Source organism: Arvicola amphibius, chromosome 12 (assembly GCF_903992535.2).
Source record: "Arvicola amphibius chromosome 12, mArvAmp1.2, whole genome shotgun sequence".
Lineage (NCBI taxonomy): Eukaryota > Metazoa > Chordata > Mammalia > Rodentia > Cricetidae > Arvicola > Arvicola amphibius.
Window position 1 is genome coordinate 32,151,560 of NC_052058.2, and position 70,839 is coordinate 32,222,398.

Sequence of the window (70,839 nt, forward strand, 5' to 3'; positions counted from 1 at the left end):
AAGGAGTTGGTCTCACATAACAGCAGGTGTGAATTATCTCTAGCATGCCCCCTCCCCAAAATGGTTGCTTCTGCTGTTCCCTGACAGACCACAGAGCTAGGTATGAACAGGTGGCCTGCCGCCAGGAACAATTCATGATTTATGCTTGAGCTCAGTGTCCTAGGTAGATATTCTGTTTTCAACTAACTCTTGAAGTTGCAAAGTTTCAAAATTGTTTATGTCCTTACAATGTCAATGCAAGCTCTAGTCATCTGAGAGGAGGGAACCGCAACTGAGAAAATGCCTAGCGAAGACCAGGTTGTCAGCAGGTAGGCCTGTGGGGCATTTTAATGAGTGATGGAGGCGGGGAGGGCCCAGTCCACTGTGGGTGGAGGCATCCCTGGGCTGGTGGTCCTGGTTCTAAAAGAAAGTTTGAGAAAGCCAAGAGGAGCAAGCCAGTAAGCAGCGCCCTCTATGGCCTCTGCATCAGAGGAACCTGTCTCGAGGTACCTGTCCTGGCTTCCTTCAATGATGAACAGCAGTGTGGAAGTGTGAGCCAAATAAACTGTTTCCTCCCCGAGTTGTTTTTGGTCGTCATGTTTCAACACAGCAATAGTAACCCTAAGACACTAACGATTGGTTTTCCCTAAACTTTGTGTACTTTTAGAAGACAAAAATCTACTCTTCACTGGAGTACTACTGATTGGATTACTAACTTTGTTAAAGCCTTTAGAAGGACTTTCTTCTTGATTTCACTGCTAATCTGTTTTCATATTTCATCTCCTCCTTGTCTGTGTGTGTGCCTAATTATATGTGTGTGGTGTGCACGCTGTGGCGTGTGTGTGGAGGTCAGAGGGCAATGTGTGGGGCTTGTCTGTCTCTATGTGGGTTCCAGGGTTATCAGCCTTGGTGCCCAGAGCCTGGATTCACCAAGTCCTCTTTTCAGCCTGTTACCAGGGGTTTCCTGTTGGTTTTGGCCTTTTGAGACAACGTCTCTCTACATAACCCTTTATGTAAAGCTGTCCTTTAGCTTGCTATGTAGATTAGGCTGGCCTCGAACTCACTGCTACCTTCTGAGGGCTGGCCTGAGAAGTGTGTGCCACCATGCCTGGCACTGCCTTGGTTCTAGATACCATCTCTCTCACTGAACCCAGAGTCAGTGATTTGACTAGATTGGTGTCTTAGTGTTTCTATTGCTGTGAAGACACCATGCCCACAGTAGGTCTTATAAAGGAAACCATTCAATTGGGGCTGGCTTACAGTTCAGAGGTTTAGTCCATTATCATGATGGCAGCAAGCATGGCGGAGTGCAGCCAGACTTGATGCTAGAGGAGGAGGTGAGAGTTAGACATCTGGATCTTTAGTCATCAGGAAGAGAGAATGTCACTGGGCCTGGCTTGAGCATTTGAAACCCTAAAGATCTTATGCAGGTAGCCACTGCTGCTAGGAGTTCATGGGCACAATAGCTGGAAGTGTCTTCCCTGGCTAGCTTTCATAGTGCCATGTTTAGAAAATAGCATTTCATAGCACCCCTTTCTCTCCTCTCCCTCTTAGACTCTTTCCACATCCTCTTCCACAGTATTCCATGGAGGAAGTGATATAGGCACTCAGCGTCTTCCTGTCTGAATCAACTACAAATAGAAGCTCCTCTGAACATTTCAGAGAGTGGCGCTAGTCTATGCGTATAAACACCGGAAGGCAGTTTGGCATGATATCCATTCAGCAAAACAATAGTAGTAGGGTTCCCATCTTCAGGTCTAGAACCTCCTTAGCCACCGTTTTTGACCAGGTTTGTATGTAGTATCGGACATGAATTCCTCTTGTGGAGAGAGCCTCAAATCCAGCACTAGAGTGATTGAACACTCCCATGTCAGACACCAATGAGCACACTTGCCTGGCAAATTGGTACTGTATACTGCGCAGGGTTCATAGCTAGATCAGAATGTTACCGCCTTTTCTCCAGCAGCAGACTAGATAGCATATTCCAGCAGTATGAAAGCTAGCCCACTTCCAGCTCATGCTTAGCTTGATTTATTGCTATCCTGAGACCAAATCAAGTAGTAGGGTCTTATCATCTGGTCGGTAACTGAGAACAATGGCAATGGCCTGTATCGTTTTGGGGGGCAGTTCATCATAAGGTATCCTATGACTTAATGACCCTGGGACATTCTGGGAGCAGCATTGTTATGTGATGTCTTTAACATTCTCTAAGTATTTTAAAGTTTATGCTATCTTCTTTTCTTTGACCCATGATTTTTAGAATCGTTTTCTAAATTGTGGAATATTCTCAGTCATTTTCTCATTGACGAGTGCTTTCCCACTTTCTGTCTAATATACCCCTGTGCTAGTTTTTGTTTTGTTGTTTTGTTTAGTCTGCCCCACAGAAGCAGAGTCATTGGGAAGAGGGAGCCTCAGTTGAAGAGTTGCCTCCATCAGATTGGCCTGAGGTCCAGTTCAGGGGGACATTTTTCTGATTAACAATTCGTGTGGGAGGGTCTAGTCACTGTGAGTGGTATGACCCCTTGACAGGTAGTCCGGGACTGCATCAAAATGCAAACTGAGTAAGCCATGAGAGCAAGCCAGTAAGCAGCACCTCTCCACGGCCTGTGCTTCAGTTCCCGCCTCCAGGTTCCTTCCTTGAGTTCCTGCTCTCCCTTCTTTCAGTGATGGAGTGTTCGAGATGTGTAAGCCAAAGGAATCCTTTTCTCCTTAAGTTGCCTTTGGCCACGGTATTTGTCACAGCAGCAGAAAGCAAACTAGGATGCCTCCCCAACAGCTCCCACATGTCCTCTGAGTTCCTTGTGTCCCTCAACAAAGTCTTTAGCAATATTCGATATTCGACACATCTGTTTATCCCTTTCCCTGAAGTGCCTGTTATCTGAAGCTGCCGCGGTCCTGACTCCTATTTGCTTTCTCCGCTGCGCTCCTGTTGTGCACATTATTTCCTCACTTTGTATTTCTGACTGTGAGCTCATCTGCAATAGACTGTGTCCCACTGTGGGTGTTTGATGTGTGCAAGGTGGGAAGTGGTTTTCTGTGTGCCTCTCTGAGTCCTATTGTAGCAGGCCAATTTGACCTTTTAAAATGATTGTGTTAAATTCAGATTTTTCATCTTCACATGGCAATGTTTGTGATTTTAATTTCTCATGCCTTTCTTCCCCCCACATCGACCACCTTGAGTGGATGGCAGGCTTTCTTGCCTTGCCTGGGGCGGGGAGGGGCCTGATGGGAAGAGTTTTTCTAGTCCCTTTTTGGAGGATGAAGATGCCTCTGGGAATTGTGCTGGACATTAAGTAGTTCTTCCACCCTCCATGGGCTTGCACATCCTGTCAGCCCCAAGGGGTGGTGTGCGGATGGGCTGGAGGGGTCTTGGGCTGGCTAGTTTTAAATGTCAACTTATCACCACCTAGGCTCACCTAGGAAGGAGTCTCAGCTGAGGAATTATGTAGATCAGGTCAGCCTGTCGGCACGTCCTTGAACTGTCTTGACGGTTGATAGGAAGACTGACCCTGAACATGAGTGGCACCCTTTCATGGGCTGCGCCCTGAACTGTGTCAGAGTGAAGGAAGCCCTGAGCATTGCTAGTGCACAGCAGGGGTCCGTGTGTGTCTTCTCTCTCTGATCCTGACTGCAGATATGGTGCTTGAGGTTCCCACCTCCTGACTTTTCAGCCTGGAACTGGAAGCCAAATAAACCCTTCCCCACCCCTGCATGTTGCTCTTGGGCAGGGTCTTTCACACAGCGACAGAAATGAAGCTAGGACAGACAGACATGTCATGTGTAAACCTGTAGCTCCTGCTAACTATGGCACCCTTCTTTCTGGAAGGCGAGCACTTCTTTCTTTCTTTCTTTCTTTCTTTCTTTCTTTCTTTCTTTCTTTCTTTTTTCCTTCCTTCCTTTCTTCTTTTCCTTCCTTCCTTCCTTCCTTCCTTCCTTCCTTCCTCTCTTCCTTCCTTCCTTCCTTTTTCTTTTGGAGACAGGTTTTCTTTACATAGTCCTGACTGTTCTGGAACTTGCTTTGTAGACCAGAGTGGCCTCGAACTCACAGAAATCTCACTGCCTCTACTTTCTAAGTGATGGAATATTTTTTTTATCTTCTGAATGCCAGTATATAGTGTAAATATTTTCCCTTTAAATATATGTTTTCATAGTTGGAGGAGCTCTTCTGCATCAACTCAGCCTGCCATATCACTACTTCTCAGTTAGAAATAGAGAGCATAGGGGCTAGAGAGATGGCTCAGAGGTTGAGAGCACTGGCTGCTCTTCCAGAGGTCCCGAGTTCAATTCCCAGCAACCATATGGTGGCTCACAACCATCTGTACTGAGATCTGGCATCCTCCTCTGGCGTGCAGGCATACATCAAGGCAGAATGTTGTATACATAATAAATAAATCTTTAAAAAAAAGAAAAAAAAGAAATGACATAAGGGACAGGGGTAGGAACAGAAATCCCTTCAAGAGAGAAGGAACACATGATAGGAGTGGAACCAAAGAGAGTTGGTTTAGAAAGGTCTTTACACCTGATGTGAGGCCAGCTCTTCCCAGGAGAGCGTTGTGCTTACCCTTCATATGTAAAGGGATTTTTGAAAGGAAAGCTCAGAAAAACACACACACACATATACATACACACATACACATATATATCCACATACATACACACACATGTTGAAGTACACACACACACACACACACATATTTAAATAGGATGAACTGACCAACAGAACAGCTACTGGTGTTTTCCTCTAAGGAGACTACTGTTCTAGAATAATTTGGAAACATCCGTTTGCTCTTGTGCTATTCAGAGGGATTCTATCTGCCTTCTTCTCCGGATATCAGCATCCACCCAATGGGAAGGAGGCATAATTTCATATTGTCTCTACTTCTTCTTCTCTGTGTTGTCTGCATTTTCATGTCTGACTATTTGGAGGCCATCTGCCATATGTGTGACAGGTAAGAACAGCTCACATTGCTTTCATCCTCTCCTCCATCCTGGAGTATTCTAAGCCATTTTCCCTTTACCTGTGCACTTCAGTGTTCTGCTGGGAGAGCCCTAGGGTCCCCATCTGGAAGACTCTCCATTCTGGCACTATGGATTGCTCACCTGTGGAGAGGGTCTTACAGCCAGAACCAGGATGAGCATGCATTTGTGATCCTATAACAAGAATGCTAGATCTTTACGATAATTAGTGTTGGCCTCAACATTCCCACATTACAGGTAGGGGTTCTATGGTCTCGAAGGCTGATAGCACTCCCCAGGATCTTTAAGAAGTGTGGCGTGCCCCTGGGCTTGTTAGCCATGCATCTGGCCTCTGAGACTGGAGGTTTTATCTCTTCTTTATGCTGCGTATACACATGTTCGGACATGCTTACAGGGAACACCCATCTCTATACTGAGTTCCTGTCAATCAATCAGAATGACATATGAAACCTGTGTCTCCCTCAATCACAATATGACCTGCCATTTACATTAGCAAAGACTTAGTTTCCTTCATCCTTTTTCTTTCATGGCCCAGTATCTTTTATTTTTAGATGGAGAATCTTTTTAGGCTACCCAGGTTGGCTTCAAACTCCTGACTTCATGTGATGTTCCAAGCCTCATTCTCTGACCTTGGTGCTGGCAGAGTCTAGATACAGGCCACTGAGCTGTGAATTTGTACCATCTGTTGGTAGGAACAATAACATCGTCACCTTTCTTGGCATTACATTTTATTGAATACAGACTTATAGTCCTTATAAATATCTTGAATAGAATACTTTCAATATACTGTTCTTTATTCATACACGTATTTCTTTGAAGCACAGAACTATAAATTAAAATGTACATATTACCATAAATCTAGAACTATATTATAAAAATAGAACCCACACATCAACTTCATATATAATTTGGCAATGTAGCAGTATGATAAGGTGGCCATACTTTCAGTGCATCACCGCTTCGAACAACTGTCTCATTTTCCATCTCTTTAGGGACTCATGGAACAGTCTCCTTTCCCAGGGTCCCCACAGTGCAGCCTGTGGCCATGGCTCAGTGTTGCCTTTGCATAAAAATGAGGGCGCGCCTTTGTTCTTGGAGGGGGAAGGCCAGCTTCCAGTCTCTTCCTAAGGGAGGAGGTGTTCCCTCCAGCCAAGGGTCTGCCACTCATGAGTCTTGACACCCTCACAGTGCATGGTTTGATATATCCAATAAATACAGTGAATTCATTTCCCGATAGAGAACTGCAAGTATAGGGCTTGGTTCGTTCAGATCAGTGTAAATAGTTCAAAGAAGATCACACAGACAATGCCTGCTGGACAGTGTCATCCCAAAGGGCTCTGCGACCATGCAGCCCTTACTCACAACCCAACCTTTAATCTTCACAGCCTTGCCCAAAGACTTAGTTCACTCTGTTATCAAATGAAGAAAATTGGTTCATTCTGGTTTTTCTTTCTGAATATCTACATGAGATTATCTGAACTCAAGGAAGACTGCTGTGGACCATGGAAGGAAGGTCTTTGGGGGTGTGGGCCTCGGGCTGTATGTGCATATCTGAGTGTGTGGAGGGATGGTGGCAGGTGACAATCCAAGGCTAACCTCTACCTTCATGTCTTATTTGGGTCCATACCATGTGACGAGATGACGCATCCTGTCGTTAGGCAGAACTACCATGCGCACCATTGGGTGCTGCTGGGAACGAAGTACAAATGTTAAGTTTTTGCAGATCCTAGAGGAGGCTCCCAGCCCACCCAGGCTGCTTCCAAGCTGATCTAGTCTTGTTTCCACTGGTAAAGGCCAGAGACCACCTTGATAAATAATGAGGGACTCTTTCTCCTAACATGCCAGGTTTGTGTGATGCCTCCCCACACAGCCTGATGGGTTGGGCCCGTGAGGACAGGGGAGCAACAAAAAGCTGGGCTGAGGGATGGGAGCAGGGCTTGGTAGGGTCTGGCTCCTGTAGGAGGTCAGGCTAGCGGCTGGCGGCGTCAAGATTGTTTGCCCTGGTTGGGTCTCTAGTGTGTTCCTTTGTTGCTGCTGGCTTGCCTTCAGCAGGCTGCCGTGCACTGCAGAGATCTCTCATGTCAGCAAGGCTTGCTCCCACAGCTTCTGCAAACTCCACGGAAGAGGTCTCTCTGCAGCTGTGGAAGCTGGAGATGCAGAAGAGGATGGCCTCCGGCTGGGGGTTGTAGCAGGCTCCATAGCCATTGGGGACCACGGGGCCATAACAGCAGAACATCTCCATGGTTGTGGGCACCTGGAGAAGGGCACAGGTCAGAAGCAGCTTACTGGGGCATTCAGCCTGGAACCTGATAGAATGTGGTGGGTGAGTCCTTAGTTCCTAAGACCTCAGAGCTATTTGTTTCCCTGTCTGTCTCCTTGTCCTGGATTTGACCAGATTGGATGTGGCGGCATGAATGAATGAACATAGGTACGGTAATAAAGAGGAGCCATCAAGTGCTTGGTGTCGAGGGAGAGAGACCCCAACCCACTCCCCGGTGCTCAATTGGCTCTGCTTGTGGAACTGGAAGCTCCCAGGGCGACCTGCTGCTCCGGCTTGAGCCAAGACTTTCCTTCATCTAGGGGCCATTTGAGGCGCTGTGGCAATCAGGATAATTTACTAAACAGCACCCTGGTGGCACCCAACCATTAGATGGCTTCCCACAGGGAGTAATTTATGAACTGGAGGAAATCTGGCCCATCTTCTCTGTTGATTTCCCCCAGATCCGTAATTACTGTCAGTACCGCCTGGCTGGCCTGATTTCCTCCCCAAGGCCCTCCCGTGCACAATTACTCGGCACTGGGCACCTCCAAACCTGCTGTCACCTGGAATTTTAGTTAATTGTCTAAGATGTTTTGAATTCAGAGGGCTGAGGCTTTGCAACACGATCCCCCACCAAGAAAGTGTGTCTCTGAAAGCCTAGGCTGTCAGTGCCGCTTTCGGGCAGGAAAGAACGGCTCACACCCCACCCTCATTTTATCAGTTGGTTTTAGGGAAAAGGAGCAGGGATTGTTGGGCTCCTGTAATGTGGGACAGAGTCTGTGTTTAATCCACAGGTTTCTGGTGCTCTGTTCTTGGGCCTTCTCAAACGACTCTGGCCATTTTAATGGGGCAGAACAAGCTATCAGTCTTGCTAATAGAGTCACTGCATTGTCAGATAAATTTGCCGTGCAATGCCTGGAGGCCATGAAGCCATTCCAGAGTGCTCTCTGCCCATGGATGGTTTCCTGAAGAATTTATGTTGTAGTGTTCTGCTCTCATTTATTCATGTCTGCAAGCTCACGGCTCTAATGACAAGATTAAATTACTGAGTGGGCTTTTATCCTCAACATTGCTTTGCCGGCCCCCTTTGCCGCCCACGTCCAGCGGTTTGCAGAGAAGGTGACTTCAGGAGGCTGGCGTGTTTAGGTGTGTCCTCCCCTCCCCTGCAGCTCCCCATTAAAGAGTGTCATTTTGTCCCTGTGGTTGTGGTCCTTTAACACCATCGGCATGTGTACAGCACCAGGCCGGTGGCCTGGCCATTCATTATCATAATCCCTGTGACCTAATTGGGGACCCTCCAAGCAGGCCTGTTAGGCTTTGGATCCTAGGGTCCTCTACAGTGGAATAAAGTCACATGACAGACAGCAAAACAGTACTTCATGACCCCTAGAGCCCCCAGATGGGTGTGTTCTCAGGCTGCCTACCTTGGCTAAGGAAGCCTGTGGCCATTTCTGCTTAGAAGGTAGGAGAATATCAATTCCCTGAACATTTAGATCATTCTATGGAAGGGGACAGAACACTTAAGAAGTAGAGCCTCGGGCTGGAGAGATGGCTCAGTGGTTAAAAAGAGCTTGTAGCGCTTCCAGAAGACCCAAGTTAAATTCCCAGCACTCATATCAGGCAGGTAGCTCACAATTGCTTGTAACTCTAGCTCCAGGGGCTCCAACACCCTGTTGTGACCTCCGAGGGCATCAGCAGACACAGAGCATACACTCACATACATGTACACATACCTAGAAACACACACAAGTAAAGATAAAACTTGTTAAAAAATAAAAAGAAGAGTCAGGTAATGGGGTTGAGAGTGAAGAGGATATTTGTTGACTTCAGTGTTTGATGGCACAGTAGAAAGGATATGGTTGACAACAATAACTCAAATATTTCAAAGTAGCTAGTAAAAGGACTTTGAATGTTCTCTAAATGACTAAGTTGATAGATGTACCAATTAGGCTGATCTGACTGCTACCCATTATATGCAGATAATTCAGCATACACTGTACCCTGTAAGTATGTATAATTACTTTTGCATAATTGACATATATTAAATATGCAAATATACTCATGAGTGAGAGAGAGAATGTGTATGTTGTATGTATGTTGTATATATGTTAAATATAACAGAGACAAAGACAGATTCCCAGTCATTAATGCCTTCAGAAACTCCCTGGTTCTACTACGAGGCCCTGGTCACACATACAGAAACTGTACCTGGCTGGTGGAGAGGACAAACCGGTTGCTCATCAGGTATGTTTCATCCATGAACATCTCAGGCGGTTCCTTGCACAGGTCCCGTGCCAGCTCCCTCAGTGCCAGCAGGTGGTTGTCAATGGCCATGCCGGTTATGGCCTAGAAGTCAGGAACACAGAAGACAATGAGACCTGCACTTCTCTCTACCTTCTCTCCCCTTCTTGTCTCCTCAAAACTAGGGATGACTCCAGTAGTCATAGCCCTTACTTAAACTGTTCTGGGTAGATAGCCGTTATGACTGTATGATCTTCTACTCAGGTTGACTGCTTTATATGCATCCTCTGTTACTGGACTCGACTCCTTTCCTTCTTTCCTTCTTTCCTTTCTTTTTCTTTTTCTTTTTTTTTTTTTTTGTTTTTCAAGACAGGGTTTCTCTGTGTAAGAGCCCTGAGTGCCCTGGAACTAGCTCTTGGCTGGCCTCGAACTCACAGAGATTTGCTTGCCTCTGCCTCCCAAGTGCTGGGATTAAAGGCGTGTGCCACCGCTGCCCAGCCCTTCTCCTGGACTCTTGCATACTGCCGCACACAGAGGCTGTGTCCTGAGAGGGCTGGGATCTACCTTACAAATATCTGGATGGAAGGTAGGTGAGCCCATTGCCTGCTACACAGCCGTGCTAGCATGCTACTATAACACAAGAATGGGTGAGCCTGCTCCCTGCACCAGCCTGCTCTGGCCAGGTAAAGAGTATGTGGGAGAAAGGCTGGCTCATGTGTTGGATCCAGAAATAGGGGAGGGGTGTCAAAACTGTCAGGGTTAGAATTGCACCATAACTAATTCTTCACCCTCCGACACAAAGTTGGGACAGGGTTCATCACCCAGTTGGGACAATGTGTAGACTCACTTAAATTTGATTCATAATCTCAGGAATTAAGTCAGGAGCAAAAGCTCTGCTGAGCAAAAGTTCTGCTGATGCTAAAGGCAAAAGTGTTAGCTGAATGATGTGGGTGCTCTCTCTCTCTCTGATTTTTTGAGACAGGGTTTCTCTGTGTAGCCCTGGCTGTCCTGGAACTCACTCTGAAGACCAGGCTCAGACTGACCTTGAACTCAGAGATATGCCTGCCTCTGCCTCCTGCCTGTTGGGATTAAAGGTGTATGGCACCACCACCTCCTCTCTCTCTCTCTCTCTCTCTCTCTCTCTCTCTCTCTCTCTCTCTCTCTCTCTCTCTCACACACACACACACACACACACACACACACTCACACACATGCACAGATATGGTTAAACTCTTCAGTAGGTGGAGTGGAAAAGAGAGACCTCCAGGATGGCCTGAGGAGAGGATGCAGGGACTGGAACTAGGGCCAGAGCCTTCTTCTAGGTCTCTCTACCTTGAGTCAGGATGATGGCATCTACACTCTTTTATTTGCTTTTTGTTTGTGATTATGTGTTTATTTGGGGCAATCGCAGAAGTGGGGAGACTCAGGAGACTGCTCCTAGACAGTAGTCATAACCTGGTTACCACCAGACTAATCAAACTTTTGGGGTTTTGGTTATGTATGGTGGCCTTTTAGCTGTTTCCGTCCCTCTCGGGTTGAAACAGTCCTTTCTCAGTGACCTTTGCTTAGGTTTACAAGGCACGTATTCATATCTGACAACAGCTCTCCTTCCGTTAGGAACAAATGCATAAAGATGACACAGAGGCTCCGGTCTCTCTGAAGTTATCTAATTATAGTCTGAAAAGACAAGTTATAAAACGTCAGTTAACTTTATTCCTAATTGATTTATTTATGTAAGGTGTTGCTGGAGATGGACTTGGGCACCTCATACATGCTAAGCAAGTGTTCTACCAGGGAGCTACAGCCAGGTCCCATGGTTTGGTTTTTATAATCCCCGTTGGTACAGAGAGGAAGGATTCTAAGCCCTCCCGGTGACCTCTCTCTATCCTTTCACTGGGAAGGTCCACCCAGGCAGTTGTTATGTAAAGCAGCCTGCTTGTGCTGCTCCTGTCAATCAACAGTCCTTTAGAGGGGTGGTAGCCATGGGTACAAGGACTCCGGATTTTGTTCCCCATCTTGGACCTCCAGGAGCTACTGTATCCCTGACGCTGCTACCGTGGACAGCAGAGGGGCAGAGGTCTGTGTCGGTAGTCACCATTGTGTGAACTGCATGTAACTCTAAACCAAAACAGAGGCTGGGAAAGAGGAGTGTTGAGAGATAGGAGAGTAGAGAGGGGGCCTGAGCCACCATGCGGTCCCATGGGGGTGGGGTGGGGCTTTCCTTTCTTTCTCTATCAAATACACTCAAGCTGTCTTGTTCCTGTGTCTTTCCCCTGTTGTCATGGCTGACTGGTACTCGTGCCATCTACCAGCTGCCTTCCTAGCTCTCCTCTCTCTACTGCCCACTCCTGGATCAATTGCTTTTGTCTGATCCCACCCCATGGGGCCAAGGCCTTTTTAGCTACTCCTTCTGATATTATTTATGTTCATTGTTCTGAATGCTGGCTTAAGAGTGTGACAACTGCATTTTCAGACTTACTTATACACTTCATGTTAGAAGAAATAAAACAGTAAGTGGTGGTGGCGCAGGCCTATAATCCCAGAGGCCGAGGCAGGCGGATCTCTGTGAGTTCAAGGCCAGCCTGGTCTACAGAGTGAGTTCCAGGACAGTCAGGGGTACAAAGAGAAATCTTGTCTCAAAACAAACAAACAAAGTAAAAAGAAATAAAACATTAACTTCTGATTCCTCTACCTACTCATACTTCTCAGTCTTTCCAATAGATCATATTTCAGCTGTTTGAGCAACAGCTAATGCTTAGATGCTGTTATTATGTAAACATTTGCAGCTGGGTCTCATAGCATTACAGTTAGATTAGAACCCAGGACCTATCACATGGTAAGCAAATGCTCTACCAGTTTAGCTATAGAATTCCTTTCTTATTAAACTTTTTGTTCTTCTACTTCTAACTAGTTCTCGAATGCGGCCATCACATCATTTGTCCTCTCTCTCATCCACCTCTATGTACTAATTGCTCTCTCATCCACCTCTATGTACTAATTGCTCTCTAGATCTGCTGAGTAGCTGTTGACTTCCTGTCTCCTTTTGGCATCATCCTGGGGAGTCCTTCTACTTCCTTTTAGTTTGTGTGTGTTGAACCTTCTGGTTTTTGTTAGCTTTTATGTCTGATTTTTCACTTTGGAGACATGCAGCCTTTAGTAGTTCTATAAGAAAAAATATTTAGTAAGTAAAAAAACATAAATTCCTTCTGTCTAAAATGTCTTTTTTTCTCTCTTCAAGTCTCATGACAGTTTAGCTAGGTATGGAAAGCCCCTGGAGGCCTGGCTACACCAGCATCGGTGGCATGCTCTCTGCCACTGAGCTCTCCTTTGCTGTGTCCCTGAATTGCTGTGTTGATGATCCCTCCACTCTTCAGTTTCTCTTTCTGAACAACTTTTATTTGGGATACTGTTCACCCAAACAACCCACCCTATCTTTCTTATATCTCGCCCATTTTTCGTTTGTGTTTAAGGCAGTTTGCCTCACATTGTCTCCCAGTATTTCTACTGAAGTTTCACTATTTCCCCCCTAGAACTTTATTTCTCGATAATAGTTTTTAGAGTTTCCCATTCTTATTTATAGAAAAAGAAATCTTGAAAATTCATATTCTGAAAGTTACTAGTCAATGAAATACATTAAGAGGCCATGCTTTGGGGCTGGAGAGACGGCTCAGAAGTTAAGAGCACTGACTGCTCTTCCAGAGGTCCTGAGTTCAGTTCCCAGCAACCACCTTGTGTCTCATATATTGTATATAATGAGATCTGGTGCCCTCTTCTGGTGTGCAGGCAGAACACTGTATACATAATAAATAAATCAGAGAGAGAGAGAGAGAGAGAGAGAGAGAGAGAGAGAGAGAGAGAGAGAGATTAGGACATGAGTGTTCTGTCCTTGTCAAGGCTTCTGTAAGAGAACCTTCACACAGCTCAACCTTCTTGCCTTCTACCACATGGGCATAGCGCATCCTTCCAGTCTGGAGGATGCAGCAGCAGGAGCCATCTTGGAAGCAGGGGCCAACAACCTCACCTGCTGACCCTTTGATCTTAGACTCCCAGATTCCAGAAATGTGGAAAATCTTTGCTCTTGATAAATTATTCATTCAAGGGATTCTGTTAGAGTAGGCCAAAGAGAAAAACCCATCAAGCAACCTTCTTCTTTTCACACACCCCTACTTTGGGTGCATCCAGGGTACCTGAGCTACCCTGGGGTGCTGCAATGCCGGTCGCTGGGATTCCAGCGTCTTTAGCTGGTGCCCTAAGCCACTGTCATCTGCTCTACTTCCCACTTTCCAGCTCTATCGCTTTGCTGTCGCCTTTTCTCCAGTTCCCTTTCTCTCTGAGTGTTCTGGAAAATTTCAGAGCGGGGAACTTTCAGCTCTTGTTTGACATGCTATGTTGAATCAGAAGCCCTTTGACCCAGGCCAGCCACAGTTTATAGACCAGTTTTCTCCAGCATCACACAGCTTCTGTTTGCCAAGCCACTCCCACAATGCAGTTATTTTTCTTTTGCCCTACGCTGGTGTAACGGACAACCCAGCTCTTCTGCTCCTTTGCAAGCTGCACGCACTGAGCTGCTCTTCTTGTCGCGTGTATTCATAAGATGCCTGCCCCTCTCATCACATGCATTCACAAGACGCTTGCCCCTCTCATCGCGTGTATTCACAAGATGCTTGCCTCTCTCATTGCGTGCATTCACAAGAAACTTGCCTCTACAACATGCTGCTTTCTCTCCAGGGCTGGCTTGCTTGCTTGCTTCCTTCCTTCCTTCCTTCCTTCCTTCCTTCCTTCCTTCCTTCCTTCCTCCCTCCCTCCCTCCCTCCCTCCCTTCCTTCCTTCCTTCTTCTTCTTCTTTTTTTTTGTTTTTTTTTTTGTTGTTGTTGTTTTAGACAGGGTTTCTCTGTGTAGTCCTAGTCCTGGCTGTCCTGGAACTCACTATGTAGAACCAGGCTGGCCTCGAACTCACAGAGATCCCTGCTTCCCGAGTGCTGGGATTAAAGGCCTGCACCACCAACTCAGGCTTCCTTCTCTTTCTTAATCCTTCCTGCCTCACATTATGGACTGCTTCCCCTGGGAATGCATCTCAACTTTTCAGAAGAGGGGAGAGAGCTTGCTCCTCCATGTTCCCTGTCACTCCTCACGATTCTCTGAGGTTGAACATAACTTTGCAGCTCCTCTAGCTCAACTCCGTGTTAAACTCCATACTGACAGCACACAAGGATTTGTTTCCGAATGTAGCACACTGCCTAGCATGAAACAGGACAAAGAATAACTCATGGAATACAGAGAGGGCTCTTGCTGGCGTTTGGTTCTCACATGTTTCCAAAGGTGTCTCACAGACTTTAGGAGGTGGGGTTCAGTGGAAGGACTTCCTATGATTGTGGGCGTGTCCTTGAGGGGATGGGGGCACCCCCAGCTCCTCCCTTTCTTCTTTCCCTTTTACTTTAACACAGAAGGGAACAGTTGTTTCATCGTGGCCGACCTGCCATGATATACTGCCGTTCCACAGACCTTAAAGTCCCGGAAGCCACCAGCCATGGGCTGACACCTCTGAAGCTGTGAGCCAAGGCAGCCTTTCCCTTTTCTGTGCTGACGGGCTGGCGGCCTCAGCTATGTTGCTAGAGTAATGGAAAGCGAGAGTTTTGAGACTAGAATCTCACTCATATACCAGGCTCGCCTAGAACTTGTGATCCTCCTGCTCTGGGCTCCTGAGTACTTGGAGCACAGGCTAATACAGTGCTTAAACAGATCAAACATAGCTATTCAGATGATTAGGGATGGAGTTGGAGGAAATTCTACACTGATGAGTTCTAAAACTCAAACATATTTTGTGTTTGCTTTCAAGTATATGGAGAAAAATTTCATCAATTCTTCTCATAGATTTTTGCCACCCTTTTGGTTGTTTTTGAGTAATCTGTAATTAGCATATTGATCACTAGCTTGAACCCCATTGTTTATATGCAAATAATGGCTTTGAGATATTAAAAAATAAATTATTCCCTCAAACTAGAGAAATAGTCCCCACACAATTTTGATTTCACTATTAATTTTCAGCAAAGCCCTTCAGTTCACAGGCAACATAAATGAACATATAGCAATCAAGAGGGAAAAGTAGCCCTGGGTGATAATAAATTCTGACTCCTTCCCAGTGTTCCAGAGACCAGGCTACAAGTATTCATCAGGCTGCCCTGCTCCACCCCAATCTGATGGTTCTTGTAAACTGTAAAGTACCGCACATATTGTGAACTGCTGTTATGGTTATATCAACAGATTTCAAATACTACTCACTGTTCTCTGGTGGGACCTGGGGAGGGCAGGAAGGCTGTGCTGCCCATGTTGTAGAAACAAGACCTGTCCAATGGTAGAAGTCTGTAACCAATCCCAGCCACTGGACAGACTGAAGTAAGAGGATCCTACATTAAAGGCCAACCTGGGCTAATAGTGAATTCAGGGCCAGTCTGGGCAACATAATTAGACTTTTGTCTCAAAATGAAAAGTTTAAAAAGAAAAAAAGAGGACGTAACCTATAGCTTAGTGCCGGAGCACTTGCCTAGCCTGTGTAAGACCACAGCGTCAATCCCCAATGCCACAAAATAAGTTAAAAATGAATAAAAATCAGGGTGGGTAGCCTTGCTGAGTCACCAAGCAGTTGGTGTTGGGGAGGCACCACCACTCACCATGACTGTGTACTCAGTCTGGGCCTGGATGGCTGACTTTAGCAGCTGAAGTTTCTCAAAAGCCTGTGGAAGGAAGGAGAGGGCGTAAGGGCAGCCGGAGCCAGAGAATCGCGTCATGGAACAGAGTGCACGGGCAGCCACGGCAGCCTCACGGGCCTCCTTGTGGCTCCTTAAGGCAGAGAGGGGTTTACCAGCGTGGCAGCCTTGTGGTCGGTCATGGCTTGCACAAAAGCTAGAGCCTCTGGTGTGGCCGATCGGATGTTGTCCACCCGGCCTTCCTGGAACCGGCGAATGGATGCACTCTCGTAGGTGGGCACCAGTTGCCGATACAGCCTGAACAAGATAAAAGATGGATGGCAAACAGTAATTTGTTCTCAGGGAGTTATAAATACTGAAAGAGAAATAGCCCCGGCAGGCTTTATTTTCATAGCTCTGACATGACGTGGCATAGTATTTCATTTTAATGTTAATAGAATTCTAGAGGAGAACTCCAAAGATGAATGCCGGCAAGTCTTTGATGTGAAGAACCGTGTGCACTTTTATACACTGGGGACACCATGTTGATATAAATGAAGAGGTGATGGTTGCTTTTGAAAAACAAACACCACCAATCTGTAGGAAACCTGGAATTTTCTGTGAGGCCCAATGAGTGTTGATTAATGCCACAGCACAGATGAAAGGGCAATCCATCACACCTCTTAGGGAAGCCTGCTTTATTTTACATGGATCAGCCATGGCCTCTAGCCAAAGCAGATGAGTAAGGGGAGTGTGGACGGATCCCAGGCCCACAAGCATGTCAAGGTGCGTCTCATGGGAAGGATTGTGCCTGACAGCCCCACACATTGTTTTCGTGTCCTGGCCAGTCTAGCAGAGCTCATGCTGATGGCGACAAAGCCCTTTTCCCTGAGCATGGAAACCAGGTGAACACAGCCAGGCTTGCATCCCTGACCAGCAGAATCCCCACTCACCATCAACCAGTAACGTCCATGGCGTTATGGGAAAGGAGTGAGACAACAGAGCTCAGACCAATGAAAGCCTAGTGTCACACAATGAGTTGTGACTCTATGTCTTACTACCTTTATAGGGCGTCAGCTCCTGGACGGACATTTTGATATGATAGAAAACTGGGTGACAGCAGAGCTCAAGATGCTTGCTTCTACTAAGAGAGTATCTCCAGACAGTCCTCTGAAAGGTGACATTTCCATTGGCAGTGACAGGTGAGAGAGCAGATTCACAGCCAAGGCAAAGGTCTGGAGGCCAAACACTTTACAGGAGGGCCACAAAGCACAGGAGTACCAGACAGCAAGCGTTAGTCTTAGTTGCGTATGTCCAAGCCCTCTCTTGGTGAATACAGGACTATAGGGAGCGTAGATAGGAGCAGTGCTCCGTGGAGCCTATGGGGCAGCTGGTCAAGCAAAGGTTGTTGATCGTTTTGGAGAGACAGATGGTGGTGGTAGGGAGGACAGACAGCAGACTTGAGAGACATCTGGAGAACTGATATGAGGGTATGTGGGTGCAATAAAGGGAAAAACTAAGGAGGCTCGAGTCTTTGATTAGACTAACTCGGGGTGGGGTGGGGTGGGTGCCATTGCTTCCATGCCTTGAACAAGGCTTGGAAGACCAGGGAGATAGGGGTCACACCACAGGGGCTCAGATGGGTGGAGGGAATCAGGTGGAGGAGAGTCTCTGCAGCTTCTTGGTCTTCTAACCCACCTGATTCTCCCTGTTCTGCATGGCAAGCTCTTGGGTCCCAGCTCAAGCAGTTCCCTTAGTTAGGACACTGTCTTCCTTCTGGAGTTTGATTCTGACCTGAAACTTACTTCAGATGGTAACACCTCCGTGCAGCTGGCTTTGGCTATCCTTCAGCATCTGCCCAACCCTGAAAGTCACACCTCCCTTCGGGATGCTTCAAGACTCTAAGGCACCCGATTTGACAGTTGACTTGGGTGCAGGCTCATCTTGCCTTCACCCACCTGTAGAAGGCCAGCTGGAGGGCCACCTGGATGAAGGCATCAGGGCTGTATTTCTGCTTCTTAATAAATGTTTTCCCATAGTTGTCAAACTTATAAACAATGAAATCCAGATTCTTTACTATTCTGTGGAAGAGAAAGAAGATATTCTGCGTGTGAAATGGGCCACCTCTACCCACAGAGCCCACTCAAGCTTTCTGAACCTGGTCCATGCCTCGTGGTCCAGAGGTGAGTGCACAGCCCTTATCCTCCAGAAATGCCCTAGGGTATCAGAGACCTACCTTCACCTATCATGCCTTTCCGGAAAGCTCAGCCTAAAGGGGCCTTCTAGGGAGAGCTGCCTGGCTGCACCGCTGAGGTGGGAGGAGCATGCAAATGAGACATTTGCATGGGCAGGGTGAGCCTCACCCACACACTCCCACCTGCTGGCTGCCTACAAAACAAGCCTGAAAGAGATGTCAGCATCATTCCACGGACGCCTGGAAACCCCTTCCACACTCACTAAAGCTAGGCGGCCTCGACAGCGGCTCCACATGAGGAATACTCCCGTTCTAGGTTTCCCACCGTGGCCATGCTGTCCTGCTCACCCGTGCTATCCCCATAGACTCCTCATTGGCTCCCCCACAATTGCTGCTGAGGAGGGAGGGGCTCCTCAGCCTAAGCAAGGTAGGCTCTTCACAGCCTGGCCCAGATTCTCTTTTATGTCCCGATTCCAGCCAGCTTCTCATTTGCTGTCTCTATAGCATCCTGGATCTTTATGAACCTTCAGAGGTTTAAACAAGCCACAGTCTGCCTCCTCCCTGCCTGCTAGCCCCTCAAACTGCTTTCATCCTTCGGAGGCCTCCCTTGCTATCCAGGCAGAGATCAAGCCCTTGTCCACCGTCAGCTTAGGGTCTGCACGTCCGTCTGTTTCGGGCACTTCATGCCTCCTACCTCGTTTGTTCTGGGGTCTGCTTCTCCCGCTAAAGTCTGGAGGATAAGCCCAGGGCATGTTCCTATCTGAGTTCCCAGTGCTTTGCCACAGACCTGACACACTAGAGCTCTACAAGTTTGAGGAGTGAGTAGATGAGTGTTCTCACACTCATCTCCTGCAGGGACTGACACCCACAGTCCTTCTGCCTATGTCCCTTAAGGCCCGAACCAGCCCCTCTCCTGGGAAAAAGGCTCCCTTGTCAAGTTGCCGTGTAAAGCCAAGCAAATTGAAATAGCTTGGATTCAAATGACCTATTCAAAGTGGTTGTTTATTGCATCAACTCCCGGCCTTGACTCTGCCTACTCAGGTGAAACCTACAGGAAAAAAATAGCTTCACGTTTGCATTTTATGAAAATGGATATTTGAGCAAGGTTATTTCCTGAGAGCCTTGACTCCTCTTTAGCTTGACTGCTTTTCCGTGAGGGGTGAGAGTGGGTGGAGCCTGAAGGGGAACAGAGTCCCAAGGGCCTTTGGAATCATCCTGGTGCTTCAGCAGCTGTTGAGGGGGCAGAGTGGACCCCAAAAGGAAACTTAGGGTTCCCCTCACCTTTGAAGTTTCTCTGCCGAGGAGGCGAGGTGACCTTGAGTTTCTGGGGAACATTTCCACCTCAGTCTCCTGGGGGCAGGGAGCTCACTCACTGAGTCAGCTCGGACTAGCTTCTTGTTGCTCTTCATCCTGCAGACACAAAGGGACAACAACCTCCTGAGACCCTGCAGCCGGGGACTGTGGGCTGCATTGCTTTCCCGTGCAGCCATCTCGGCTGCTTCTGTGCATGGCTCCCAGAGTTTAGGGGGTCTGAGCTGCCCACAGAAGCACCGAGCAGATAACAAACTCAGCAAATGACAGCCAGGAGCCCATCAGCTTCCGCCTGACTCCCAAGTGCGCTGTTTGCTTCTATATGCACTAGTGTTAAACCATGTTCAGGCTTGTGGAAGACTTGGGAATGACCTAACGAGCTGCGTTGTTCCGTCTCCAAAGGTTGGTTTGTGTCTCAATCACTCCAAAGACTCTTTCTTTGGAAGAGCCTGAGAACCTACACGCGTGAAGGAGATGCTCAAAGAGAATGAGCAAAACCTTGAAAGCTAGAAGGGATGCAGCGTGGTTAAGGCACAGAAAAGCAAGGCTTCACCCCAGCCAGCCTGAAGGCTGGGGACCTAGCTGGTGATGGAGGGGGACCTCCCTCTGTGCTGGGCCACCAAGTACCTGTTGCTGGTCTCAGGACCAACAACAAAGATGAATCTGAGCCTCCCTGGATCAAAGCCTGGATCCCCTGTGTCTTCCTGTCTGCCCTGAGTTTCCTGCCCGACCTGGACCTCCCGTCTGTCTGTGGTGCACAGAGCTCATTTCACAGTTCTCAGGCTGCTTTCCAAATCCATCTTTGGCTCAGCTGTTTTCTGGACGGACACCCCAGTTTCTCCTGGCTGTTCACGGCAGCACTCTGAGGCCGTCCCCCGCTCTTCCCCAGACTCACATATGTTTCAGCAGGTGCTCCGTGCATTGTACCAGGACGATGCCATCAAATGGGGAGTGCTCACACACCACACCGCAAGTGCCATCTTGGCCCACCACAAACTGCAACAGGAAAGAGGCGGGTGAGCTGACCCTGCAGTGGGCATTTCCAGCTAGGCTCTGGGCCTGGGTTAGGACCGCCTGACCACTGGGGCGTTTCTCCTTCAAGGATACCAAGGATTCCCCGCCTTCTGAAAAGGATGTGCTGCGGGCGCCTGAGAATGCAGGAGTCTCAAGGAAGCGCCCATAGGACTTCAGGCAGTGAAGGGGCAGCCCCAGTTCCCCACTGCAGTGGTCCCTGGGACTTAGCAAGCTCACACCGTCTGGTGCATGGTCTAGAGGATTGAGTGGTGCTCAGTCCTGTTTATCCTTAATGGCATGCACACAGCAGACACCATTCTCTGCCGCTTTTTGTAACCATTTGCCTAATGGACTGCCTCTGCTTCTCTGAGCCACTGTTGATTTTATTCCAGGGAGCTAGACCAGTGTCCATCCCCAGAGCAGCTGCCGGGTAATTGAGTTGCATGAATGAATAAAAAATAACAATGTGATTTGGTGGTGAGAGGATTTGTAGGGAGAAATAACAGGTTCCTTGGCAGGAGAGGTGTGGGGAGAATGTCCTGTTAAACAGACACCAGCTCCCAGTCTGCTGTTGTCTGGTTGGGGAGGAGACATCCTCGGGACTCTTTGAACCCCTGGGCTTGACTCATTTAATCCTGCCCAGTAGAGCATTTTACAGGATTGAGATGCAAATTGTAGAGAAAGGCTCTGGGGGACCCATAGACACCATGAAGATTCCTTGGGCCTTTTAAAACCTGGTTTCCCAAAGACTGCACTGAGCTGACTTGGGAAATGAATGCTCTCGGGGCTCAAAAGTGTTATGAGAAGGACAAGCCTTGACTCTTGGGGTGTACCCCAAGTGAAGTGGGGTTCTCTGTTGTTCCTCACACTCAGACTGCCCTGGGTAATGGACAAACAAATAAGCAAAGGACAAGGTCTTAGGGTGTTTCCTGAAAGCATGGCCAGGAACCACAGCACACACACTTGGAGCTGCCTCTTCCCATACCATCCCCCAGTCTTGGTTATCTGTGCCAGACCGTGGAATCTCAATGTCTTCCAATAATCTAGCCAACAACAAATAGTCACACACCCACGGAGTCCCTTTAGACTCCTAGTATGCTTCTTTCTCTCTCTCCCTTGACCAGCAACCTTTCTTTCCCTGTGAAGACTCGCTCTCCATCCCCTCAAGTACAGGTTTATGACACCTCCGTAGCACCCCGCTCACCTATTTTCCATCCTGTCTACAAAACGGTGAATCTGTGCCCATGCCCTATGTCACTTAAAAGAAGGGAGGAAAATAGATCTTTGAAAAACTGCACCCAGCCGGGCGGTGGTGGCGCACGCCTTTAATCCCAGCACTCGGGAGGCAGAGGCAGGCGGATCTCTGTGAGTTCGAGACCAGCCTGGTCTACAAGAGCTAGTTCCAGGACAGGCTCCAAAGCCACAGAGAAACCCTGTCTCGAAAAAAAAAAAAGAAAAACAAAAAAAAAAAGAAAAACTGCACCCAGTGCTTACTCTGCTCTGTGCCCTGTACATCCATTCTATCAATTTCATTCCCCCACAGCTCTGTGAGTGATCCTAAGCCATTAGCACCAGTGTGGAAGCTGAACAGCCAGCACTCATCAGAAATAACAGAATCACCATGCAAACCAATAAAGAAAATAACCCACCAAATGCAGGGATGGGGAGAGGAGAAAATGCGCTTCTTATGGGAAATGCTTATGGGGGTGGGCTGTCCCAACCCAGAGAGATGGTTAACTTGCTTTTATGTGGTCACTGTGAGGGTGTGGTGGTATTAAATAAACAAGAATGTATTAGATGTTGGCAAATTGGGATAGGCAGGGTGTGTGGGGGTTGGGTAGAGGTCTGAACCAAATAGCCAACCTAGAGTACAGCCCATTTGCATGAGCGTTTTCCTCTCAGTCAGCATAAGATGTTGTCCTGACGCACGTGAGTGAGAAGCCGTGGATTATGTGATTGTAACTTAGGGTGTATTTAGGAAGTGCTGGGTTGCCCTGCTTCTTGGTGTGTGTTGAAATAGTCAAACCAGGTGGTGGACATTCAGAAAAGCTGGCATCCCTGGTCAGATCCGAATCATCCCGTTTAACTAACTGTTGAGGACTTACTGGGTGAACATGTGGTGCTCTTCCACCCTAGGGTGCCATGGAGGTGGGGAATGAGCCCAGGTGTAACCAAGCGCTGCCAACACAGTGGCAGGGCAGTCTCAGTTGGGTTCTATCACACAACTCCTGAAAAGAGTCTAGTCTTTTTATAGGCTAGTCTGAGTGGCAGAAGCCAGTGAGAGCGTGTGCTGGCAGCCAGCTCCAGAAGAGGCTCTGCAGTTGCAGGACCACCAATGAGGCACTTACCTGCAGGGACTTGTCGTACCAGCGATTCGCTCCATTCAGGCTGCAGCCTCCGCCATGAAGGAGCTGGAGCGCCCTGTGAGTGTCACTGAGCTCCCCAGTCCCAGGAACATCCAGGCACACCAGGCAAATGCAGCGCTCAATCATGTCCAGGGAGTCCCGGTTGGTGGAGTCTGCAAGACAGGCGAGAGTGTGGCCTCAGGTCTGAGGCACCCAGAGTCCCACAGCCGCAGGCAAACTGTCTGTCTTGGCAGGACCCTGCAGTCAGATGTCCTGTCCTGAGCCTCTGCTCTATCCCACTGGTCTCGGGAAGGCTGTTGAAATCTAGCAGTACCCAGTGTGAGGCCACTGGTTCTGCCTGCCTGGCCACTGCTTCAGTCCTGTCCAGGATCCCACTCCCTTGTCCGACAACACCCTCACCCTGACATGGATATTACCGTATCTGTGCACATTGATCATCCACTCTTTTTCCCAAGTACTCAACTTTGTTCCTGAAAATTTTAAATTAGACAGTTTCACATGAAGATCTGAGAGAAAGGTGTTGCTTGCCCTCCATTTCTCGCAAGGGTGTGGGTTCAAAGTCTGAGCTGCAGGGGGATGGGCACACCTTAATGAGCTGTCTGGGGCTGGTTTAGTCACATAGAACTCACTTATCAGGGCAAATGGGCTAGAAGCCACTAGATGTGCTGGACACATGTCATCTGGGAGCCCAGCTGACCTACAGCTTATTCTTACACACAGCCTCTAACACTTCCTAAGAGACTGTCAAGTCCACTCGGCAGGTGGTGCTGACCGTGGGCACCTGTCGCTGCCACCTTTCCTTTTTCCAAACACGTGACTTTCTTGAGGCAATTCCATTCTCCACCATCTCATGCTGGTTATGGATGTAATAACACATCTTTTGCCTTAAAGTTTGTCAAAATTTTAAGCCCACCATAAGCCAAAACTTCATAACTTTGATCTAAAATTCCAAGGAGCTACTTCAAGACCCAGAGGAGAGGGCTGAGCTTAGCCTGGGGACTCTGAACTTGGGGCAGGATGCAATGACAGGATGGAGACAGGTACCCTCAGCCTCCGGGCAGGGTGAGAGTGCTCTATGCACAGAAGCTTTGGGATGTGGTATTAGGCACCATCATGCACTATGCGGCAGGAGATGCTGTCTGTATCCTACAGCTTCCCTTTCCCCTTTACTAGAGGACCCTGCATTTAGCTTGGCACATGGACTACTGGCTAATGCTGCAACTTCCAACCTCCTCTCAGCTAGAAGCAAGCAAAGGTCTAAATTCTTCCAACAAAATCTAGAGGTAAAAGAGTGAAACACCTATTCTCCTCACTGTGCCCTCCTCCCCACAGTGTCTCTCTGGCTGGGAGAAGATTATGGTGCTTAGCCTTGCACTGTGTGCTCTATGGCATCCAAGGTGGCTTTTGGGCTCCCAGACTAAGACTAGCCAGTGCCTTCAGAGCACAGGGAGGGTGTGCTTCATATTCTTCCCCTTACTCCCAGGGAGCTACCTTATAGAGAAGCAGCAAGTCCTCTTTGCCACTCTTCCCACCTTCCTTCACAGTGTGTAACTCCTGAGCACGGGGCTATACAACCCCTCCCTGTCTGCCGTCCTAGGTCCTCAAGGTTCTGGCTGTCATGCAACCTTCTGGGGGCTCTGGTCTGGTTAGTTTTCCATGTCTGTGGACTCAGTGAAGGTGAGACCTCCATTTAATGTGGGCAAAGAAGGATCCATAGTTAGTAACAGATATCAGGGCACTTTCCTGAGCTTAGGCTCAGATAGGAGTGAGAGCTATGGCCAGGTAAGAGATACATGCATAAATACTATAATATGTGCATACATATGCATACTATAATGCATGCATACAATGCATACTATAATACATGCATACATATGCATACTATAATACATGCATGCAATGTATACTATAATACATGCATACATATGCATACTGTAATAGGAGAGTGGCAACATTATCATGTCCCATTTGCAGGAGGGGAAAAGAAAATAAATAACCTGACTGTAGGGTCATTTCCAAGATCTTACTTAAGCATGAGGTCTGATAATAATTGCCCAGTAACTGAACAAGGCTGGGTTTGTTCAAATCATGTAAGCCCCAGGCCCAGGTCAGGAGCAGAGCACCAAGAAGGTCAGACTTGGGAATGAGAAGTCCTCACAAGAGTCACTGAAGGATCCTGGACGGAGGCTATGTGGTTGTAGTAGAGTCAAGGATGCCTGGAGACATGGGAAGACTAAGACCTTGCTGACTAGTGCGGGGGCAATGGGCAGCGCAAATGCTATACATCATTTCCCTGTTGTCCATTTCTTGGCTTTGTATCTTCCTTAACCAGGAATTCTTAGAAACCAGCCCAAACCAGTGTGTGACAGACAGGAATTCCAGAAGTCCATTACAAGCTTGTCCAGCCAGGAAGCTGCAGCAGGCCTGATCCTACCTCTGCAGGGAAGAGTGAAAGCTTGCCATGCTTCTCCCAGCTGTGCAACACAGCTTGCCATGTCCCTCCCAGCTGTGCAGCACAGGCTTGCAGCAAAACGGCTGTTCCTCTGCATGCTAGTAGCTCAACCTCCTTCAGACAGACAGCAAGGATCCCTGAGGAGCGGCTGAGGCCTCGCTAGCAAATGCTGGCCATGTCTGGCCCAGCAGCTCAGCACCACGCACTAGGAACCAGGCCCTGGCTCATTAGGCAGGATGAAATGGGAGCAGGACAGCGGCTCTGGGAAGCCAGGTGGCCTTGCAAATGAACTCCCTGAATGCAAGCACGGATCGGTCCAATACTGACAAGTTTATTGTGTGAGGCAGGAAATGAAGTACACCCACACTCATCTACCATGCCTGTGGCCCAAGTGTAATAGGAATGCTGGGTGGTGGGCTGGAAGCTCGTGGCAGGGGCTGTTTGTCTTGTGACCTCCTCTCGGGGCACGTTGGGGCTCGACTAATGTAGTACATCAATCTTCCTCAAGAAGCCCCTACATCCTAGTAGGAGGTGAGAGCTGAGCAATAGGGAGTTTCTCCTGACCCTCACAGCGTCAGCCGTGTGGAAATTCCAGAGGCCTGGAGGTTAGAAACTTCTAGACTCACTCAGGTGTTCAAAGATACAACACATACCTCATGCCTCTGCCTCGGAAGGGCAAGACTCTCAGACCCCATTCTCTGACATGTGTGCACACGTGTGCACACACGCATACACATACCCAGCCCTCTCCAGGGCTTCCATCTTCTTAGTCTGTACCAGGAAAGGTACAAGTCACGTTTCCTTCCAGGAGCTGAGGACTCCTCTGAGAGGCGGAGCTTCTAATCTTTCTCCATGTCCGTCATAACGCCTTTCTTCCCAGCACGAGGGATTACATTTTTGGGAGATAAATTTTCCATCAAACAGCCAATATTTTCCCCTAATCTATGGACTTGGGGAGGTACTCTTTATCATCCCAGTTCCCAGTGGCTGAGATGTCAACGAAAGTATGTCTTTATCAGTGAAACCTCTCTCTTGTGAATCAGAAGCAATTTGAATTGAGTTATAAAACCTCTTTAAATTTTTCAAAAGGGAGAGTCTTGTCTTCCAGGAAAATGGACTAGGTTTATCCCCATCCATCCCCCTGGACATCCTGGGTAACTATTATATTTAAAACAAACATAAGGCAGCTCTGGAAGATGGGAAAGAAGAAAGCACGCCAGACAGGGACCTCATAACCTAAAAAAAAGCAGCATGGTGACAGGTCCGTTGAGTTGGACTAAAATGTATTCCATGCAAATCATAAATTAAATCTCTCAGCTCCGTTATGACTGAATTTCGAGAGAGAAGTATTAAAGTAGTAACTGAGGTTAAATGAAGTCATAAGCAGAGGCTGTGATTCACCCATAGGACTGGTTCATAGAAGGAGAGGTACCAACGATAAGGACATAGCGAAAAGGCCTTTTAAAGACAAAGTGATAAGGTGGCAGGCAGTCTGCAAGCCAAGGAGTGAGGTTGCAGGAGAAGCCATCCTTGCTGGTATGTTGCTCTTGGATTCCAGTTTCTGTAAGCTAGAAAGGCATTTCCAAGTCACCCAGTCTGTGCTGCTTTTCTTATTGCTTCTTAAATAAACGAACACAGAGAGAGTTCCCCCTTCCTTTTCATCTAAAACAGTCAGTCCATTTCTGGAAGGGAGGAAATCAAAAACATAAAAATACAAACGGGGACATACACATACAAAGACAACACCCTACACAAACCTACTCTCTCTATCCATAGCAAAATAGAAAACTTTGGGATAAGCCAGATGGATTGGTGCTTGCTTTTAATCCCAGCACTTGGGAGGCAGATCAGGTGGATGTCTGAAGTTGAAGTCAGCCTGGTCTACACAGTGAGTTCCAGGACAGCCAGGGCTACATAATAGAGAAAGCTTGTCAAAAAGAAAGAAAGAAAGAAAGAAAGAAAGAAAGAAAGAAAGAAAGAAAGAAAGAAAGAAAGAAAGAAAGGAAGGAAGGAAGGAAGGAAGGAAGGAAGGAAGGAAGGAAGAAAGAAAGAAAGAAAGAAAGAAAAAAAAACAAGCAAACAAAAATCAAACAGAACAAAACAAAAATCCCTCCAAAAGAAAGAAAGTGCTTGGATAATAGCCTTTCTATTTCAAACAAATATCACCAGAAAAACTGTACAAGTCCCCAACTCTATATACACCTAGTTGTTCTGCCTCCCGCTGCCAGCTCATGGTCAATGGTGAACCTAGTCTGCGTCACTGATCTGTACTGAGGCACCTCCCCCTCTGTGGATGTCAGAGAAGCCAAGGTCTCTCATGGAAGCTGGAACTTCCATCTCCACCGCACGGTGACCAGTTTACCCCTCCACTTTCACACGGCACCCAAAGAAAGCATGTCAAGACTGCGAGTTCTTATTTAGCAGTAATAAGGACTACTCTCCCACCAGAATATCAACAGAACAAAAGAACTTTGATTTCTGTCTTTACTTGAGTGTGATGAGTAATATCTCCCCCATCACTGGCTGCAGTAGTAGGTGAATTAGACAATTGAACTAGTGGGTTAATATAACACCCAGGGCCTTATAACATAAGTCACCCAAGTTCCAATAGAAACCACTCACCACGTCAAGAACTGGGGAAATTTTGACTTAAACAAAGGGAAAGAAGTGTTCAAGTCATGTGACATGTTTTTAAATACAGCACTCGTGAAATGCATCAACAAGCAACTTTGAACATGTTTGAAAACACAGTTTTTTAAAAAAAGACAGAATGTATCAGCAGATAAATAGAAACTCTCAGAAAAAAAGATATGAAGAACCAAATAGACAATTTAGAAATAGAAAACATAATACCAGTAAATATAAAATCAGTAGATGGATTTGAGAGCAGAATGTAGGGGGCAGAGAAGAGAGAAGCAAGCTTGAAGATGGAGTACCAGCAGAGAGACTGGGAAAGAGAGAAGAACGCCTATGGGACCTGCAACACACACAAAAAAATATAACTTTCATGGCATCAAATTCCCAGAAGAAGGAGAAAAAGAGGGCAGAACAGAAAGTACTCAGAGAAACAATGGCTAAGACTCATAGAATTAGTAAAAGCCCTCAGTCTAAAGACTGAAGAGACTAGCATCCAAACAGGGTAAATCAAAAGAAATCTACACCAACATATATCATGCTGAATGTATGAAAAACAATAGCAGACTAGTTTTTCTTTGCTTTATGTCTAAAAGCCACTTATGAGTGAATACATATTATATTAGCCTTCCTGAGTCTGGGTTACCTCGCTCAATATGTTTTTTTTCTATATCCATTCATTTGCCTGCAAATTTCAAGATGGCATTATTCTTTACCACTGAGTAGTACTCCATTGCAAAAATGTACCACATCCACAACCCCAGAGAACCTAGGCAACAAAGAGGACTCTAAGAGAAACACATATGGATCTAAATAGAAAGGAGGAAAAGACAAGATCTTCTGAGTAAATTGGGAGCATGGAGGTCACGGGAAAGGATAAATGGGGAGAGGGGAGGAAGGGAGGGGAGCAGAGAAAAATGTATAGTGCAACAAAACAATAAAAAAGGAAACAGCAGAGGAAAGTATTGACAGAAATGGCGTGATCTATGGAAGAAAAACAGAGTGACAGCAGACTTCTTACTGGATCCCATGGAGCGCTGGAAGGAAGTAGGAGTAGAAATGAAAGATGTGTCAACACAGGATTCTACGTCCAAACAAAAAGCCCTTTAAAAAGGAAGAGAAGCCAAAGCATTCTTAAAAGTGGGGAATGGGGTGCAACTCATTGGTAGGATACTTGCCTTTGATCCTGGGGTAGGGGAGAAAATGTATCATTAGCTTGTCTTCCATAAAACAGTGACTAAAGAATGTTCAAAAAAACAAAAAACAAAACAAAACAAACAAACAAACAAACAAAAAAACCAGGGGCTCTGATGAAGGGAATACTGGCATCACCAAGGGTAAAAGACACTGGCCAGAGTAAAAGCCTGAGTGAAAAGTTCACTAAAATTTTTTTTGTTGTTTTTCTGTTTTAGTATGAAGCTAACTATATCAATACTTGGCATGGTTCTAAATACTTACGAAGACAAGATGAGTGTATCATAAAGAGAAAGTGGTAAGCTTCCTGCATGTCACCAGGGCTGATTTCTTCAACACAACACTGATAAACTCTATATACTCAAGGCAAAACATGAACATTTAGAAAAAGTCATACAAACAGGTAGCATGAAAACACTAAAATTATTTTTTTTAAAGACCATGTAATCTATAGAAAGGCATGAAAGTTAAGAAGGACTTAGAATCCAGGGGAAAATAATTTAAAAACAGAGAAAACAAAAATATAAAACAGCAGAGTTAAGTTGAAATATGTCAATAGCTATTTTATGTATAAATAATCTAAATATACCAATTGGAAATAGTGGTAGGAGCCAGGTGGTGGTGACACACATCGTTAATCCCAGCATTTAGGAGGCCCAGGATCTCTGAGTTCGAGGTTAGCCTAGTATACAGAATGAGTTCTAGGACGGCAAAGGCTACACAGAAAAACCTTATCCCTACCCCACCCCACCCATATACCCCAAAAACAAAGAAAAAAAAAAGAAAAAAGAAAGAAATAGTGGAAGGTGGTGGTAGAATACATTAGAATGTTACCCAGGTACATGCTGCCTACAAAGAACTCATATCAAATATAATATAAATATAAGAAGGAAAATACTGCCGGGCGGTGGTGGTGCACGCCTTTAATCCCAGCACTCGGGAGGCAGAGGCAGGCGGATCTCTGAGTTCGAGGCCAGCCTGGTCTACAAGAGCTAGTTCCAGGACAGGCTCTAGAAACTACAGGGAAACCCTGTCTCGAAAAACCAAAAAAAAAAAAAAAAAGAAGGAAAATACTATTTCATGTAAGCATTAATCAAAAGAAATTATGAATTAGTATGATATACACTTAAAATCAAAACAGAACTAGAGACCTAGGAGTAAGTTACATAAATAAGGATAAATCTGCAAGATGGCAGGGCAATGCATATGTTATAGGTAACAAACTCTGAAAGTATGTGAAGCAAAACTAACAGAACTGGAAGGAAAAACACAAACGTTGAGGTGAGACATCAGCGTTCCTCTGCCAGCAATGGACAGAAGAGCTGGGTATAAATTCATCAAGAACACAGAACTCAATCCCAACACCCAAGAGCACGTGTTTGACATTTACAGAATGTTTCATCCAAGAATAACAGAATGGACAAAAAGCGCCTCCTGAACATATGCCCAGACCGACTACATGTAGGGCCATAGAACAGCCCTCAAAATCAGAAAAGAATGAAATAGTACTCTGTTCACTGACTATGATGAAAATAAAATAGAAATAAATAACAGAAAATTGTCGCCATTGTCACATAGCACAGCTAGCTATCCTTAGTAACTCTTAGGATGTCCTACAGAATCTATTAAGAACTATTAGAGGGCTGGCAAGATGGCTCAATGAGTACAGAGGTGCTGCTGCCAAGCCTGACAGCCTGATTTGTCTCCACAACCCATATAGTGGAAGGAGAGGCCTAATTCCAGCAAATGGTTTTCTGATCTCTACAGAAGCAAGTATGTGTTCACACATGCACACACACACACACACACACACACACACACACGATGTAAAAAAATAAACTCAGAATTAATAAAGGAATTTGTCATATTACAAGATACACAATCAACACACTAAAGGTCAGTATAGTTTTGTATCCCAATGACAAACATTTATAAAAAATAAAACCCCAATTACAATAATTAAATAAAGATTAAATACCTCATTGTAAATCTAACAAAAATATATGGGACACTTTTAGGCTGAAAATATACAACACATAAATGAAAGAAAGAAAGTTCAAAATAAGAAATGGGCTATGCTATCCTCTCGCTTTGAAGACCCAATATCGTGAAGCTCTCAGTTTTCCCACGTGGATACATGGGTTTAGCAGAATTTCCATCAAGCTCAAAGCAGACTTCTTTTGCAGATAGACATGAGATTATTCTGAAAAAAAAAGTATGAAAAGCCAGTAGAAGTAAAATTGTTGAAATAAATTGAGAAAGAATAGAGTTAGCAGAATCAGCGTATTGAATTTCAAGGCCAGTGTATAGTTATATACACAACACCATATCATATTGGCAGAGGGATAAACACACACGTAAGTGGAATAATACAGAGAACTCCCTAACACAGACTCACTGAACATACCCCACAGGTACTGAAAAAGGTACAAAGATCATTCAGTGGAGAGAGGTGAGCCAACTTCAATAAAGGATCTCAAAGCAATCGAGACCTTATAGGAAAAAGAAAGGAAAACTTTGACATGAATTTTATATCTTATGCAGACATTAACTCAAGATGGATTTCTGATTTAATAGCATATGCTATAATGCTACAAAACTTCCAGGAAGTGGGAGGGAGGAGGGTGAGTAGGGGAGTAGGAGGGGAATGGGAGGAGGGGGGAAGTGGAAATTTTTGAATGGAAAAAAAAAACTTCCAGGAAAAAAAAAAAAACACAGGAGAAAGGCCTTCACATCTAGGCTGAATCAGAGAATTCTTAGTCTTGACACCAAAAAAAAAACAAAAAAAACCAAAACAACAACAACAAAAAAACAAAAAACAAAACAAAATAAAAAAGCCCCAAACTCCCACACTTATAATTGATAAATTAAACCACAACGAAATAAAAACGTATTGCTCATTAGAATGTTCCATTAAAATAAGCTGTAGTCTGACATATTTGGAAGCCATGTATCCAACAACTTGAGTCTAGAATATACAAGCAGTTCTCCAAACTCATGATGATAACAAACCCAGTTAGCAAATAGTCACGGATATGAAATGATGCATCATCCAAGAGGACACACACAGAAAATTAGCACATGCAAAGACACTCAGTGTCATTAGACATGCGTAAAGGCGAAAACCCGCGTATGCCTAAGCTAAGAATAAATAAACAAAAGTTTGGCAAGCAATTACAATATGTCCTACTGGCTTCACGCCTAACATTTCTCCAGAAATAGTAACACATTCCTGTAAAATTCCATGTGCTAAACTGGGTGGTGGTGGTGGTACACGCCTTTGATCCCAGTATTCAGGAGGCAGAGACAGGCAAATCTCTGATTTCGAGACCAGCCTGGTCTATAAAGAAAGTGTCAGGACAGACAGGGCTACACAGAGAAACCCTGTCATAAACCAAAACCACCAAAAAATTTTTAAATAAATCGCTTGAGAATTATGCTGAGTTTAAAAAAATCTGACAGCCACATATTCTATAGGATTTAATTTCTGTAATATTCTCAAAGCAAGATGTTATAAAAATGGAGAGATCCGCGGTTGCCAGGGGCTAAAGAGGAGCTGAGCTGGGAGAAGGCACGTGGTGGCTCAGAAGTCTGCTTTGGGAGTTCCTGAGGTGACAGAGATGCCCTGCGATTGACTGTCAGCACGCTGGTGTTGGGCTGTACTGTAGCTTTGCGAGAGTCAGCTCTGGGGAAAGCAGAGACAAGTGGCCTCTCTTTATGTTATGTCTCACAACCTTGGGAACGCCTATACTTATGCCAAAATAAGCTTAACTCTTACTGGAGGGAAGAGAAAGAACTCTTTTCCATTTTTCCTGCTCTCCTCTATTACAATCTGGGAGTCTCGGATCATGCCTGGTCCAGACTGCTTGCAGATCACACCCTATCTCCATTTCCTGGGGATCCTGCCTAGCCTTGGTGTACACCCAGCTTTCCTCATTCTGTGGACCCTCTCAGGCCTCTTTTTGTGTCAGCCTCAGATACCTGGAAATACTTTCTGCCTGGGACCCCCAGTGGCCACAGGAGCCATGGACTCAGCCATTACCAGAGATGCCTCCTTTTGCAGTAGATGGGAACTAATACAGAGACCACAGCTGAGCAATCTACAGAGAGTGGGAGGACTTAGAACATTCAGTCCTAAATGTGTTGTCTCCATCAAGCCCCTCCCCTTAGGCTCAGGGAGCTATGAAGAAGAGGAAGCAGAAAGATTTTAAGAGCCAGAGGGGATGGATGACATAAGGAAACAGTGTCTTCCAGACACGACAGGACCACGCACATATGAACTCACAGAGACTGTGACAACATGCAGTGTCTACACAGGTTCAAGACAGATGAGATCTCATGACTGAGAAAGAAAGTGGACATGAGCCCCCATCGCCAATCAAGAAGCTATCTCCAATTGAAAACCACTTGCAAAGGAACATTAGCCTTCTCCAATGGAGTCTCACTGGGTATATAAACCACCGAAGGGCAGGTCCCAAACCCAGTAGCTGGCTCACATGAACTCAATTGTATTTTTTTATAGATTTTTTTTTGTCTCATATTGCTCTGTTTGGGCATTTTTTTTTATCTTACTGGTCCCTTGCTTGTATATTATAGTTTCTTATTTTATGTTTTTATGGGTTTTGGGTTTTTGTGGGTTTTTTGTATATCTGTGTGTCTGTATGTATGTGTATGTGCATATCTGTGTCTGTATGTGTGTATTTGTGTGTGTATCTGTGCGTGTATCTGTATGTGTGTGTATATGTGTGTGTGTATGTGTGTGTCTATGTGTGTATCTGCATGTGTGTTTCTATATGTGTGTATGTGTGTGTCTCTGTACATGTGTGTATCTGTAGGCATGTCTGTGTGTATCTATGTGTGTGTCTGTATGTATCTGTATGTGTGTGTATTTGTACATGTATGTCTGTGTGTGTCTTTGTTTCTTTGCTTTCTATTTGCTGTTGCTGTTGTTTTTATTCTAGTTTGTTTGTTTTTTATATTTGCATGTTTGTTTTCTACACAGAGAGATTGGAGATGTGCATAGAGATGCTGAGGAGGTGGAGAGGACCTGGGAGGAGATGGGGGAAAGGAAATCCTGATCAGGCATACTGTATGAAAAAATGGTTTTCTTTTTTGGTGTTTGTTTATTTAAGCCCTGGCTGTCCTGGAACTAGGTATGTAGACCAGGCTAGTCTTTAACTCACAGAGATATGTCTGCCTCTACTTCCTAAGTACTGGGACTAAAGGTGTGTACTACCATTCCCAGCTATTAAAATTTATTTAAAGAAGAGGAAGAGGAGGGGGAAGGGGAAGGAGGAGGAGGAGGAGGAGGAAAAGGAAGGGGAGGAGAAGGAGAAGGAGGAGGAGGAGGAGGAGGAAAAGGAAGGAGGAGGAGAAGGAGAAGGAGGAGAAGGAGGAGGAGGAGGAGGAGGAGGAGGAGGAGGAAGAGAAGAAGAAGAAGAAGAAGAAGAAGAAGAAGAAGAAGAAGAAGAAGAAGAAGAAGAAGAAGAAGAAGAAGAAGAGGAAGAAGAAGAGGAAGAACTCAAGAATCAGGCAGAGCTCTTCTCCTGGTTCTAACCTCCCTTCCAAAAAGAGAGAACATAAGGATTTCCACTGCTCTAGAACTGCGGGCAAGGGTGGCAATGGGGTAGCAGGGCAGATAAGCAAAAGCCGGTTCCTTAGATTCTTCAGATTTCAAATGCCTAAAATGGGATGCAAAGGCTGGAGAAATGCAGGTCAGAGACATTTTTATAAAGAAAAGTGTGTGTGTGTGTGTGTGTGTGTGTGTGTGTGTGTGTGTAGGATATGATATATAGAAGGCATAGGACTCAAAATGCCCCCAAGGTAAAAGGCTTATAAGTTAGGATGGCACGTAAGGAAGAAAGCCATGCAGCCTACAAGTCTGCAGGCCATTGTCTCTGACTACATGGGCAGTGCCCATGTGGACCTTGGGCAAACAGACCCAGAAATTTCCCCTATATCTAATAAGAGCTCTCATTTAGTGAACACCGTTGGTGCACCAGGTACCAGGCCATCTGCCCGTATTATACCCATGGAGCGGGCTGCATTCTCCACCATGGAATAGGATCCCAGGCTGTGACAGACAAGAACGACGGGTCAACACCAGACCTTTTGCTCTGGACCCCTCACTCCCCCTCTGGATGTCACAAAGGCCTCTGTGCTTCTTTCTACTGCAGAGGGTGGTATAGCCCCAGACCCTCCCTCCCTGGAGAAAGAAAATTGTATTCCGATCCGAAAGCTCAGGAGGTATTTCTGGGCCAATTAGATCAGAGATGCTGTTATTGCTAATGCGTAATTGGTTTTAAAGCCAACAGACTTGCTGAGCTCTGGATGACAACATTTAAGCAGCATTTTGCCCCCTTCCTGAGTGGTTCTTGTAAACCATGACCATGGCCTTATGCAGCTGCAGCCACCTTCTGCCAGCTCCCTCCTTGGAAGCAGTGCCCTGGCTCTAATTGGCTGCCAGGGATAAATATTTACGGGGCTGTGTAAATGGAGAGCATCTGCCTGTGAGGTCTGTTCCCAGGATCGCCACACAGCGCCCAAGAAAGCTGGAGGGCTCCGGGGGCCTCTCCAAGCTGGCCATACTTCTCCTACAAATTGACAAGCGCTGTAGTCTTCCAGACTCAGGGCTGAATGTCTAATTAAATTTCCAGACGACGATAATGGTGTTAGCTCCTCCCGGGTTCAGGAGGCCACGGTTTCACAGTTTGATGGGGAGGAAGGGCCTGTAAGGATGAGCAGACCCTCCTGAGGCCCCAAGGTCATCTTCAGACTCCACCCTCTCCCCCTGTAGTGTGGACCTCAGGCTGGGTAGCTGGGTCCTTACTGTCCCCAGCCACTACCTCTAAGGCTAGGACACTGCACAAGTCATGTGGGCAAAACCTCTACTTCATAAGCAACATGGAAACTCTGACAAAGGAGAGAAAGGCCCAGGTTGCGACCACAAACAAAAGGAGGAGCTTGGTGAGTGGCTGAAGTTGATGTCTGAGGAAGTGGGTCCCAACCATAGCTTCACTGGAAGGTGACAGTATGCCTTTAAAATGGAATCCCCTGGGGCTTGGGAATCTTGTTTTTGTTTGTTCGTTTTCCCCAGCAGTGATTCAGAGGACCTTCTGTTTAGCAGTCAACCTCAGTGTGGCTTCCTGGGCCTCAGGTTTCACTGCTTCTAAGCTATGACAGACCAGGTATGTGGCTCCACGTTCTTTCAGGATGCCTCTCTGGTTGTAACCCAGCACCAAGGCCTCCTAGAGGACTCTTAGCATTGGCCCCTAAGTGCTGGGACCTCCAATGGTACTGCCAGGGTGTGGTGTCTGAGTAAGCTTGGAAGGGGAAACAGCGTGGGCGTAGGGAAGGGAGGGCAGGCTGCTCCCTTAGAGGGCTGTGCTTCCTGGTGGCCCCTGGATCCTCATGAGCCCCATTCAGTGTCAGGGCAGGGGGCTGGGCTCACTGCCCTGGGAGCTCACAGAAGGGACAGTCCTAGTTGAGGGCATGCAGAGGATCTGTGACATGCTCTTGAAGGAGAAAGGTTAACAATGTAGGGGGCTAAAGTGTCCAAGTCCCTGCCCCCTGACTCTCAGCTGGCTGGAGGAGGGCTCATTTTGACCATAGGACACCTTTCCTATGGGCAGTGTCCACAGTCAACCCCTTCTTCCAGGGAGAGAAGTGGAACGTTCCAGTCAGTCTGCTGGACAGCACCTCTCTGGCCCTGTGCCAACACATGAGAGGGAGGCGGGACTCTTAAGCTTCAATGGACAGTTGGGGTCTATGATGTCCGGAAACGGCTCAATAATGACACTGAGTTACTTTAGCCAGTAACTTGGTCATAGACTCCTGCCCTTTGTTACTTCCTGAACGATTCATACTGCTCCTTGCCCTGGGCCAGTTCTCAGCATAGCTAACCTACTATGAGTGCTCCATTCACAAGTTTCAACAGGAGCCTGATGCTCCCAAGGGCTCCCACCCCAGTGCCCTGTATAGCACGCTGCTGTTTTCCTTCACACACATGTATCCATGGCCAAGTCGGGTAGGAGTCTTCTCAGCAACCCCTGCCCCTCATCCCCTTCCATCTGGACCTAGAGCCTAGAGTTATTTTTACTCTTCCCCGAGGCATTGTCTGCATGTTAATACACTGTGACAATCTCTCTCCAACCTCTTATCATGAGTGTCTGGGCTCCTGTATCACCTTCTCCGTCCTCATTCTCTGCCACCTGAGCATCCGTCTGGATGAACCAGTCTCTTCTCTCTTCCTGGACCCACTCATCTCTGACAGAGTAACCACAGCACCCATTGGGGATCCTGTCTCTATTAGAAGCACCTTGCCTTTGAAAGAGCTAATTAAGTAAATGAGGTCTCATCAGCATGGGTCCTAATTCAGCAGAAGAGGGAGGCTAGGTCACAGACCCACGCAGAAGAATGACCGTGTAGAGCTGTCCCTCTCAAGACACAAAGGGATGCCTCAGGAGAAAACAGCCCTGTGGATCCCCTGACGGTGGACTTCCAGCCTCCTAAACTGTGAAGAACCAGAGTCTGTGACACTTGGCTATGGCAGCCTGAGCATGCCACTGTAGCACTTACTCAATTCAGATTCCAGCGTCATAGCCTCTGCTTGCCCTACCTGTCTCCTAACGACAGGCACCCACCTTTCCCGAATCTGAGAAGCTGAACTGTGTGCGCATGCGTGCATGTGAGTGAGTGACTCTTGTAATAATGTTAAGTAGCTTTTTCTAAGATTGAGGGTTTCCAAACCCCCGTGTGTGGGCCCCAAACATTCCAGAAATCTCCACATCCCAGAGGAAGTTCCTTTCCCATTTCCCAAGAGGCTATTTACATATCTCTCCAAAGAACCCCACCCTCACCTCTAACTCACGCTATGGTTCTGCCCATCCCGACCAGGAGCCACCCCGGGGAGCCTCCTTACCCTTCACCATGCCAGTCTTGGACCCTTGGGGATGGGTCTCGGGCCTAACATAGGTCTTTACCGTCTCCTGCTTTCACCTGTGTGAACATTCCATGCCCTCGACCGCTCTCCTCACCGTCAATTTTCTTTACCCCGTTCAAGGCATTTGCCTGCCCACGACTCTGCCCTTGTCTTTCCTTCTAATACTGCTTCCCTGGCTCTTACCCTCTTGGGAAATGTTCTACTATTCTGCTTTTTTAACATTTCCGAGTTTCTGAACAGTCACCCACACATGCTGGGTTTGGTCACTGACCACTTATCAACAATCCCCTGCTGCTGCTTCTACCCACATATGTACTGGTAATTTCTACCCTCCCATCATGGCCTCGTCAAACTCACAGACAATGCAAAGGCAAGGTTGAAGAGCTCCTTTCTTAAGCTCTCAACAGCCTTCCACGTGACTGATCGCTCTCGCCTCCTCCCCTTGCAATCTTTGACTGGGCTCCTGGTTTTCCTGTACTTGCCAGGCTGTTTCTCACTCCTTGCCTTTATCGACTTGACCCCCTGAGACCCTGTCCTGCTTCTGGATGATCTCATCCAGGCCCATGACTTTAAATATCACTTAGGTTCTGATGCCTCTCAAATTTACAACTGTTTCTCTCTCTCTCTCTCTCTCTCTCTCTCTCTCTCTCTCTCTCTCTCTCTCTCTCTCTCTCTCTCTCTCTCCCTCTCCCCGCCCCCTTTCTGGAGCTGCAGACACATATATCTAACATGACACCTCTACTTAGATGGCTCAGGGTGCCTCAAATCAAGTGTGCTTAGACAGGATCTCCTCAGCTCAGTAAATGATCCCAGTGTCCCCTTGGTGGTTCAAATAAGAATCTCAGGGCTCTCCCCTTCATCCTTTTCCTTCCTGACAAGCCTTGTGACCTGTCTAGACTCTCCGAAGCTCTCCACCCCACTCTCACCCCTTGCCCACGCTGTCTGGAAACATTTCTGGAATGGTGTCCCTGTTTCCCTTCTGTGGTGGTCCAGGGAAGATGGTGCCATTCTGGGAGGAATTGGTTTCCTGCTGTGTGAGGACACACTGCCAGCGGCGCTAATTGGATTAATTAATTTGCCCAAGGGGAGGTGTATGTGTGTGTTTGTGTGTGTGTGTGTGTGTGTGTGTGTGTGATCCCTTTCTGCAGAACTTCCTTTAAAAACAGCACTTCCATTCAGAAAGCCAGATCAAGTGCCATTAACAAATTAATTCTGATTAGTGCTGCCCAAGCACTCAGACCTTAAGGCAACCCCGTTCAGTCATCTTGGGCCTGGCCGCCTAATAAAGTGGGAACTATCTGAGCAGCAGAGGTGATTATTTTGATGCCTGTCTCCATCCCCAGAGGGAAAAAGAGTAGGATGTGATTTCACCACAGTCTCTCGAGGGAATTAACTACTTTCAAATTCTAAGTTATTAATTCCCCAACATGGCAGTCATGTCCGTGAAAATGGGTTTGGGGCACACCTTTCTGTAGCCCTCTATTTAGGACCAAATATCCAGCAGGTGCTCGATATTTGGATGAAACAATAATTAATTGGTAAGTGGTAAATATGTCTGGGCCCAGTATCCTTAGAAGCCCTTTGTTGTTTTATTTAACGTGTGTAATTGCACTGCTTCTGTGGACTGCCTTGTAGATATGGGAGTTAAACCATGAGGTCCCTGTCCTACCAGGCCTTATAGATGGTGGCAGGGAGGCAGAGCACTGACCAGACAAGAGCAAAGCTTCCTTCAGCTTGGCAAGTCATTCAAGATAAGAAAATAGGTCAAGGGGACTGCGGGAACGGTTTAGGGGTTAAGAGCACTTACTGTTCTTTCAGAGGACCTGAGTTTGGTCCAGGACCCACCCATGTATAGTGGGTCATAACTGCCCATAACTCCACCTCTAGGGTTCTAGTACCTTCTTCGCATCTCTACGGACACCTGCACTCATGTGCCCATACGCCCACACACGTGGCTGAAAGTAATGAAGAAAGCTTAGGGAGGGCCTGCAGCCTTGACACCAGAGTTGAGCTTGCCACGGTACAAGGAGTCGACCAGGTCTGGAGGAAGAACTTTCTAGAAAGAGGAACTAGAAAATGCAGACACTTATCACCTGGGAGCCAGACCCCCTTCCACCTGACCAGCACAGACACCCTTTTCTCTTCTTGTGATTCCAGGGCAATGTGTCCCTACAGTATGACTGACTTTGTCCACACTAATCTATCTGCCTAGGCGATATCCTCTGTCCCACCTGCCTCTCTCACACATAGTTTCCCAACAAGACCTTTCAAGTCCTATTTGGAAGTGTTTCTCGTGTTCTCCAAAGCCCTGGGGCATTCATGTGGGACCTGCTCTCCCTGGTCTTCATATGGGTAAAGACGGTGTTCTTGTGTACGTGGACTTCCTCTTCATGCCTTCTCCTATCACTGGGCTGCATGGGGGCAGAGGCTTTGTCCTTTCTGACTCTCACTCCCCAGGTGTGTGAGAGTCTCCTCAGTTATACACGCACAGTCTGAATTATTGACTGGTCCTTTACAATCCCTAGCAGTGGGTGAAGACACCCAAAAGTCTGGCGTCTCACTACATGACATCCAACAGAGGCAAGAAAGGAAGCCGTTCATTCCTTCAATGAAGGCTGGCTTTGCTTCCAAAAGTAGTTTCTAGAAGATGATTAGAAGCTTAAAACTGGGGATAGAGAGACAGTTGATAAAAATTGATAAAACTTTGATAAAAATGATTGCTTTGCAAACACAAAGGACCAGTTTGGTTCCACTGAAACCATGTAAAGTTAAAACAAAAAAACCACACTGGGCATAATATAACACACTAGTAATCTCAGCGTGGGGAGAGACTGAGGCAGGTGGATCTCTGGGGCTTTCTGGCCAGCCATTCTTGCTTCCTTTCTGAACTCCAGGACAGTGAGAGATCATGTTTCAGAAAAGTGTGTGTGTGTGTGTGTGTGTGTGTGTGTGTGTGTGTGTTGCAGGGGGCACCTGATGAATGACAGCTGAAGTTGTCCTCTGACCTTCACATGTATACATGCACACATGTGCACCTGCACACACATGAACACACACACAGGGGGTGTAACTAGTTTTCTAACAGGGATGTTTAGAAGCATCATAAGAATAACCAGAGAAACATGCATCAGGTTGAAGATGAAAAGTCGCATGACCAAGAAACCAGGTGAAGAAGGAGCCCAGCCATACTTCCAGAGGGAGGCCCTACACCAGATTCCCATCTGCCTTCTCTTCCAGGGACTCCAGTCTCCAAATGAACATTACACAGCCCACCAGTAAGACATAACTGCTGACTGTCATCAGAACTTACTATTTCCAGATGACCCACAATTCTAGGGCTCCTTTCTCTCATCAAGAAAGCTAGAGAGCTAGAGTATCATTACATAGAATGCAAAGGCATAACAGGACCCTTCTGTTTCAAGGGATCTCCCCACTGTCCCATCCTGAGCTGGAGAGAGTCCTGAGCTCCCCGCTATGGCTGATGGAGACAAGATTGTGTGCTTAACGTTGGAGGAAGAAAAGCTGATGGGCAGGAGGATGAGATGGAGGATGGGCTGGGTGCTGTCGCTAACCTTTTAGGAGGACCATCCTGGCCTTGGCCCACTCGCTCCTCCCGTCTGAAGTCAGCAGGCCGATTGGAGGCAAGCGTTCATCCTCGTTGGACGCCATTTTGACTATCTTTCTCAACTGAGTGAACAGATCACCCTCACTGAGACGGCGGAAATTAATGACAACATCCAAGACAAAGAACTGTAGGGGAAACAGGTCAAACACATCACTAATGGCAGCCAGCCCAAGGCTCCAGACCTTTATGGAGCTCAGGCTCAAGGTTCCCAAGGTGTTTAATGTTTCTGAGTTGTCTTATTTTGGAGATCACCCAAATCTGTTGACTGTACTTTACTCCAAGCTCTCCCTAGCACAGGCCTGATTAAACCTAGCTACAAGAAAGATTCTCTTTTCTTTTCTTTTCTTCTCTTCTCTTTCATTTCCCTTCCTTTTCTTTTTCTTTCTTTCTCTTCTTTTTTTGGTTTCTAGCACATGCAAAATCATCATGTTTGCAGAGAGTCAAGTATAAACTGGTACAACCACTGTGGGAGGGCTGTGTCACTGTCAATCAAAACTAGAAGTGCTTGTCTCTGACTCAGCAGCTGCACTTGTGTATGCAGAGTTTAGCCTAGGGCTTAGGGAAGCAGATTCATGTGTACCGGAAGAATGGGAGATAGTGTGTGTGAATCAGACTTTTTGTATTAGCAAAACAATAGGAAGAGCCTGGGTGTTCTTTTGGAGTAGACTGGCTAAGTAAAATGCGTTGCACAATGAACGTGAACAAACAGCTACAGGCAGAGCTTTGGGTATAGATCTAAACAGCACTAACAACACCAACAACAAACCAACAATTGTAGACAAATATTAAAATAGAAAACCAACGCACAAAGCACTCGGTATACCTGTGCACACGCGTCTGTGCATGCATGAGTTTGGCATGTATGCCTTGTGATGCTGTGATGCTGTAGCTTTGAAAGCCAGGGCCTTGCGTGAACTTGGTAAACAGAATCATTCTTGACACAGCCTAAGGCCTCCTTTCCAGCATATGGACATGAGTAATTGCCCCACCCGCCACCCTCAGGGAGGTCCATGAAGTCTGGTCTGTGGTTGTTTCCAGAAGGCTTGAATAACGTGCTGTATGAAGGCTAAGAAATGCTTGGTTTGACTTTCTTTGAATGAAGATAAAGAAAGGCTTTCACTTTATGATTGGCTGGTCAGAGCGTCACATGACTGGAAAGCAGCCTGCTAACTTTGAAGCCCTCAAACAGTGGTCACAGCTACGCTCAGATAATAAACTTTCCCCAAGCTCACAATTTACTCAAAGGAGCCCAGGAAGAAACCATTACACAATAAGTTGAGAGGGGGATAAGGAGGCAGGGATGGCTGCCAAACTTAGACTTTCAATGTAAAAAGGCAGAAAGACCCCCCTGAACCCTACTTTTTGTCACAAAAAATATTTTGTGAACCATCAGCATACAGGATAGATAGTGTGCTGGGCACTGCGACAGGGTTGGTAGCCTTCATGCTCAGCCTGTTCCCTTGCATGGGGACCCTTCCCAGCTCTGTGGAACTGTGTCTGAAATCCTGTACTTTAGGCTATAGAGCCTGTCCTTGGGCAGCTGGTAGGACTTTACATCCTTTTCCCCTTACACACACCATCAGCCTCCCTAAACCTCATCTTCTCGCCTGTCAATGCAGACTCAAAGGCCCCCTCTACAGCGTCATTGTGAATAATTAAATGAAGCTAATAAATGTAAGTTCTGGACCTGCAGTCTTACACATGGGAGGTCTTTTCTGTTAGTTCATACTCTGTCCATCCATCTGGTCTCCAGGAAGGATAGGGACTATATGAAAATGAATAGCTCATTGGAGATGAAGGCCCATTAAATGGGTTTTCAGCCTGACGGCTTCTCAGGGATAAGAACTCAGGGGGGCATTCCCTAACTGAATATTCTTTTCATTCTTAAAATACAGTTGCCAGAGCAAAAAGGGAGTCCTACTTGGGGGGCACCATGCCCCAAGCTCAGTGGATGACTCAGGGAACCAGCCTGTGGTGAAGGAGCAGGAATGGATGGGCCCTGTATGCCCCCTCTGTGAGCCACTATATGCTCCCCACCCTCTCAGAGTCTGAGAGCCCATGACAATAGGCCACTTACCTGGTTGCGGCAGGCCACAATGACGTGCTCAGGCTCAGGCATGACGCTGCTCTTCTGGGCCACCAGTGTGTCCTGGGTATGGCCAGGAAGCCGGTAAGAGGAGAAGAGCCTGTAGTACTGCTTCATACAGAGGGGCTGCCCTGAGAGTTGGCCCTTGGCCGAGTCCGTAGGGAGAGAGTGGCTGGAAGGGGAAAGCACAGAGGGGGAGGCAGGCAGGTGTGAGAGGATGGAGGAGGAGAGAAGGCGCTGGGATGGGCTCTATGGGTTTTGCATCAAATCCAGGGCTGTGTGCATACCAAGCAAATATGCCACTCCTGGGCTACTACTACCCCATGCTTTCTTATGACTAGGCTAAAGGTACACCAAACATGTGACAGAGCTCTTCTTCAGCTTGTGAAGTAATGGAATGTTCCATTTCCCCAAATCTCCACAACTCCACCCTCATCCCATGCTCAAGCAATATATGGGTAATTTTTGCCTTTTAACCAACCCCCATGCCTTTGTTTGCACTAATCTTTTCTTGGCACACCTTTCTCCCTACCCTTGTACTCCATTGTCTTTTTAGAAAACTCCTTCAAGACTCGATTCTTTATTAGCTCTTCTTGAAAACTTCTTAAAGTTCAGAGTAGAAAGTTCTTTTTGTCATATGGTTTATGAATGATATATCTATTATTCCATTTGTCCACCCACCCATCCACCCATCCACCTACCCATCCATCCATCCATCCATCCATTCATCCAACATTATGCATAGCTAAGTCATCCATCTACCCATTTGCCTATTTATCCATCAAATCTATCAATTCATCCATGTATCCATCTCTCCAAATATTCATCCATCTATTCATCCATTTATTTACTCATCCACCCACCCATCCATCCATCTATTATGCATTTTTCCTTCTACTATTCAACCACTCACACACCCATCATACACCTATCTAACCATATATACATCCACTATCCAACCACAACCATCATTTATATATACATACATACATACATACATACATCTGCTGTGGAATATTATTTTAACTAGGCAAAGAAGTGTTATATTTGTTTATGCTGCAGAATATTACTTTAACTGTGTAAAGGTGTGTTACTTTTGTTTATGCTGCATTTGTTTAACTATAAAGATGTGTTTCATTTGTTTCCTCTTGGGTGGCTAAGGCATCTGATTGGTTTTAAAAGGAGCTTAATGGCCAAGATCTAGGCAGGAGAGGGATAGGCAGGACTTCCAGGCAAAGATAATAAATAGGAAGGAAAATCCAGGCTTAAGGGAAAAATGAGAGAAGAAGGAGGAAAGAACGAGGGAGATGCCCAGGGCTAGAAGCCAAGCAGCTTCCAACCAGCAGACATGAGAAGCAGTGAAGGTAAGATATACAGAAGGAAAGAAAAATAAAAAGCCCCGAGGCAAAAGGTAGATAAAGAGAAACAGGTTAATTTAAGTTAAAAGAGCTAGCCAGAAACTAGCCTAAGTAAGGCTGAGCATTCAAAACTTAATTCAAAATTATTAAGTCTGTGTCATGATTTGGGAGCTGGTTGGTGGCCAAAAGAGAAAGCCTGGTACATCCATCTACCTAACATCTATCCATCATATGCTTATTCGTGTGCTATCTGGTCATCCATCTGTCTTCTGTCAACACACCCATTCTTTTATTTATTTATTTATTTATTATGTATACAGTATTCTGTCTGTGTGTATGCCTGCACACCAGAAGAGGGCACCAGACCCCATTACAGATGGTTGTGAGCCACCATGTGGTTGCTGGGAATTGAACTCAGGACCCTTGGAAGAGCAGGCAATGCTCTTAACCTCTGAGCCATCTCTCCAGCCCAACACACCCATTCTTATACCTCTGTCATGCATTAACCCAGTGGTTCTCAACCTGTGGGTCACGACCCATGGAAGGGGGCTATCAAACAACCCTTTTACAGGGGTCACCTAAGACTATCAGAAAACACAGATATTTACATTATGATTCATATCAGTAGCAAAATTACTGTTATAAAGTAACAATGAAAATAATTTTATGGTTGGGGGACCAATACAGCATAAGAAACTGGGTTACAGCATGAGGAAGGTTTAGAACCATGGCATTAACCCATCCACACATATGTCTATTCATCCACACATTAACACACATGTATATATCCATTTATTACATATGGATATTATATATCCATCTATCCATCCACCCATCCATTCTCTAATTCACCATCTATGTGTCTTTTGTGGGTTGAATGAGAAATGCTTCATCATAGGTTCGGGCAGGAAGCCAGGGCTAGGGGGAAGTTTCCTGAAAGTCTGCTTGATTGTGCTGAGCCCAAAGGGTAAGAAGATTCCAGACAGATGGGCCAGGTGGAGTGCCCACAGCACTGCCACACAAAGCGAGGATATTCCATGGAAATGTCACGACTGACCTGTGGTAAGATGAATGCCAGGATCCCAAAGCACCTGTAGCAATGCTCAGGATTTTATGCTAATTGAATTCAATACTAAAAGATGTGGTCTTACATTTTACACCTTCATAAACTTTGTCTAGTGACTACTTTTTGGTTGTATTTCCCAAAATTTGAAAATCAAGACCCTTCTCCAGAGATAGTTTGAGACTGACCAGTGGGCCAGGGGAAGGCAGAAAGTAAGCCGGCAGGGTTGCAACCAAGTGAAGGGTGAAGGAAAGGCTACAAAAATGAGCAGGGCCACCAGGTAGGGTTTGGCAGCTTATGTCTGGGACATTAAAAAGGCCTTGGGGCTTTGACATGCAGGAACATGATTTGAATTCCATTTGCTTTTCTTTCTTTTGGGGCTAAGGGTTGAAGCTAGGGCCTCACCCATGCTAAGCACACACACCATCACAAAAACACAGCACTCCCAGCTCTGACTTTTGTGTGGTTGTGCATGTGATTTGGTTTGGTTTTGTCAGTACCGGGGACTAAACCCAGGACCTCGCCCATGCGAGGCAAGCGCTCTAGTGCTCTACCACTGAGCTGTATTCCCAGCATGTCCTGTCCTGTTTTGTTATTCTTAACAGTCTAACTTCTATAGGGAGAGGACCAAGTCTGTCTCCGGAAGCACCAGGAAGAAGGCTGTAGTCAAGGTGGGGAAGCCATGTGGGCCAGCTAGGAAAGATGTCTGGGAGCCAGCTGGGGTAGGTGGTAGCCACTTCTGAGCACATGGATGTGGGGGTGGAGGAGAGTGGCCACAAGAGACTCGTGGATCTGCCAGTCCAGGTGTACTGCCACCTGTACTGAGAAAGCAGGATGGGTGAGGGTTGAGTGCTCATGGGAGAAGCAGAGCTCACTGGGCCCCTTTGTAATGACCAGGAGATGCCCCAGTGGGGATGCTGCCTGTTGGGAGCAGGTAAGAGGCCTAATTTCCGATCACCTTCCCCCATCAACACACTAAAATTTGTAAATGACCGAAGTGTCCTAGCCAGGCACTCTTTCAAATGTTCCAGCCTTATGAGATTTGCAAGTACAGGACACAAGAACCTTTATGTGAGCTTGGATGGAAACAGATGTCTTTGTGTGTGCAGGTAATGTGCTCTCTCTCTCTCTCTCTCTCTCTCTCTCTCTCTCTCTCTCTCTCTCACACACACACACACACACACACACACACACACACGCACATCTGCATACTCGTGTGAGAGTTGGGAGTCTAGCCTGCTGTGATGGATGGCTCCATGGTCCCTGGGCTCTGCTGCCAGGGTGGGAATCTTCTCTCCTCTGCTCTGCAGTAAGGGTGCTGAAAGGGGCAAGCTCTCTGAAGACAGAGATGGTGTGTGAATGAAGAATGCATTCTAGAAGGCACTCCAGAAACACGGCAGAAAAGGGCAGCCCAGTATGGATAGAGAGCTGTCAGACTAGCCCCAAGTCAACGCTCCTACCACTGTCTGAAACAATTCAGATTCAAGTGTGCCCACCCCAGGGCCAGAACCTCGCCTCTCTTCCCCTCTTCCCCAGAGGGAACGTATGTCTTAGCTTCTGCCCCAAGGATGGGTAAACACTGACCTGGATCCACACAGAACAGAGTGAAGGTTACCCCTGTGCCCTCCTTGCCCTTCTGCTTCTTAGCTGTGTGGCCATGGATAAGTTGTGAAACTCCTCTGAGCTTCCTTCCTTGTCTATGCATAGGACATTGCTCTTCTTCCAGCCCCTGTGGCTCTTTTCTCTCCCAGTGTCCCTAGGGCCCTGGAATTGACTAAAAGAGGGACCTTCCTTCTAGAATGGAGAACTTACTGCCTGAGCAGCTCCAACAAACTATCGGAGTAGCCGGTGTTCACTAACTTGGGGGGCATTTGGACACTAAGGCTCGAAGCAGGGAGACTATCATCCTGTTGGCATCGTTTCCCTTATCACCACCTCCTCCCACACTGCTTCCTTCTCCACCCTTCCTGGGAGCTCCAGACCCGAAGTGTCTAATTCATGCCACAGGCAGAAACAAGAACAATTTCAAAGGTCAGAGGAAGGCAGCGCCTACTCAAGGAAAAAGAATGCTTATTGGCCAGATGGGCTGGGCGCAAGCTATCCTGATGCTGGGCAGTGGGCAAGGGACACCACACAGCTGGATAAAAGAGCAGCTCCCTGCTGCTATAGCTCCCTGCATATCTCTCAGCAGGAAGACAGATGTGGGAGGAGACCACCGAGCAGGGCCCTCCCCCTCCCAGGCTGGGCACCCGGCCTACCTGTCCAGCAGAGCCTTGTAGCTGAGCACTCCAGAGATGAGGTTGGCTGCAAACCTGCAGGGACGTGGAGAGACCTAGGGGTCCTGTGAGCCCGTCACACACTCCCCGCTCCCCACCCCTCCTCTCTCTCACTTTTCCTTCCTCCTTCCTAACTTCCTCCTCCTTTCCTTTCTCCTCCAGCGCTCTCCCTGCCCCTCCCTCCGCTTCAAACTCACTCATCTATCGCCTGCCATATGCCAGGCCCCGTGTGCACTAATGGGATGTGGGTCCTGCCGCCCTTCCCCCCAGTGCTGTCAATCCCACCACAGTCTTGGATTAAAAATGGTCCTTCAGTGAGGACTGGGAATGGCTTCACTCTGGGGGTGGGGAGAGGAAACCAGAATCACCTTGAGGAGAAAGAGGTGCCCAAAGGAGTGGTAAGAAAGGGAAGGTGAGGGGTGGGGTTCTCCGGGGCAAGGCCAGCCCTGTGACTGGATCTTCTGGGAAATGCAGTCTCCTGAGCAAGCCTGCAATTTGGATCCTTTTAGTGGCTAATGAAAAGGAAAGTGAGTCCTAGGAGGAATGCCTCAGGGACCAGAGCCAGGGGACAGTGTCATCTTAACTGTCCATGGACAATGAGGCCTGGCTTAATTGCATGGGGTGGGGGAAATGCCCCTCAGATGCAATTTGGAGAACTGTCCTCAGATTCTATCCATTCTCATTCTTTCTTCTTGGAAGAAGGGGGTAAGTGGGAGCCTGGGCTGTGCCTATGTTCACCCCCATTGAAACATTAAGAGGATAAAATTCTGACAGATTCCAAAAGGGAGGCCCTTCTTCCCTGCCAGCACCCACCACTGCCACCATTCTCAGGGCACCTATGGGCCCTTCCAGCAGCTCACTGAGCTCTGAAATTGCAGCAGATGGCAGCTGTGCAGGCGGGGAGGGGCGTCCCTCCTCCAGGAGTCTGTTTGGAGCAGGGCTCCCGGGGACACCTGGAGCAGTGTATCCCAGTCAGGACTGCTTTTAAATGACAATTCATAGACCCAGCAGGGTCAAAACCGCTATGTGGGTCCCTGGGGCCCATGACCCCCATTAGTGCCATCAAAAAATGTGTTTGGGGGCAAGACTATGAGCTTATTACTGAGTACCACCATGCCTAACCGCCCTTTTGGCCTGATGGTGCCAGGAGCTAATGTCTTATACTGCTTGGCCCAGCAAGCTCAGCCAATGCACAAGCTCTGGCCTCTCCTTCCTGGCATGAAACAAGGCCCCAAATCTCAGTGGTTTCCTCTGCGGCATACCCAGTAGCACCATGGCCTCACCTTAGCTGGTCATTGGTGTCCTGGAAGTGCTGCCGAGCAAAGATCACAGCGGGGCTAGAGTTGACTGGCAGGGCTAGGCGGTTATTGAGATACATGTCATTCAGCCAGTATTCAGATACCTACGGAGGAGCACAGGGAAGGGGTGCATTACATCTGACCCCCAACAAACCTCTCATAAACAGGCACCCATGCTGGCAAAGGTCATCAGCCCTATTCTGACTACCCTGGATCAGCACCCAGCCCTGTGGATTGATCGTTCATTCATTCATTCATTCATTCATTCATTCATTCACAAATGCACTAAGCCCCAGCTTGTGCTGAGCCTGCATCTTGCCGTTCATCCAAGCCTGCCCTTTATCTCTACCCCATATTGTTTCCTTTATTCCTTCCTCTTTCCCCATCTTTAGTGATAACATCCCTGTCCTGCCTGTCCTTGTCGTGCCTCAGTCCCACCTGTCACCCGACTCTGCCTCTAAGATCATCTCTATCCCACTCTTTCCCTGTCCCTAGATCTGGGCCTCGTCTCTCCCTATCTCTCGCTTCTGTCTTCACCTTTCCCTCTCTGCCCTACACTTTCCCTTTCTCTTTCATTTTGCCGGCCTCTCTCTTTTGCTACCAGTCGGTTCCCATCTATCGTCCTATCCCAATCTCCTCCCAGTCCCACCGACCTATTACCCTCACCCACATAATCTCAGCTTCTTCCTTCCCCCTCCAGGAATCTCTTAGCAGCTCCTTACCCAGTTAGCTGTCTTCTTCTGCCTCTCCAAGAGTTTTTCCTGCAGGGTCTCACCCAGACCACCAGGGGCCCCAAATCGCTTCACAATGGCCTGGCTCTTCCTGAACTGTTCCTCAGGTACCAGGTGTTGCATGCACTGCAGGTAGGTGGCCAGTGTTTGCTGCAGTGGGGGCACTGGCAATTTGGGTAGGTCCTGGAAAAGAGGGTTCATGAGTACTCACTCCCTTTCCTTAATGTGGTCCATATTTGTCCTTGAGTTGATGCCAGGACAGGTCCCATTCTGTCTTATCCACTCCCCATTCTGGAATCCGTTTACTGGGTTTAGTTCAGCACTCATGTAAATTAAAATCCTCCTGTTTGCTGTCCCTGGCACTGTACTATGCCTAGGTCTCAGGGAGGCACAAAACACAGATGATAGGGCTGGACTCACACCCTGCCCCTGCCATTGGCATCCACAGGTCCGGGTTCACACCTGACCTTGCTGCTGCTCAGTTGTATGTCCTTGGGAAAGTTTCCTCCTCGGCAGGGGCAGGGCTCTTCACATGAAAAATGATGCTCTCACAGGATGGAAGGGATGACAGATGTGGATGTGCTTACAGCCCATAAAGGATGGGTCTGGGATGAAAGATCATTGGCGAGACTGCTGACTGCTGGTCACTCTTCGTGTAGGGACTCTTCCAGCTGTGCTCCAGGGTCTGTGAGTTCTCTTACAGAGAGATCCGACTGGGTTAGGCTAGCTTTGGGTGGGGACCCAGCTTCCTGGGGGTAGTGGCAATTTCTGCCCTGTGCTTCTTGTTTCGTGTTTCCAGGTGTAAAACCCAGGCAGGGGGCTGGTTCCACGTGGGGACTGGAGTCAGGTAGGAGACAGTGTAAATCTTTCCTGCCCAGATCTCTCCAAGCCTTGGGTCGTTTTCATCCATAAGATACGAACAGTAAGTCTTCCTACCTCATGGATCGCAAGAAAACAAAAAAATAACAGTCTCCAATAAACTTCTACTGGGTTTGGTTAACTGGCTCTATCCATCCAAAGGGAATCTCAAGAAGAAATCTGTGGTCTCTGGGCTCCAGGGGAGGTGAGGACAGAAAAGAACCCTCACTGGAATCCGCCTATAGGGGCATGGCCTATTCAGTTAATCAACCATGATTGCCTAGGGGTCTTGTGTGCTTGTGTCTTCAATGTGTTACATAGCCAGGGTGAGAATTTCTGACCATACAGTTGAGAAAACTGACCCACAGTGTGAAGAGACTAATCCTAGGTCACGTCTTAATTTTTAGTCAATGTGTTTTCCCACCTCTCCTCCCCTGCCCTGCCCTGCTCTCCCCTCCCCTCCCCTGCTCTCCCCTTTCCTGCCCTGCCCTCCCCCCTGCTCTCTCCTTCCTTGTCCTGCCCTCCTCTTCCTCAGGGCCTTGCACACGTGTTAGGTAGACATTGCTGTTAAGCTATAGCCCCAGTTCAGGTCTCCTCCTTTCTCTGGGGGTTACCTCCCCTCCCCTTTCTGCTTTTCCCTCCTGTTTCCCTCTCAGCCCTTGATGACAGAGAGGCCATCTTTAATGCCATTGCTTCAATTGTTGGCACACAGCAGGGTGCCTTTCTTCAGGGGTTTCTTGTCTGTGAGGCGGTGAGTCAAGTTTCTCCAGGGCTTGCCCGCCCACCGCCCACCCCAGTGGGCTGCTGAAAGCACCTGTCTTCTCCTGAGGTTCAGCCTTGGGTGGTGGCAGAACAGGTACTGATGCATGAATATGTCCCCACCTGTCCAATCCTGTCTCTGGAACTCACTGCTCTGGCTAGAGGTGGAATGCAGCATCAGCTTCCGGTGCTGCTGTCCCCAGGAAGACTACAAATACAAGGGTGGGTCTGGGCAGTTTGGCCCACTTCAGGCAAACCAGTTGACCTCCCCTCAGCCACTCTTGTTCCTCCTCTTATCTTTATGGGGGTCTGTGTGGATGGGGCGGGCAAATATCTCCAGGAAGCATGGTCGTGTGGCCAAGAGTGGTGGCAGGTTTGACTAGAGTGTCCGGCTTTCACTTGTGCAGTCTGGGTGAACGGGAAGCAGTGAATGGCAAGACGCACAAATCTCAGTTTAGGCATCTCAGCTCCAGGGATCTCAGATCCCGGCACGGTTCCTCCTGTGATTGTTGCCGACCTCCGGCCTTGTGAAGACTCAGAATCCTGCAGTCTGCATATTTCCTTGGCTGGCTCCTATGAACCAGGCTCTGCACTGGTCTTAGAGACAGAGTCTGTCCTCCAGGAAGCTACATACCAAAGCAGAGGAAGAAGAGGAACATGCTGTAGCAGCAGAAGCATGGAGTCAGCTGTAGGAGTTGGGGGCAATGTTAGGAGCAAGTTCAAGGACAGAAGACAGAAAGTTCTGATAAGGCTAGGCAGAGGAGCAAGAAGGGTGTGGCAGAGGGGCCAGCTCATGTAGGAACTTGAACTGAGATGCGCTGCTATATCTCTGGAAGGTTAGATGCAGCGGGAGGGAGGATGCCTTCTCAGGGAGGCTTCCTGGGAAGGGTAGTGTTGTTTCAAGGCAGTGGAAAAGATGATGCTTAATGGTCCTGGGCCGAGCCAGTGGCTGCAGTTGGAACTGGGATGTGCCAGGGCTTGGGGAGGGGATTCAGCTTTGCCTAGGCAAGCATGCTGGACTTGAAGCCATCTGAAGTAAAACTTGGGGTACAGTGAAGCTGGGAGAGGGGGAGGGAGATGGCATCTGACTGGTGCTGGGGCCCCCCCTTGGACTTGAGATTAAGCAGTGTGGTCACCTGCATTCCCCAGCAGCCTGAGGCTATAGCTGGCATGTAGAAACTGCCTTTGCCCCAAAGCATTGACTCCTCTCTTGGCCCACAAGGTAATTAAGAATGAGATGAAAGCCTGGCACCTTGACCTTCATGTTGAGTATGTTCCATTTACTTTGGGTCAGACTCCTGCCTGGTTCTGCATGATAACCACTCAAGGAATATCAGTCTTTAAAAACAAAACAGCAACAGCAATACCTAACCTAACTAAGCCCTCTGCATGGCTGAGAGCACAAAGACAAGAGGAAATTAACCTAGCCAGGTGGTGGTGGCACACACACATACTTTTAACCCCAGCACTTGGGAGGCAGAGGCAGGTGAATCTCTGAGTTCGAGGACAGCCTGGTCTACAGAGTGAGTTCCAGGATAGCCAGAGCTACCCAAAGAAACCCTGTCTTACAAAAGTAAGACAAAACAAAGAGGAACTTTACCATCTCTCACAGAGTTTCCAGTGCTCCAGAACCTACAATGGTGCCTAACTCTCTCCGGTCATTGTTCTAAACACCAGTTACCTTGCCATTCCCCAAACAGCACCATCCGAAGCCTTCCAGAACAGATGCTCCTTCAAATCAGGGAAATTACCCGTAATAAGGAAGCTTCCCTCTGGACCAGGAAAACTTGGAAACCAAACTGCTTCCCCCAAATGGCCACAGAAGCAACTTCTGACCATCTTGCAGAATCATAGGTAATGATCAACAAGACCACATCTTGATCTTGATCAGGACTGTTGAATTGCACATATTTTTGCTCCTTTGCTGGTTTGTCTTCGAAAACCTTCAGTTTATGAGCATGCCTTGAAGACAGACTTAGAATCACTGGACCCCTTTACCTGTTTATCTTCCCAGTGTGTCAGTTGCTCGTTTCTTTTATCTGCCTTTTGGCCATATTGCCTCCTTAATTGATATATTGAGGACAGATGGCTCAGTCTGGCCTGTAGGAACTACTAGAACCAGAGCTCCAGTAATAGGGCTACTAACCCTTCAGGCCCAATCAGACCCCTCTGAAGAACAGGACAGGGTTGCACTCTAGCCTTCTGCCTAGGAGAATACAGAGCTGGGGAACAACCGAAGGGCCAGTTCCCCTCAAAACTGTCCTGGGAATAAGAGTGTGTGAGAGGAGAGACGAGGTTAAGACACATGGATCAGAAAGAACTCACCAGCTCCTCCTGGCTGCTAGAAGGCTTTGCAGCCATCTTTTGGGAGGCCTTTTCCAGGATGGGCATCTTGGTGATTCTTGCTCCAAAGTAGCAGAGCTGTAGACGTTGGAACAGAGGAGAAGAGGCATCATGGAGAGCCACCTAGGTCAGAATGAAGCCCTCACCCTCCTATACCCATCCAACCACACCGGAAGGACCAACCACACCAGAAGGAAGCCAGATCCAGACACTAGTGTGTCGGGAACTCAGTGCCACTGAGACTGCCATCTCAGACCTGAACCCTGTGTCCCTGACCACAGTGACTTCTCTGAATCCTGAGGCGAGAGAGAATGCATCTTCCTTGAGCCACCAGCTGGAACCTGCTTCTCTGGAACTGCTGTGACTTAAGGCTTACTGACCACTCCGAGTGGGAGGAGCTGGACTTGCCCACTCCCAACCTACCAGGCTCAGGGCACTAGCTTTGGTTCGCCTGGAATTCATCTTATACACACTCTGCTGGTCTCAACTTCTACCCAAAGCCGTAGTTCCTCAAGGGCAAAGCCCTACCAGCTGTGTTCAGATCTCTCTCTAGGATGCCTGGCCTGAGTCAGGTATGGAGTATAAGGGATGTGAGTTCAGAAAGCCTCCCTCCCCACATGTGTATGAATAGTGTGTGTGTAGGCTTGAGGGTCCTCAAGTCTTCTGAGACTCTGTATTCTGTGTGACATTCTGGGTTGCTTGAGGACTCTGAGGTCTGCTGGCAGTCTCTGGACAGCAGGCTTCAAGAGTGGGGACAGTGGGAATATGGAAGGGCATGACACCGAACAGTAGGCAGTGGACCCCTAGGCTCTCCTGACCTGGGAAAGAGATTAATTTGGAAGGTAAAGCAGAAATAGACTAGGATAAGAAGGGCACAGGTCAATTTTTTTAGAGCTGTGGGATCCATCCTCTGCCCCACTAAACCAAAACCTGCACAAAACCTACAGTCAAGATATCTGCTAACCTACCCTTTATTTTTCCCCAAGAGGCTAAAGCAGAGATCGGCAGCAGCCTCACTCAGAGTTAAACACAACCAGGTGCTGGCATCTACTCAGTTCATCCTGAGGAGACACGGATCAGAAAGGTGGAAGAACCAGACCCAAAGATAGAAACGTCTGCAAATGCATGGTCCCGGTACACAGAGAGTGTAAAGGCCTTGCAGGCTTGTACATGTGCCGCCAACACAACAGTCCTTGAGTCCAACTGTGCCTAGAAACTGCTGATGAATATGTGGGTGTTCTGTTGGTTACTTTGAGGGGTCAACCAAGCCAAGGTCAAGTTGATAAAGGTTCTACAGATTATTCAGCCAATACTTCATCTTGTGCCATCTCAGTAGTGGGAAGGGGAAAGACTGGCCAGGTCTCAGGAGAAAAATGGACCCCTGCCAGCTGACATTCTGATGGGTGTCCCCAGTTTCCCGAATCCCCCAGCTCCTTCCTCCTTTGCCCAGGCTTAGAGAGTTTGATGTTTTTGTCTTCCTGTGTTTTGGTACTCTCCCATTTCTGCTTCTGCTGACCTGACTTTTGGGGGTTACTGGGAGAGGTCTCTGCTCTGCCATGAAGATCCAACACCAGTCTGATCTGGCTGCCCAGACTCTCTGCTTTCATTCCTGCAGAAGTGCCACCTGCCCCGCTGGCACTTCCCACCTTCCCAAGAATGGCTGGAGAAAACTGGGGCCCAGGGATGACAGCGACGGCCCCTGGTATTGGACACCGAAGCCACAGACCTTGGGTTTGGTAAATGTTAGTTGAAGTAAAAAATAATGTAGGTGGACGGGAAAAATGAAGAGAGTCCTGAGCCTGATAGCCAAGCCCTTCCCAAGCTAGGTTTCCAGGAAGCAGAATCCCGCAGTCTCCTGGATGTACCCCGACGACCACTGGTGCCTGGGACGCTGGGGACTCTGAGAATCTCGGCGCCTTTGGTCCTGAGAGCTGTCCCTCCGTGGACAGCTCCTCCGGAGGGACAGTGCCTAAGTCCGCAGCGCTCCGAGGCTCAGCTCTTTGCGCCAGCTCAGGGCTGCCCAGCCCTCCTCACCTGCTCTCCTGGGCTGTTCTGCGCCGAACCGGCGCTGCTCCACACCAAGCAGGGCTGGAGGCGGCTGTGTGAGCCAGAAGGACCAGGGGAGGGGGTGGCAGCAGCGCCAGAGATTGGGGCCGCAGCCTAGGTCTGTAGTAGAGCCTCCGACGACGTTGCCGGGTCCCAGCAGCCGCCGGACTGACAGCAAGCAAACCAGCCCCACCTCTCTCAGCTCCCTCCGCTTCCTCCTCCCTCCCCTTCTTTTTTCCCTCCCCGTCCCTCCCTCTCTTCCTCACTGTCCTCTGCTCCCCCCACCCCACGCCCCGCCCTGCGATTTCCATCCTCTGTCCTCAAAACCTGTCTCGGACAGCTTCCCGGATGAGTTCATGCGCTGGCATCGCATTTAGGCCCTGAAAAGGGGCACAGAACATTGTCCTGCTGATGCCCATCACCCCACCCCAGCCTTCCCCATTCCCCGCTTCCCCATCCGCATGGTCTCCTGTGCAGCTGCTTATGTAGAACCCTGCTGGAGAGTTTGGGTCAGAAGAAAATTTGCCCCCCCCCCCCCAACAAGCTAGACCAGGCTGGGCCTTCAGCACCCTTTAGAATATTATAATTGATGAGTTTAATGGCCATTCTGGGGCCTCCCTTCCTTTCTTTTACCACCCCATTCTTGTAGACTCTTTGGGAAGGGAAGAAGAGACCAAGGAACACAGACTTGGTCCACTCTGGTGACAGGCAGGGACTCAATAAAGGTCCACCTGCACTTCTCCAGGCAAAGTACCCCCTCATTCATATATATATCTCACATATATATCTCACATATATATCTCACACAAGCAGACTCATAGACAAGGACAGACAGACAGACAGACAGACAGACAGACAGACAGACAGAGAGATACACACCAATAGTACACACACAACTTACCTTAACCCAACTGCCTCTCTACCCAGAGGGCTCCACGAACAGGCAGCAGGATCCAGGAATGAGTGTCTTGCCGGCCATCCAGGTCTCCACCATGGGAAATGAAGGGTGGGAAACTTCCCTGACATCCCTGAAAGGCCACTTTCATTCTGGACAGGGCAGGCTAGAGATTGGCACCAGTTCCCACATCCCCATTCATTCCTTCTCCGTTCAAACTGGCACGACTGAGAAAAGTCAGACCCACGGGCAACCCTTCTCCCATTCCTCAGATAATAGAACCTAGCTCCTTAAGGAACACAGACCTCAGGCTGGAGCCCTGAACACTGGGGACTGCCTCTCCTTCTCTGCAGAAAATAGCTCCCTCTTGCTCCCTTCTTGACAAGATGAGATCCCAGTGTACAGGAAAACCCAGCTCAGGAACTGAGAGCTCCTGGTGCCAGCCGTCCTCCAAGGCCAGACACATTCTCAGGCTCCCTCGGGTGGAACCTCTAGGTGCTGCACTGAGCTGGGAAAGGAGGGATATGGCGAGTGTGTGTGTGTGTGTGTGTGTGTGTGTGTGTGTGTTTCTAGGTATATACTAGAAGAGCCCTATTTGAGTTTGTTTTCTTTTACTAGGCAGCAAAGGAACCTATGGGCTCTCATTTCTCCTCAGGCCTGGATTGAACACATGAAACCCAAGCCAGTCTTCTCTCTCCTCAGGTTTTGTACCACACCACCCACCCCTCATCAGTAAAGAGACAGCCGCCTTGGACAGATATGGTTTATTAATTCAGGCCGGAAGCACCGGGGTGCAGCAGACCAAGTTTGGCACTGGAAAGATCCACAGGAAGGACAAACAGTTGCATGGCTATTTTGGGGCGCTGGGTCGGTGGTCGGTTTTCGCCCGCACACCTCTTCGCCTCTGCCACGAGGCCAATAGCTAGCTTCTCACGCCGCCCCCCCCGGCTTTATTCCCTCAACGGATAAGAGAGTGTGTATGGGGAGGGGGGTTAGATTGAGATGGGACCCCAAGAAGGGACTCCAGCAAGGGAATTCAAGACTGGGGAGGGTACTAGAGTACTTGCTGGAGGAGGTGGACCCCAAGACATAGTTGGCCAGTGCTCTTGCAGAATGACCGTCTTGACCTAAACAGGGAGGGTAGGTGGCCTGGAGAAGCGGGTCTGCTAGCTGCGGGTATAGTAGCTGTAGTCGTCCTCACAACCATCAAAAGGGCCAGGCGGGCTGCAAGGTTCACCGCCGTCGGTGCCCTGCACCGAACGCTCACGCAGGCGCACCGCATCGTACAGACCCTGCGGGGGTTCATCAAGCAGCACATCGCGCTCGGAACGCGAGCGTGTAAGGAGACCCACGTTACGTAAAAGCAGTAGGACCGGTGCGTAGAGCAGGTTGGCCAGGCCCATGCCAAGGCTGAGCTGCTCAAAGCCAAGGGAGTGGACGATATGGCCTGCCACTATGGGCCCTAGCGCGTAGGCCACAGAGTAGGAGATGTCAGCTATAGCATAGACGCTGCCATAGACTGATACGTGGCGCACGTCCACTAGGAAGGCTAGCGTGGGTAGCAGCGCCGTGTCCACTAACGCGATGCCGAAGCAGAGGCCGCAGAGCGAGACCACTAGCGGCGCGAAAGAGCGGCAGGCAGGCACGACGCACGAGCTCACTCCAATCACCGCCAGTCCGAGAGCGCCATACAGCCACTGCAGGTGTGGATAGCGCGCGGCAAGGCGCACAGTAAGATAGACGCCCAACACGTGCGGCACGAAAGCCGGCAGCCAAGCCATGCCCATCTCCCACTCGGATGCCGCCATTGTGTGCTTCATCCACGTGGCTATGGTGGGCTCGAGGAACGCAAGGGGAATGTTACAGGTCGTGAGCGCGCCGGCTACCACAGCGATGTAAGGGTCCAGCATGAGGCGATGGATAGGTGTGCCCACAGGCAGGTTGGCCCGCGCCCGAGCCGCCGCCGAGAAGGGCTTAGCAACCGCCAGCAGTAGCAGCGCGTCGAAGAGCGAAACGGCCGCGAGCACTAGAAAGGGCACACGTTTGCCGGCGAACTCGTAGAGGATGCCCCCAAAGGGTGGCGCCACCAGACTTCCAAAGCTGATAAAGGCCAGTGCCACGCCCAGGGCACGACTGCGCTCAGGCTCCTCTGGATACTTGTCGGCGATCATGGCGATGCCAGACGTGTCCGCGAAGGCTGAGCCCAGGCCTTGTAGACTGCGCGCAGCGAAGAGAGTGGCATAGTCCTCTGCAAAGGCAAACATGACCGTAGAGGCGAACATGACGCCCAGGCCAATAAGCAGCGGCACGTCGTAGCTCATGCGATCAATGAAAGGCCCGCTCAAGGGGTTCACCAGAAGCTGCAGGATGGCCTTAGAGGCAAACAACACCCCTATCTTCACATCTTCACTTTCTGTGGGGTAGCGAGGCCGCAGGATTGACCGACCAGACCCGGCAACCGTCGGGGACGCTGAGGTGTTGGTCAAGTAGGCGCTGGCATTAGCCTGAGTGGGTGGCGGCAGGGTGGGTTCCAACACCTCAGAGACCAGCGTAGGGCTCTCGCTTCCCCCTCGCATGTGGGCGATATAGTCGGGAACAATGGGCACGATGACCATGTACAACATGTTGTCCAGTAACAGTGCAACGCACACGATGACCAGCACCAGGCGCCGCTGCCTCTGGGGCTCTTGTAGCGCGGCTCCCACCGCTTCCGACAGCTTGGTGGCCGCCGCACGGGCCTGAGTGGTTGGCGTGGTGGGTTCCATGCCCCCACCCGCTGCTCTTCCGAAGATGCCTCCGCCGGAGTCGGCTGCCGGCGTCCCGCAGTGTGAAGGCTAGGGGAACAGGACTTCGGGGGCGCGGTCCTAGCCTCGTGGCGCCCCCTGTGCTTCAGGTGGCTGTGGGGCTCATATCCCCGAGCTCAGAGAAAAGCAAGGACTGTCCCGCGCGGCGCCGCTGCTCTTAGCTGCTCCAGGGACCAGTTGCCTCTGTTGCAGGTGCAACGGCGGAGGCGGGCAAGCAGAGGAGCTGAGGCGAGAGACTGGACGCGCGGTGCCCAGAGAGCGTAGGAGCAGCCCCTGCTGCGCAGAGAGGCCGTGTGCGCCCGCCCAGGGGCATGCTGCCACCGCCCGCCGTCTCTCCAGCCCCGCCGCCTCACTCCCCTCCCCGCGCGTCCGCTCTTGCCTCTTCCTCCGCCGCCTCTTTTTTTTCTCCCTCCACTTGGGGCTATGACGCGGTGAGTCTCGGCCTCCGAGTGATGCCCGGGCCACTGGCGTCGCTCATGCTAATGCGACGTCGTCGGGGCGGGGGCCGGGGGCGGGGCGCGTCCGGGCAGGGGTCCGCTTCCCAGACGCGCCCAGGCAGGAAGCCAAGGGAAGGGGTCTTGGGGATCAAGAGTCCCAGACAAGCCTTTGGGGATGGGTGCGTCGTGGGAGGAACCGGCTTTCTGTTCCCCCCCCCCCCAATTCCGGGACCTATAGGGGTGAGGCCCTGTTCTTCCCCTACTTGGTAGGAGGGGTGCGGCAGCTGGTTCCCCGCAGCCTGGTGGGAGACCGGACAGCCGGGGGCTCTAGACCTCCTCCTCAGCCTGGACCTCGGCGCACAGCGGGCATGGAGCCCCCGAGGTGAGCCGCGCTGCCTCCATCTGTTCTCACAGCTGGAACACGCAGCCGGGACCCTGGGACACAGCGCGCACAACCCCCTTCCTCGACCCCGCCCCCAGCCCCTCTCATCGCCCTCCTCCGGGAAGGGAGGGAGAAGGTACAGAGACTTCAGGGTCTGATTCCAACCCACCTGCCCTTGGGCAGAATGTCTTAGCAGCGAATTCTGGACTGTGCGCGTGTGAGGACTGAGGGGAGGAGTCGTTTTCTGCATCCAGGGTCCTAGACGTCAGCGTTAACCTTTTTGACCTCCCCCTGCCTGGGTTCTCCCTTTCCGCTTTTCCGGTCGCGGGTCCCCTCCACCCTCGACCCCGCCTCTTTTTCCTTCCTTTCTCCTCTCCCTCTCCTCATTCTAACTCCTCCCAGGTCCTCTTCTCTCCAGACCAAGCCCTCCCTCTACTCTTGCGAGCCTCCGCCCACTTTTCTGCATACCCCCCCCCCACACCTCCACCAAGCCCTGAGTGGGCTCACAAGTGGTGTGGCGTTGCTAAGAAGCCCCGCGTGGAAGCCTCTGGGTCTCACGCGGCAGGGCCTCCGCAGCTTTGCTGTCAGTAGAGGCTCAGGAAGGCTCACCTTCCCTCCGGGAGGGCTGCACAGGCTCAGACTCCTGGTTTGCAGCCCACAAGCTGTGCAGATCAAGTTATGCTCTGGGCCCGGTGTGCCCTCACACAAACTTTGACCCTAGATGGCCCGTGAGGCCAGTGTTCCCGTCCACAGACTGGCAGGAGGGAGGGTATCAGTCAGCTGAGATTTGGGGTTGGGGGTAGGGGGTGCAGGGACTGATGTTGAGATTGCGCTTTCTCTGTCTTCCGTAGTCACAGGAGCCTTCAGATACTTCAAGTCTTTAGATCCCAAGCTAGCATGGGGTCCAGCTTCCTCCTCCGTGCTTCCCACCAGGAAGGAGACTTCCTAATGTCTGGGCTTCAGAAGCAGACAGGATGGCTTCCAGCTCTGCCCCTTACTAGATAAAAGGGCCAAGGGCACCACTGTTTCCTCCTTCTGATCCAGTGCCCCTTTATTTATCTAAATGGAACAGGAGTACCTACCGCTTAAGGAGTGGTACACGAATAAAAAGAAACATCTGTATTTGCCGTTACTGTCAGAGCATATGATGCCTTGTGTTTCCGTCGCGATGGAAGGTCTTGTGAAAAACTGACAGATGCCAGGAGCATCCTGAGTCTCTGGCTTATCCCTCGGATCGGGTAGGCATTGTGAGCCTGGGCCCTGTCTGGGCTGGAGGAAGCTACAGAAAGAACTGGAAAGTTGGCTTCTATTCTTAAGCCATCTGCAAGATGAGGTGATGGAGACCAGAATGTCAGGGTGAAAGGCAACAATCCTGTGGTCTAGTGCCCAACCTGTCAACCCACACATAGGTACCCATGAGAGGAAGAGAAACTCATATATTTAGGCTGCTGCCATCACATGCCCGGTGATGGCTCAGGTGCCCTTTATGTGAAGGAAGGACCCTGAATATGGGGACCACCATGGCTGTGGATGGTCTTGGGCAAGTCACAGCCTGGCCTGCCTGGCCTCCGCTCATTAAGAAGTTACCAAAATACACATTTCAGAAAGTGTAGGAAAACTATTTTAAATATTATCCCACTTCCTTGATTCATTGCACACTCTCCAGTTTCCCTCAGCTTGCTTCATGAACTTTGCACCTGCCTGGCCCTCCAGACGTTTGAGTTTAAGAACTCTGAGCTCCCCTGACTTTTCTACCAAAGCCTCATGGTTTTTAACAAAATATTCCCCAACCTACATAGTAGCGATTGTTTATTCATATACTGTCACTCTGAATAAAATCAGAAGGCGGTTACGACTGGAGGCAGAAGTTTCCTTCCTAGTGGTTAATGAACAGTGGAATCTTCCAGAAAAGAAACTTCCCAGTGCTAGCCAGCAGCAGACCTTTCTCCCAGCTCTCCAGCCCACATAATAATCCATAGCTGTTCCCGAGAACGAAGCCAATTCATTTCGGGACTCATGCCTGACTCTCTGCTCCTCCTTCCCTCATGGTAGAATGCAGACTCACTGGTTCTGTGTCAGGACCATGTGTATGCTCTTCCTTCATCCCCCCTCAATCCTGGTACAGAGGAGAAACTACCGTCCCCCCCCCCCCCCATAGGAAACCAGGCATGGAGAAAGAAGCTTTCTCACTAGCCCGAGATTCCCGGCTGTTGAGACCTGCTTCATGGTCTTCATAGTGCCTCTCTATTCCTTGTGTTTGTTACGCCTGTGTCGCTCCAATGTGCCACAGCTTGGCCGGGGAAGGGCAAGTGGCAGATAAAGACCGGGCTGGCTCCTTCGGGGTCTGTTTTTTTTCTTAGCTTCCAAGTAAATAGGCAACAGTCTTTCTATCTGGACCGGGGTACAGGGGTTACAGGTAGAGGAGGATCCCTTCAGCAAAAAGCCCTCCTTTCCAGGCATAGGAGGGGAAAAACAAACAAAACAACCGCTGGAACTGTCCGTGGTGCTGGTCAGCTTGCTCGCTGGCAGCGGCCTCCAAGGGCTGCATCCCTGCTGTGTTTCTGGGCCTGCGGCTTTTTTTCCCTCACCCAGTGCTTGGCAAACTCCTTCCCTGAGACTCCTGTGTCTGAGTATAATTTATAAACGAGAGGAAATTTCCTATTCAATCATGGAGAAAAAAAATAGAAGTGTGTCCTCCCCCTTCTTGAAATGTAGAAACTGTTACTATAGGATACACATGTTGTAAGTTGACTGAGTGAAGGAAGGGATTTATTTATTAAATCTGTAAAAAGAGCTAGCAATGTGCCAGGCAGTGTACTAAGCATGCACTAAGTCATTTAATCACCTTGCTAACATTTGTATTGCCTTTCTGTAGTCAGGGACACTGCAGTGAAGTGATCCACCCCGGTCACATCTAGTGCGGCCCCACTGTAGCAGGATAGACAGCACGAGGGACTCACTACATGGTCTTAGGGACTAATGCTTGATCCACAGTGGGAGTTTCATTATTATTTTGAATGGCTTTCTTCAGACGGCTTGGTGGGGTTTGGATGACAACTTTTCTTCTCATTTTATTCAGTGGACCCAGCTGTGGTCTTAGTCTGATAGAATAAAATCTGCTCCATTCTGGATCAGTGCCAAGGGGAGTCCTGGTGTAGAGGGAGTGTGGAGAGGGTGGGAATAGTCCTGGTGTAGGGGGAGTGTGGAGAAGGTGGGAATAGTCCTGGTGTAGGGGGAGTGTGGAGAAGGTGGGAATAGTCCTGGTGTAGGGGGAATGTGGAGAGGGTGGGAATAGAGTCATGCTGTACCAGTGCCTTCTTGAGGTCATGGGTCTGTGGGTGCTGCTGTGGAGGGATGGATCAGCCTGGCCTGGCTTTATTTCTGAGATGGGGGAAGAGGCCACATCAATTCCAGAGCTTCACCATTGTTGTTGGCTGGAGGAATTCATCCCAGAGAGTGGACCTGCCCGAGTGTCTGCAGAGGAGCAGGTTAGTGTGGTGGATTGCAGTGTGTGGGCGGGGTGCCCACTCCTGATTTATTATTTCTTTGTCTCCGTGGAAGCACTTAAGTGCAGGCTTGGTTCCAATGACGTTCATGCGCCTCTGGATTCCAGCACTGGGGGTGGGGGTGGGGTAGAGTGTTCTTGGGCCTCACTAGCCCCTCCCCCGTGTGCTGCAGTCTTGGGAGGGCCTCAGGGTTTCAGCATTACTTAATTAATTTAGGCCTCCACAGCCACATATTCTCAGATTCAAAAGAACAGAGTGGCCCGTGTCAGCCTTTCCCGGAAACCTGTGAGCCTGGTGGCTGGAAGCCAGAGGACTATGTGTCTGCCTGACTGCCCTTGGCCAGCCCATCCTGAGGGCCAGACATGGACAATACAGTAGCCACAGTAGGGTAAAGGACAATGTCTCCTATGTTGTGAGTAAACCCCGATCTGCTCTAACAGCTCCCGGAGACAGAGATGGCCGGCTTGTGGCCCTTTGCCTTGTAGATACCTCACATGAATTTCCAAAGGAAGCCTGGCCTCAAATCGCTTTGACTTTAGCCCTCAGGTTTACTTTGCATTTAATGAATTCCTCCGGTTCACATCTCCCTTCTAAATCTTGCCCCAGATCAGCAATTCTTATAAGTTGTGACCCCTTTGGAGGTCAAACGACCCTGTCACAGGGGTCAATTAAGACCATCAGAAAACACAGATATTTAAATTATGATTCATAACAGTAGCAAAATTGCAGTTATGAAGTAGCAGCAAAAATGATTTTTTGGCTGGGGGTCACTCGACCACAAGGAGCTGTATTAAAGGGTCGTGTTATGAGGGGGGCCGCTTGTTTGTTCCCAGATTCTCAGCCCCGAAATAATCACACAGAAACTATATTATTTAAATCACTGCTTGGCCCATTAGCTCTAGTTTTTTATTGGCTAACTCTTATATCTTAATTTAACCCATTTCTAGTAATCTGTGTATCGCCACAAGGCTGTGGCTTACCTGGTAAAGCTCTGGCATCTGTGTCTGGCAGGGCTACATGGCTTCTCTCTGCCTCTGCCTCATTTCTCCCAGCATTCAATTTAGTTTTCCCCACCTAGCTCTATTCTTTTGCCCTATCACAGGCCAAGACAGTTTCTTTATTAACCAATGGTATTCACAGTATACAGAAGGGAATCCCACATGAGGGTCAAGCATTAGAATGATTGAAAACCACCACTATAGACTTGCCATCTTCCCCAAGACTGGGACATGCAACAGCTCTCAACTGGGCTCTTCCCTCCTCACCTAGCTAATGTACACTGGTACAACTCCAAATTTCTTTACTCAATCACACTTTAGGCCAGTTCCCAGCTTGTCACCAGAGCCCTCCCCCCACCTTCTACCTGAGCCTCGCTTCTTCTCCTGGCATATCGACCTCACAGACTTCCCTTCTTGGACTGTCCCTAATCAGTCCCAGCAGCTCGTGGCCACCCCCTGGTGAGCCAGCAAGTCTGTGGTTGTTATTGTCATCCTGGAACTCTCCAAATGATCCTGCCTCAGCTTCCCAAGGGCTGGCATTTTGAGAGTGTGCCATCACGTCACCTGAGCCGTCCTCACACCACTTAGAGAGCTCTTTAGAGATGGGCTCTGTTTGTTAGGGAATCTGTACTACATTGGCCACAGCACTTTGCATGGGAGCTGGCATGTTAGTGGGTTTCACATTCACCTCAACACTTATTGAAATAAAAACAAACCACACAAATAATACAGGAATACATCCTGCTAAAGGAAATCATAGTGTTATTGATGTTTAGTCCCCCGTTGACTCTACTGTTTTATGCATATTTCCAAGCAAGCCCCTTCTAAACTTTCTATGCATAGTTATGAGCTCATATAAAATTTAACAAATGATATTGTGTTTAGTAAGTGTATTTTAATGTGCGTTGTTATGTATGTGTCATTCTGGGGATCTCTCATTTTCTACTTACATTATGTCCACTTTAGTTTATACACAGGGGGTTTGTTTTCTCCCTTCCTTTAAAGGTTTCTTTCTTTTTACGTATATGGGTGTTTTGCCTGTATGTATGTCTGTGAACCAAGTGTAAGGACATAGCTCATGGAGGGCAAGAGAGGGTGCCAGATCCTCTGGAACTGGACTTACAGATGGTTGTGAATTGCTCTGTGGGTGCTGGAGCTGAGCCCTGGTCCTCTGCAGAAATAGTGTGCTCCATTTTCTTATCTGATATTATACTATGGGATGTTTCTGTTGTTAAAAAAAAATTACAGTATTAATTTCCCACTGACGTCTTACCTATAGATGCATCTGGATTTTTCCTGATTGCCTGATGCTACAATGTTGTAATGAATGTTTTCTTCCTCTTGTGGAGATGTTTCTCCCATTGAGAAACAAATAAGCGGGATTGTGATTCCTAACTCAGCAATCTATGCACTTTTTTATTTTTTAAGACAGGTCTATTATGTACGTGGGCCTGGCTTGGCTTTGAACTCAAGGAGACTCTTCCTGCCTAGACCTTCTGAATGCTGCCTCACATCAAGCACACTTTATGCTTGAAAAGAAATTTCCAGATTCCCTTCCAAATCGTTGCATAAAGCCACACCCCCAAGCCCAGTCAGTGCCAGTCTTGGTCTGAGCAGTCTTTTCCTTTTCTTAGTTTGATGAGAGACAGTATTCACTGTCATTTCAATCATTAAATGCTTAATTGGCTGAGAACTTTTTGTATGTTTATAGGCCATCTGCATTCCCTTTTCATCTTTGTGTGTGTGTGTGTGTGTGTGTGTATGTGTGAATTGCCTGTTGTTTCATGTCCCTATTTTTCTTTTAAGTTGTCCTTTACTTCCTGAATCATAAGAATTTTTTTTTTTTGCTTTTTGTTTGTTTGGTTTTTTTTTTTTTTAAACAGGGTTTCTCTGTGTAGTTTTGAAGCCTGTGCTGGATGGAACTCATTTTGTAGTTCAGGCTGGCCTCGAACTCACAGAGATCCACCTGCCTCTGCCTACCAAGTGCTGGGATTAAAAATGTGTGCCATCACTGCCCAGCTCTGAACCATAAGAATTTTTAAATGTGCTGTCATCGCCCTGGACATGTTCATTATAGATGCCAATTATTGCTAAACCATCACAGATTTAGCAGTTTATACCTTTCCACCAGGATAAGGAAGAGCGGATGTGAGGCTCCTTGTGTACTAAGAGCCTCTTTGACATGAGACAATTCAAGTTCCCTAGCTTGATGTAAAAGGTTCTCTATCTGATCCACCCTCTGCCCCGCTCTAATGCAGGGCCCAGATTCAATTACTGATTCCACACCTTGTATCTCTCTGGAAAAACTTGCCCAAATGCTTTGCATTTAGCATCTGCCATTTAAAAACCCAACAGAGTTGTTCTTTCTTTGTGTGCGTCTAAACCTCTGACCTTGCACAGCTTACTCAAGCTCACCAGCCCTTACGTATTGTTTATGCAGTGGGTGCATTGATGATGCTTATAGAGTCTGCTATAGACGGACTGAGCTCACAGATGGTGCCCATCACTCCTGCCTTCCTGGTGGCCTGTACTCAATGCTTACGGTCAAACCAACCTCAGAGTAAAATTGATCTTCCTTGTGTTGTGACCATGTGCCTTTCACTGTGTGGATCATTGTGTTACATCAGTGCACCATGTTTGTGTTAATAGTGGGATCTGGGGTAGCTTAACCTTGCTCCCTGCCTGGTGCAGAGCATCCTCGACAGATGACTGTGGAATTTGCCTATTTCAAAAAGAATCCGGGATTTCTCACTTTGCAAAGTGTAGAGCCTGGTTTGGGGGACACTTAGGGAGTATATCCCTGAAAAAATACCCCAGATACATGGTGGGAAGAACTGGGAAACATCTCCATGGACTGTTTGGGGAAGCTAAGACAGGAAACTGCATTTTACAATCTAGAGTTGCCTTTGTCAGGGAAAACAGAGGATAAATAGAGGCTGCCAGACATCTCTCCTAGATGCTGAGGCCTGCTTGACTGGAAAAGAGGTCTGATTAGGTACCATTGCTTTAATTTTTGTTTTGAAAAGTGTGGATTTGGAGAAGGGACCCTGGAGAACAGGGCCATGGGCCCCTCCATGTCTTAGAAGGACACATCAACAGTGCGCAAATATCACCAAGCACAGAGCAGCCCAGTGCGGGTGGGAGACTCCTTGAATATCCAAAGAAAGGGCTGGTGTAGAACTAACACCTCTGAGCAGGTACTGGCCATCTGCCGGATATGTTCCGTTAATGTGGGCATAGTGCAAGATTGTCTGGAAGCCTCTGAAATCCAGCTCCTCCATGAGTGTAGTCAGCGGAGACATAAGAAGAACGCCCCCTCTAGTGGCAAGGTGGTGCTTTGCAATGCCTGCGCCTCTGCAGTCTCTGAGCTGGGAACTGGAGTTTGCTTTTCTGAATGGCCTTCCAAAGGCTTCTGGCTGGTGCCTTGTTCAGGCACCCCTGAGAAAGAGCCCAGCAGTAGGAGAGACCGCAGCCATGCCCAGAGCCAGCCTAGAAGAAGAGTTTTACCCTTGCAAGCTTTGTGTCAAATCACTCTCTGGGAGGTTAGTCCTCCAGAGTCCATTGGACCAAGTTCAGATGTGCAGCACAGGTGTGGATGATGAGCTGAAGCCACGGACAGTCTGATTTGCCCTCTGTTGCTCATCTGCTTGCTCCTGTGTCTTCAGCATCTTGGGTTTCCTCTGTGGGCTTTCCTTGACGTTCTCCTGGTCTGCCATAGGTAGTTCCAACTATGGAAGTTCCAGCCAGCAAAGAACCAACCATGCAACCAGAGAGACTGGAGAACTTTATTTAATTTTTGCATAGACTGGAAAACAAGCTCATACTCTAGAAAAGTCCAGCAGCCTCCCATAATTCCTCACAGCTTCCAGAGGTCAGGTAACAGTATGGCCTCTGTTCCACAGCTCTATGTCACACGTCTCCAAAAAAAGTTTCTGTCATGGTTTGGTATGTTTACAAAAAACAGCAAAAGCAGGAAGAAATATTTTTAGGTAGATATTTTATTGATTATCAATAAAAAACATGCAAACATTCGTAGGTAACAATGAAAACAATTGCTTCCTTAGCCACTAGGATTTCCCCCTTCTTTTTGCATTGCTTTCTCTCAGTTGCTTGACCATACCTCTTATTATTCCAGATCAGTTTGGAAAGTAACACTATTCCTCATTTAAAAATACAGAGTCCTTCTTGGTGGTCAGCAAACTTAAGTCTCTTCTAGCCGACTTCTGCAGCAGAGGCTACCTGGTCTCTTATTGTCTGCGGCACTTGGGTTACCTGCTCCACGTCTTGCATCACTTTTGTGGCCGGTTGTTCATATTGGATCCCAGGGGATGCTAGTCCTCCAATATCAGTCCAGTGCTTTGTTCCAAACCCAGCAACAAAGGCACAACTCGGACAGCTCTCCTGATGCACCTATGCGCTTCTCCTGCCATGGCAATCAGCTGGGGCAACCCAAGAGGCAGAAAAAGTCAGTAGTATCCAGCTAGGCTAGGATCTGACAAGCCCAGGAGCTGAAAAGTGGCACCCGGAAGCGCTATATGGCTATCTATCCTATTGCTAGGGATTAGGAGTACAAATGTCCTGTGTGTGTATGAGCATCACTTGGCTGTCAGGTGGTGAGGGCATCCTACAACAGGGCAACATATGCTTTCTGACTGTTGACTAGAATACAACATTTTCCTCTGGCAGCAGAGCTTCTCACAGAGGATAATATCATCTGGGTGTTTAATATAAGGGGTCTGCGAAGTAACACACATGTCAATGGGATTGTGACCTTGATGTATAAAAGCCTGGTCAAGTCCGGCTCTGACTGGCCATTAGAAATTGGTTTTACTGGGGGTGTCAGGCTGGCAGCTACAATGTGGGTATGTGAAGACCTCAAAAGGACTCCTACCTGAATTCACAACAAGGCATCCACAGGTAGAGAAAGCAAGTCATTCCTCTTAGCAAACTTGCTAGTCCTTTCTAAAGCATGGCAAAAATCATCCTCTGTGCCGGGCTCCAGTCTCATGGAGCCATGGTGACAAGTCTTATAGAAAATAAAGGGGACAATATCACCATAACTCCCACTGGAGCGAGGTAACATCATGACCCCCATTACCGAACAACCACGTCAAGTACCTCAGGCTGT

General features: G+C 48.2%; 2 protein-coding genes across 2 annotated transcripts; both read right to left on the bottom strand.

The window, feature by feature from the left end:
- Positions 1-6,925: 6,925 nt before the first annotated feature.
- On the bottom strand, positions 6,926-54,694 carry Chat (choline O-acetyltransferase). The gene is made up of 14 exons (XM_038348532.1): positions 54,626-54,694; positions 50,675-50,866; positions 49,938-50,056; positions 48,637-48,690; positions 43,949-44,129; positions 41,819-41,996; positions 23,008-23,177; positions 20,541-20,641; positions 19,616-19,744; positions 18,099-18,221; positions 16,317-16,458; positions 16,126-16,188; positions 9,425-9,562; positions 6,926-7,210 (listed from the first exon to the last, which is right to left on the bottom strand). Exons 1-14 carry the CDS (start codon positions 54,689-54,691, stop codon positions 6,926-6,928), a joined length of 1,941 nt encoding a protein of 646 aa, XP_038204460.1. The 5' UTR covers positions 54,692-54,694.
- A 4,056-nt stretch (positions 54,695-58,750) lies between these two features.
- On the bottom strand, positions 58,751-60,349 carry Slc18a3 (solute carrier family 18 member A3). Its single transcript, XM_038309509.1, has one exon. It carries the CDS (start codon positions 60,347-60,349, stop codon positions 58,751-58,753), a length of 1,599 nt encoding a protein of 532 aa, XP_038165437.1.
- Between the last annotated feature and the right edge of the window lie 10,490 nt (positions 60,350-70,839).

Coding starts and splice junctions, on each gene's coding strand:
- Chat (XM_038348532.1), bottom strand. CDS start 54,691: ATGCCCATCCTGGAAAAGGCCTCCCAAAAGATGGCTGCAAAGCCTTCT. Junction 50,057..50,674: donor AGAAGAAGACAGCTAACTGG/GTAAGGAGCTGC, acceptor GCTCCTCCGTAG/GTATCTGAATACTGGCTGAA. Junction 44,130..48,636: donor TACAAGGCTCTGCTGGACAG/GTAGGCCGGGTG, acceptor TTCCCCTTCCAG/CCACTCTCTCCCTACGGACT.
- Slc18a3 (XM_038309509.1), bottom strand. CDS start 60,349: ATGGAACCCACCACGCCAACCACTCAGGCCCGTGCGGCGGCCACCAAG.